The sequence below is a fragment of the Abramis brama genome (genome assembly GCF_963993115.1).
Source record: "Abramis brama genome assembly, chromosome: 5".
NCBI lineage: Eukaryota > Metazoa > Chordata > Actinopteri > Cypriniformes > Leuciscidae > Abramis > Abramis brama.
Window position 1 is genome coordinate 7,998,923 of NC_139967.1, and position 72,089 is coordinate 8,071,011.

A 72,089-nucleotide genomic window follows, 5' to 3' on the forward strand; every position below is an offset into this window, starting at 1 on the left:
TTTGAAAGCAATGTTATTTTCCAGTCAACAAACACACATTAGTTATAGTAATAGTAAACAAAAAAATATATATGTATGCATACTTTATATATTATAGCCTATATATTTAGCTTTAATGCAGCCCCAGTGCTTTCAGATTCACTTTAGGTTTAATAATATATATATTTTTCAGATTTTAATTATCTAAATAAAATATCTTTACTGATCATTATTTTTGATTATATCCATCACAAAAAGACTGCCGTTGCTACAGATATAATAGTGTCTCAGTCAGATTTGAAATCACTATTCCGTACCGAAGAGGCACGATAAAAACATTTAGCCGTTTCACATCGGACACATTTTACTGTCGCGCTAAACGCTAACCGGAAGCGTATGTTTTAAAAAGTCGTAGGTTTCGTGTTGGTTGTTTATGCGTTTATAAACTTTAATTCTTTCATTCACTAACGTTACTACATCTTCGGCCGCAAAAATGGGGAAACGACAGCATCAAAAAGATAAGATGTAAGTTGGAATGAAATATAACGCGACTAAAATATGACATGTTTGAACTCTACACCAACTATCGAGCATTATATATTATTATATTATCTAACGTTATATATGAATATATTTCAATGAAAGCAATATATATAAATGTATTATTTATTGCAATGATATCGTGTTATGTGTTATCAGAGGTTTATAATGTTTGTCTTAAAACTGTATACAAGCCCAGCTTTCATTATTGCGTCTAATTACTAGAATCTTATTTTGTAGTTATTTATGTTTTTGTGTTGTAATAATAAAAACATAGTATTTAGTTGTGAGATGTTGCCCATTTCTTTCACATGGTTTCATTTAATTCTTATTCTTCACTAAGTATAATAATATTATTCCTTATATCTGTCTGTTTCAGGTACATCACGTGTACAGAATACACTCAGTTTTATGGAGGGAAGAAATCAGGTACTTGCATTAGTCTAGATGTATTGCACTGTTTGTATTAAGAAAAAATCTGTGATTTGTGCTTATTCCAAATCAGTCATCATGTGTGTAAGTGCGGGGACCAAATGGTGTTCTACTTATAAGTACATGAAACTAAAATTATTATTAATTGGTGTGATGACTCCGATCTTCAACCAGATTGTTCCAATCCAGTCTGACTTCTGACCTATAATGCTGCCTGAATCATAATCATACACTGTTCATTCGTTGGCCAGAGGAGAACTGAGCCTGGTTTCCCCCAACGTTTTTTTCTCCATTCTGCCCTGATGGAGTTTTGGTTCCTTGCCACTGTCGCCTTTTTTCACCTTTGTTGCCATTGGCTTGGCTTGCTTAGTTGGAGACATTAACATTAAAGGGTTAGTTCACCCAAAAATGAAAATTCTGTCAGTAATTACTCACCCTCATGTTGTTCCAACTGCGTAAGACCTTCGTTCATCTTCGGAACATAAATTAAGATATTTTTGATGAAATCTGAGAGCTGGATCACTTGTCCATAGGCTGCTAGGTGACCGAAACTTGCTGGCCCAGAAAAGTTATTAAAGAGATCGTTAATATAGTCCAAGTGACTACAGTGGCTTAATCTTAAGTATATCAAGCGACGAGAATACTTTTTGTGCGCACAAACAAACAAAAATAACGACTTTATTCCACTATTCATTTCCTTCTCTCTTATTTTTGTTTGTTTTTGCGCACAAAAAGTATTTTCGTCGCTTGATATACTTAAGATTGAGCCACTGTGGTCACTTGGACTATATTAACGATCTCTTTAATAACTTTTCTGGGCCAGCAAGTTTCGGTCACCTAGCAGCCTATGGAGGAGTGAGCCAGCTCTCAGATTTCATCAAAAATATCTTAATTTATGTTCCGAAGATGAACAAAGGTCTTACGCAGTTGGAACAACATGAGGGTGAGTAATTACTGACAGAATTTTCATTTTTGGGTGAACTAACCCTTTAAATTTAATATTTAACAGTAATATTGATCTGCCTATGGCAAGCTGTTTTAGCTTAAATTGTACCCAGTATTACTCGTCGTAATTGCACTTTTACTAGTAAGAATTCAATTAGAGAGCTCTACAATTAAATTATTACTAGTAACAATTCCAATTAGACAGCTCTACAAATGAATTTTTACTAGTCATATGTCTCCATTGACTTCCATTCATTTTTAATTACGGAGCTCTACAATTGAGTTGTTACTAGTAAGAATTACAGTTACAGAGCTCTCTAATAATAATAATTGAATTGTAGAGCTCTCTAATTGAATTCTTACTAGTAAAAATGCAATTACGACGAGTAACGCTGGGTACAATTTAAGCTAAAACGGCTTGCCATATCTGCCTGCATTGACACCATTATATGAGAACTGAACTGAGCTGGACGATGTCATCACGATGTCATCATGTCATCACATGTCATTTTCTCCAGAGCGTCTATGTAAGGGGTCTTGAATCAGCCTGAAGGGGTTGTATTCGCTATAACAACTACCTCACTCTACATTATCCCGCTTATTACATGGCTACCCACCAAATAAATCAATAATTTGACAAAAATATTGATTTAAAAAGGAGTTTATTGATTTAAAAACGATTGTATTGCTTCCGCTAAAGAAAATAGTCCGTTCCGTCTCTATGGTTAGAATCCTGCGTCCATAGCAACGCTCTGTTTTTCATGGCAACGGTGTGTTGTACTTCACAGCGGTCTGTTATAAAGAAATAACACACCGCATTCTACATTAGAATTCAACCAAGCCATGTAATATATATATATATATATATATATATATAAATGAGCTAAATCAATAACTTTTTTACAACAAAAATGAAACATCACTGAACTTACTTAAGCTGGACTGTGACACTATTTTCTTCTGGAAACACACTTTGTTGCAGTATTTTCCTGTTATCTCTGTAAAACTGCTTTGAAACAATCTGTATTGATTAACACAATAGGTACACAATACAGTATTCAACAGTAAACACAAAGCAAGCATTGTTGGATACATACAATACGAGTTAAACAAATGAACAGTGTATTCAGAGATGAATATACTTTTTGTGGTTTAAATAGTTTTTACAGAGAGTATAGAGTAATGTCCTGTGGGGGAAAATATGCACATTTCAAATAATTAAACTTCAAGACACTTCAAGTCTTGAAAAATATCAGAGTTTTTTAAAATAGTTATTTCCAGGCCTGAATGAATAAACAGGTTTGGGTTCAGTAAGATTTTCTTTTTTGAAGAATAAATCTCAATAAAGATGCATGAAATTGATCAAAAGTAACAGTAAATAGTTTTGTTACAAAATATTTCTATTTCAAATAAATGCTGTTCTTTTGAAACTTTCTGTTCATCACAGAATCCTGGTTATTAAATGCATCATGGCTTCCACAAAAATATTATATATTATATAAAATAAAATAGTGTAATGCTGTTGGTTTTCTTGTCTCTCGCTGTGTTGTTTGATTGATTGCACCATGTATAGTCTTATTTTGTGCACTTATGATTTGATATTGCTGATGCTTCTCTGTCGAATCTCCCTGTGATCAGTAAAATAAACCTTTTTTTGTCTTGTTTATAGAAATCCCACGGTCCAATTTCAGACGTCTGCCCTTTGATCATTGCAGGTGAGTGTAGAAATGCATAACACTTCTTTCATGTTTGATAGAAAAGTCCTTTGTGTTTCCCTAATTTAGGTCTAGTACAATAGATCCTGCTTTCATAACCTGCTGATATGGGGTTCAAATAATGCTGTCATTGCTTTTATTTGAGGTAAAGCTGCTGTCATTTTTTCCTGAAAAAAAAAAAAACCCTGTTAAAGTCGGCATGAAACGGAAGTTGTGATAGTCTTTTCTTTCCAATTGTGACACATATTCGAGTGTAACGTCTTGTCGAATAAGAAAATATGAAGGGCGGGGCTTGATTTTTATCAGCCAGAAATTGATTGATTGGATGGTTGTTGGTTTGCTATTGGTGGATCTCATTTGAGTGACATTTTGTCCCGCTCTTGCGCCAGTAAAGATCATCAGAGAAGAGAAGGGCACATTAATAAATAAAAAAAATAAAAAAATTTGCACAGATATATAATTTATAATAAATACTGAAATATTCCATAAAAATAAGAAATGTCAAAATGATCAATTTAAAATACTTTTCTCCTGTTCTAGTTTAATATGCAGAGACAACGATTAGAGAGTAGGTTGATTTTCTTAAAATTGTGCTTCCAAAACATTGTTCTGTTTGTTGGAGCGGCCTGATGTGTGAACTCACAGCTCATAAAAACCTTTTGAGTTTGGGACAGGGCTTCTCATTTGTTCAGTGGAAGATTGAGACTGTTCATGAAACTTGTTTGGAAACCATCAGTATCTGTTTGGGGGCTCAGAAATGACACACAGCAGCTTTAGTATCATGCTATATGTATGAGTTTATGAGTCTTTTAATTTTTGTCTTTTATCCCTCACATAGTTTGTCTCTTCAGCCCTTTGAGTATCCCATGTGCACAGTGGATGGGGTGATTTTTGACCTAATGTGAGTATATCACTCTCGTCAATAGCAAAATGATTGAGTCATTTGTAAATCATTAATTTACTTGCATGTATTAATTATATACTTATTTATAGTACCTTATATTTATCACTACATAGACTACCGTTATAAAGTTTGGGGTGAGAAATTGAGAGCCTACTTTTATTTAGCAAGGATGCATTATATTAAACTGATCAAAAGTGACAGTAAAGACATTTACATTATGACAAATTCTGTTTTTATTTTTTACCTTTCTATTTATTAAAGAATCCTGAAAAAAGTTATCCAGTCAACCAAATCAGCATATTATAATGATGACACTGAAGTCTGAAAATTCAGCTTTGCTCTCACAGGAATAAATAATAGGAAGGAAAATATAACGTATATATAAAACAGTTATTTTATATAAAGACTCAAACTTTTGAACAGTATTATGCATATAATCTTAAGTGGTGTGATGAGACCAGAAAATGATTAACGTTTGTTTTTTCTTTAGGAGCATTGTGCCTTGGATTAAGAAGTTTGGTACCAACCCCATAACTGGAGAGGTATTTCAGTTATTCCAACTCATTTATTGTTTATTTGATGCTGACCAATAGACTTTTCAAAATCTTTGGAGGTGAAATGGTGGTTTCAAGTCCTGCTGGGAAGTTTGTATTTACAAGATGGGAAGTTGTGGTCACACTTTATTTTAAGGTGTCATTGTTACAGTGTAATTACCGTATATACCCGACTATAAGACGACCCTGAATATAAGACGACCCCCCCATTTTCCAGACTTATTTTTGGGACAAAAGGAGATTTTTGTGGAAAAAAATCTGGATTTAACAGAAAATAATTGTATTTGAAAATTGCAGTGATAATTCATTCTCTCTCTTCCAGCGCGTGTGCGCACGCACCTCTCTGTCTCTGTCTCTCTCTCTCTCTCTCTCTCTCTCTCTCTCTCTCGCTCTGTGTCTCGCGCGCACCTCTCTCTCTCTCTCGCTCGCTCTGCATCTCGCGCGCGCACCTCTCTCTCTCTCTCTCTCTCTCTCTCTCTCTCTCTCTCGCTCTGCATCTCGCGCGCGCATCTCTCTCTCTCGCTCGCTCTGCGTCTCGCATGGCAGAGGGGAGCAGCGTTTTAATTCAGTTAAACACAGATATTATGTTGCTTCTCTAATTTTACATGCAAGTATAGCCGAAATCATTTGTCTTAATGGGTCGCGTTTCAGTCACTATTTCATATTAATTCCGTTGTTCCTTCTCCCTTTCCCCCCGCGATTTTGTCTATATCGCGAATATAAGACGACCCCCCATTTTTCAGCCTATTTTTAGGACAAAAAACCTCGTCTTATATTCGGGTATATACGGTATATATTTAAGTACTGAGTAATATTAAGAAACTACATGTACTTACTATAGGGTTAGGGTAGGATTAGGATTTGGTTGAGGGTTGGTTGCATGTAATTATGCATAATTTATTGTTATTACTATGGCAAGTACATGTAACATATGTAACAAGGACACTGTAAAATAAAGTGTTACCGAAGTTGTTTACGACGTCAGGTGCATTCATATCATTTTCGCCGGAATAAGATGGCGGTGTGCCTTTTCTTAACTAAATGCACAAAAATAAGCAAGGTTTTTAACTGTATACTTCTAGAAAATGAAAAACAAAGACTGTGCATCACTGTCTCTCCGCTCCACCTATAGCTGGTGTGTGGCTGCCGTCGCATCATCCAAGTGTGCACACCGGTGTGGTTGAGGAGAGATTCCCAGATATGATTGTAAAGCACTTTGGGTGTACAGTAATTCATAGGAAATGCGCTATATAAACTTCATTCATTCTTTCATTCATTGTGGTGGCGTTCCTGTGTGCGGACATTTGATAATGAGCTTTTGGTGCGTTCAACTCATGTCGGAATGATCATATTTAAGAGTTGAACGCACCAAAAGCTCATTATCAAATGTCCTGCATGGATTAAACCACTAGAGGGCGTCAGACTCCATTTGAGGAGAAGCTAAGCGCTTCAGGAAAGACAAAGACTGATGACACCAAGTAAGCTGCAACATCATTAACTCCAGATGATGCTATCAGTGCACTTGCACCTTCATCCTAGAGAATCCAGAGCTACAAACCAGAATCTCTGCGTGTTGTAAAGAGCACTGCGGGTAATTCGAGAAACAGAAACATATTTAGTTGTGTTTCTCGTATTTAGGTAATAAACTTGTAGTTTGTGTATGATACAGATGTTAATAATACCTAAAACCATGCAACTTGAGTAGAGATCTGTAAGTAATTTTTATGCGATCCTTCTTATGATTTTCAACTTGCAGATAACTGCAAGGGCTAAAAACCCCATAGACTTACTGTACGTTGAGTTACATACCTGAGCTTTATCTGTGGGCTAGAATATGTTAGAGACTTGTGGCTGTGCTCTTTTAACTTGGGCCAGGAACTAGTGTTGTTATGTTTAACTTAAATAGAAACTATTAAAAATTGTTTGCTGTAATTTAAATAAAGCTGAAATAAAAATGAAATATAAATATTAGGTGAAAAACTTTACCAAAAATAAAACTGAATTAAAAATACATTAATAATACATTTAAACTAAAGCTTGAAAAACTAATACAATGACAAAAAGCACGTATCAAAATTACCAAAATGAAAATACAAAATGAAAACTAATTCAAAAAACCTTAAGAAAACTATACATTAAAACAAAAAATAAAAAAGCACATAACAAAATTACTAAAATGAAAATATAAAAATAATCGCTAATTTAAACATAAGAATACTTTAATAGGATATAAATAATATATTTATAAAAAAAACACTGCCAGTAACCACCTAGCAACAACCCAGAATACCTTAGCAACCACTCTAAAAACCATTCAACACACAATTTGTTACATTGGTAAGAAATTGCCAATAAAATGTAACAATAATCATAATTTCATTGCATATTTGCCAAAAGGTAGGTATTTTTTGCTTTGAGAGTTTAATTTTATATTTTGGAGAATAGTCAAGCTTCAGAAATTCACTTATGTGTCGCTTGGAGGGAAAATACTCTATTACTGTACCCATCTAGACATTATTATTGGGACTTTATGAAGATATTTCACAGGCCTGCTGATGGTGGCTAACAGCGTTCAGTGTGCCAGGAGTGGATGTGTGTGTAAATTGCTGTGTAATCAGTTCACTGGACACACATCGCTGCACTCTTAATTTATGGAATAGGAGTTATAGGGTCTCTGCATGTGTGTGCTGCATGCATAATCAGTTTGCTCTAGCATCAGCCAAAGTTGTGTGAATGTTTACTGAGAGTGTTTTTTTTGGGTGTGATGCAGATGTCCTGTATTTACTTCAAAATTAATTTTCAGTGTCCATTGAAGCACATGGCTGTCATCTGTAATTCATCTTTACAGCTATGCATCTGAGTGAATGCATGTCTGGACATGCCTTTGTGATTGTGTGTGTGTGTGTGTGTGTTTCTGTTCCTACACACAGTTTGACTTTGTTATCTGAAGAATTCATGATTGATTTGTCTCGCTAGATGGAGAGGAGGAGAGCGAGTGCTGTGAGTTGATGAGAGGTGACTGTGAAAATGGATTCTATGTGTGTGTGTGTGTGTGTGTTAGAGTGACTTCTACAGAGATCTTCTGGACATGCCAGGACTTGTTCTGCGGTGTAAGCATCATGCTCTCATGTGTTCTGCATTACAATTGTGTGTTTAAATGGGTAGTAGTGAGGCATGTAATCAGAGATGTGTTATGTTGTATCGGTCCTACATTATTGCATTTTTGAAATGTCTGTGTGTTTGTTAGGCAAGGCAAGTTTATTTATATAGCACATTTCAGACACAATGCTAATTCAAAGTGCTTTACATAAAATGCATTAAAAAAAAATCATAAAATAATCACTAAAGATGTAAAATCCATTTAGCCAATCTGATTTCAAGTAGTTCTTGGCATTTTTGTGTCCGACGTATCCATCACAAACAGTCTGTAGTCTGAGGCGGAGACTCGCAGTGTGTATCACACACCAGCTACTGGGTTTACCAGGGAGGGAGAAATAATCCTGAGGGATTTTGACCCGTCTCAGTCTGATTCACTGTGTCACTGGATCACGGTGTGGTCAGTTTATATGTATCCCGCAGGCAGAACAATCCTCGGTCACAAAGTTTAAACCCCTAGCGACACCAAATAGACTCAACTACGAATGGGTTACATGAATGATAAGCTATATTAGCATTGAAAAATGACACAACCATTCAAAAGTTTGGGGTCAGTTAGATTTTTTTAATATTCTCACCAATGCTGCATTCATTTAATCAAAAATACAGTAAAAACTGTGAAATATAATTAGAATTTAAAATAACGGTTTAATACATTAAAATATGTATTCCTGTAATGGCAAATCTGAATTTTCAGCATCATTACTTAGTCTTCAGTCACATGATTCTTCAGAAATCATTCTAATATGCTCATTTGCTGCTCAAGAAATATCAATGTTGACAACAGTTGTGCTGCTTAATATTTTTGTGATCATTTATTTTCAGGATTCTTTGATGAAAAGAAAGTTCCAAACAACAGCATTTACTAAAGAAACTGAAATCTTGTGTAACACATTAAATGTCATTACTGTCAGTTTTGATCAATTTAATGTGTCTTTGCTGAATAAAAGCTGAAACTAAAAATCTAACTGACCCCAAACTTTTGAATGGTGTTGTACGTCACCTTTAAATATCGTTTTACAGTTTTTCTGTATGCTACAAAAAAACTGGCCAACACTAAACAGCACTTTAGCTAATTAACTGAAGTCTTTCTTTGCTGTAATCCCACATGAATTTACTTTTTTCTTCATTGCGTGATGGTGTTTAAAATTGCGAGTGGTATTCAGTTAGTGCCTTGATTTATCATCGCCCAAACACGTTCTATATGAATCAGCTAATTCTTGCTGAATAATTAAACACAATTAGACATTTCCAGGGTGTGATTACATTATAATTGAAAAGGTAGGTGTGTCTGAGAGCCAAAGTCTGACAGATATAGTCACAAACTTCCTAACACATATTCTCTCTCTCTCTCTCTCTCTCTCTAGAAGCTTGAGGCTAAATCCCTCATCAAGCTTAACTTCAGCAAAAACAGTGAAGGTAAATATGTTTGTGTGTGTGTGTGCGCTCTTTATCCTCTTACCTGATTTGCGTCAACAACAATATGTGCTAATGACGAGATAATGGATTGAAGTCCTCTACAGTGCATATTCTGTCTTTCTCTCCTGTACTTTAGGGAAGTACCACTGTCCTGTGCTCTACACAGTGTTCACAAACAACTCCCACATTGTTACCAACAAAGTCACAGGGAATGTTTTCTCTAATGAGGTAAAACACCCTACATCCGAAATTTTTTTAATTCTTTTTGCATGCAAATTTAAGGGACCATAGTCTACACGTCTAACTTGTAATATTTTTCAAGGTTTCTTGAACCCAAAACAGTCATAATTTAGTTTTACCCAAAAATGATTATATAAATATTTCTAAATGTATAGTGTTTAATTAAATAAAAAAAATAATACATTCATATGTTAAAATTTGATTACCCATTTTTGCTGTTCAGTTTCCATGCATGGTGGAAAATGTAGGTATATACTAAAAGTCAAGGAAAATACGGTTGTTCATGCTCTCTTTAATATCATGCTGATGTTAATAATTTCTAATCAATGCATTAACTGTCTTTAAACTGTATAAATGTGTACATGAATAGTGAAAATCCTATAAATGTGCGTTTTGTTTAGGCAGTAGAGCAGCTCAACATCAAGACAAAGAGTTATAAAGACCTGCTGACGGATGAACCCTTCACCCGCCAGGATCTCATCACACTTCAGGTGACGGACACAGAGAGTGTGTGTTTATGACTGTTAAGTGACGATTAAGCAGTGTCACACGAGTGCTGTTATGTGTGCATGGCTGTGATTTAATACAGCTTTTCTAGACACAAGTTAGTATCAAGCAACTCGCGTTTCGGACAACAATCGCCCAGTTCAATTTTAGTTTGTACGTGGCTGTCTGTGTATCAAAACCCTGTGTTTTCCGTGTGATTTCATCAAATGTCAGGTTGAAGCCGGTTCACATGCACTACAGTGTTTAACAGCTATCGAGAGAGAGACAGTCAGGCTGATCCTGATGACTGACAGACACTCAGGAATCATTTGCATGCAACAATTATAAATATCTACTCAGCTATAGTGTTTGTTCACATCCCTAATGGCCTTTTTTTTTATATGTTCAGTTTTCATTTTAAGTTGTTTGTTTTTAGAAATGTTTTGTATCTGTAATTCTATATAGCTTTAATTAATTTGTATTTTATTTCAGCTTTTTTAATTACCTAAAACTTAACACTGGTCCTAAAGTTTGTGAAAAACAAACAAGCAAAAAAAAACACTAAAGCACATAGTGGATGTTTTGGGGCAAATCATTTTACCGGGATATAAAGGTTAGTGCTCACTGTTCCAAAATAGTCACATGTTAACGTTTAAATGAATCTTTTAAACTCCTGTCATATGACTAATGACACTATAAAGCTTGTAAACCTGGTAACTTTTGCAAGGATTCCAGGAACTGACAGAATAATTCACCCACAGGAATCATAAGTGTAGCATCTCACCACTAAAGGATATTTGGACAGCTTTAAAGCTGAAATAACACACATTTTTGTAAGGACAAATTAATAGAAACCCTTTAACAAAAATATGAGCTGCACATTTCTGCTTTGTAACCTTCTGGAATGTATTGCCCCATTGACTTCCATTGTAAGTGCATTACTGCTAACACATCCCTCAGATTGTGAGATGTGGCGACTGTCTAAAGTTGTTTTAAGCTTTGCTGTAAATCCATTTGAGTGTAAGAACTTATGTAACCTGTGTCAGATTTCTATCAACAAATCTATACATGGCACTGGCATGTTAGGATCTGTGTAGTAGGTCATGTACACTACCATTCGATAGTTTGAGGTCAGTAAGATTTATTTATTTTTTTTTTTTTGGAAAGAAAATTAATACTTTTATTCAGCAGGAATGCATTAAAATGATCAAAAGTGACAGTAAAGACATTTGTAATGTTACAAAAGATTTCTATTTCAAATAAATGCTGTTCCTTTTATTCATTGAAGAATCCTAAAAAAAGAGCATGGTTTCCACAAAAATATTAAGCATATCAAATATTAAGTTTTCAACATTGATAATAATAAGAAATGTTTCTTGAGCATTAAATCAGTATATTTGAATGATTTCTGAAGGATCATGTGACACTGAAGACTGGAGTAATGATGCTGAAAATTCAGCTTTGATCACATGAATAAATTACATTTAAAATATATCATATAAAAAATATATGTGATAATATTTTATATTACTGTTTTTATGTTGTTTTTGATCAAATAAGTGCAGTCTTGGTAAGCATAAGAGGCTGTTTTTCTAAAACACAATTTTTACTGACCCCAAATCTTTGAACAGAGTTATGTTCAGACTTCGCATTGAGTTTTATGTTTGCATTTCCTGTGCATTTTTATGCAATAATGTGGAAATAAAGAATCTGTTAAAATGACTGATTGACAGCCCTTATATAAGTAAAGTAGTCTATGGTATGTCTGTCTTCAGATAGCCAGGGAAACGTGGGTGTGTGTGAAAGAAACTGTGAGCTGAATCAGTGTTTTCTGTGTGTGTGCTTGTGAGCCACAGTGTCCAGTATTCATAGAAAGTCCTTGCATGGTTTATTTAGGGTGTTCAGAGAAATAGAAAGGGACTTTAAGTTATTTTTGGGTGAGATTTATTTTAGATTGATATGGTTCAGAGTGGTAACTTTGGACGTGTCTATCCCTGGAGCTCGAGGAAGGGCAGGTCAGGGAGGTGTCGGGCGGCGTAGTTTAAGGGTTAAAGAGTTTTTGAGACGGACACGGGTTATTTTGGGTGCCCCGTGGGATGGGGAAGCTGGGGGAGTTTTAAAAGGATATGGGGGGAAAGTATTTGAAAAGATAGAGATGGTCGGGAGTGGGAGTTTAGCTGAAATAGCAGGACTGAAATGGGCTGAGGTATAGTTTCACTGTCTGACCTATTTGGATCAGATGCAACGGTGGGTCAAGCAAAGAGCAGAGGAGAGAGAGAGTGAGAGATGAGAAGGTCCTGAACTCTCTTTTGTTTGTGTGTTTGTGTGTGTGTGTTGCAGCAGACAAGCCTCCAAACTGTCCAGTCAGCAACATTTACTCTAAACTGATAAAACACTGCCAAAACAAATTCATTAGAGAGTGTTTACTTGTCTTTCTATTTAGGGAAAAATATGATTTGAGTTGTTTTATAACAATTGTGTGTGTATAATGATCTGTGCATAGTTTGTCAGCAAATCTGAAGTTGTCATATAACATCTCATCTTGTCACTTTATTTCCCAGGATCCTACAAATCTGGATAAATTCAATGTCTCTAACTTCTTCCATGTGAAAAACAATATGAAAGTCCTTGACCCTGGTGAGTTCAGTGTTTTGAATGGAGTACAAAATGTTCAGGTCGTTTTGGCAATGATTTGACTGTTCTGAGGATAGCATACTATTCATCCTCATAGTATGCAGTGTATAGTGTTTGGTGTGCAAATCCTGCATTGCAGTGTTGTTATTGTTAACCAACACCAAAACTATTACAAATGATTTTTGTTTATTGAAATAAAATAAAAATTAGTAAAATTATTAGTTTTTCATCTAATATTTGTATACTAAATATTATGAAAGTGCTCAAATTACTAAAAATACTGAAATAAAATAAATGAAAGCTAAATAGAAATAAGACTAATAAAAATGACAGAATTACACAACAAAACTTAAAACCCTAATTAAAATGACAAAAAGAAGCTAATTCAAAACATTAATTAATACAATAATAGTAAAAAACACTAAAATAACACTGATATGCAGTTTACAACAGCACACTTTTCTGGCGACTGCATTCCACAATTACACAGATTGCAAATTAATAATTGAAGAAAAAAAACCTCACTGACAGTTAGTTAGACTTAACCCGTGAGAGTTGAATAATTTAGCTCCAGGCTCAGGTGTGCTATTTTCACATTACATTTAGTTATGTTGGCATATTATTTGCATTAGCCCAGCCGTGATGATTTAAGGAAATTAATAGGTTAACGAGGTAGAACTTGGTGCAATTCGTTATGGATTCACATTGCACAATGAATTCACTAAAGGAGTGTATCTGTCAAATTATGTGAATTCATTTGAATCCCTGAACATGACATACTTTAAAAGGCCATGAAGATACCCATCATGACAGGAATGCAAGATAATGTGTGTGTATGTCATCACAGACTGTAATCGCTGACCGGCGGTCTTAGATTAGCCGGAGAGATCCATATTTCTGACAGCACTGCAACACTGTCTGCGCTGCTGTTATAGCGGATCTCATGATGTGGCTGGTTTACTCTGTGTAGCTTACACTTTTCAATCTCAAAAACCCCTGAAAATCAGTTTTTATTGTAGGGTCCTTCTTTGAAATAATACACAGTGTAATTCATTGTATTTTTTTTTAAATAATCAGAACCACAGTTCATACGTATATATATATATATACACTCACCTAAAGGATCATTAGGAACACCTGTTCAATTTCTCATTAATGCAATTATCTAATCAACCAATCACATGGCAGTTGCTTCAATGCATTTAGGAGTGTGGTCCTGGTCAAGACAATCTCCTGAACTCCAAACTGAATGTTGATGTTTTCTTGGCACACTTTAGGCCCCTTAGTGCCAATTGGGCATCGTTTAAATGCCACGGCCTACCTGAGCATTGTTTCTGACCATGTCCATCCCTTTATGACCACCATGTACCCATCCTCTGATGGCTACTTCCAGCAGGATAATGCACCATGTCACAAAGCTCGAATCATTTCAAATTGGTTTCTTGAACATGACAATGAGTTCACTGTACTAAAATGGCCCCCACAGTCACCAGATCTCAACACAATAGAGCATCTTTGGGATGTGGTGGAACGGGAGCTTCGTGCCCTGGATGTGCATCCCACAAATCTCTATCAACTGCAAGATGCTATCCTATCAATATGGGCCAACATTTCTAAAGAATGCTTTCAGCACCTTGTTGAATCAATGCCACGTAGAATTAAGGCAGTTCTGAAGGCGAAAGGGGGTCAAACACAGTATTAGTATAGTGTTCCTAATAATCCTTTTGGCGAGTGTGTGTATGTATATATTATATTATATTATATTATATTATATTATATTATATTATATTATATTATATTATATTATATTATATTATATTATATTAATTATATTAATTATATTATATTATGTATATAATACATTATATTAAGTCAAGTCACCTTTATTTATATAGTACTTTTTACAATACGGATTGTTTCAAAGCAGCTTTACAGTGATAATAGAAAATTAATGCAACAGAGATTGTTTTGGCTGTACAGCAGCTCTAGAAGAAAGTCATTGTCCAGCTTAAGCAAGTTTTTAATTGATTAATTCATTTAAATTAGTAAATTTTTAGTTAACTGATTTGCATATGTACATTTCTGAAATGCATAATTTAGACAGTTACCTCTGATAATAGATCACTCTAAATTGTAATTGTGGACACATGCATTTTCTGTAAAGCTGCTTTGAAACGATGTGTATTGTGAAATAAATGTGAATTGAATTGAATTTGAACTTGAAATTGAACTTGGGGCCAACTGAAAACAGAAAACTTTAAATGCATTCTGGCTGATCATTTACACGACAACAGCGTTTTGGTGGCCTGAGAACACAAACTTAGGTCTCAAAGTACAAGTTTTTGAAAACCGGTTTTGAAAGCGATACCGTTATCTCTTCAAAAACGTGAATCTGTGAAAACAGTGATAACATGCTTGTGTATTACGTGTTTAGTCTATAGGCATGCATTATTACCCAGCTCTTTATAATTACAAGCTTAAAGAGTTTGATGCATTTGTAATTGCTTGATGCATTTTATGCAGTTCAAAGTCTCTTGTACTCACCACAGCGTTTATTTGGTTACAAATAACTTTACAATTAAATTTACCAAAAGTATTACAATTTAAAATAATTGTCTTCTGTTTGAATGTATTATATATAATAAATTATTTTAATAAATTATTATATATAATAAATTATTATTTTGATGACAAAGCTGAATTTTCAGCATCATTACTGATTCTTCAGAAATCATTCTATTATGCTGGTTTGATAAATAGAAAGTTCAAAAGAACAGCATTTATTTAAAATGGAAATATTTTGTGTCCTTGCTGAATAAAATACTAAATTTTTCACACAAAAAAAAAGTTTAAAAAACTTTTGAACCGTATTATGTGCACACAAAGGCTTCAGATAAAAGGTAATACCATACCAAGTGTTTTTGTGAATCTGATAACTTGTGGAGATGTCACTTTTATGAGCCCCTGTCCATTTGTCGTTCCCCTACAGATGAAGAGAAAGCCAAACTGGAACCAGGATACCATCTGAAAACCACAAACCTGGAGACGCGAGAAACCCTGGCGGAGCTCTATAGGGACTATAAAGGAGATCAGCTGTTGGCCTCCACTATGAAAGAGCCAGAAACCAAAAAAACAGACAAGTTCAATGCGGTGAGTGTTTTAAGAGATTGCCTTTCTAGCTATAGTCGATGGCAGATTCTTCGCTCTTCTCTTTGTCTTCATCATTTTGTTTCTTTTTTTCTATTTGTCGTCATTTTGAAGCAGCAAAAATTTCCAACATTGATAATAAGAAATGTTTCTTGAGAATCAAATCTGCATATTAGAAGGATTTCAGAAGGATCATGTGACGTGAGTTAATAATGCTGAAAATTCCAATTACAGGAATAAATTACATTACAATATATTCAAACAGAAATCATTTAAAATTTTAATCATATTTCACAGTATTACTGTTTTTATTATATTTCTCATCAATTAAATGCAGCCTTTGTGAGCATTAGAGATTTCTTTCAAAAAACATAAAAAATCTTACCAAACCCTTACTTTTAGTGCAATAATTGTAATTGGTAATAATGGGTTCTAACGAGATCTCCTGCGAGGTGTTTGAGGTCAGATAAAGCAGTTCAGTGCAGCGCTGTTTGGGTCACAGTGACGTTTCTTGACGTCTCTGTCTGTCTGTGTGTGTGTGTACGTGCATGTAAAAGTGTCTGTGCATTACGAGGTGATTTGCCTCTCAGACTCTACCACCATCACACAGCAACTGGAGCAGAAGAAAACGCCTCGCAGGATCCTCAACCGACCACACACACTCAGAGCAAGAATCTCATGAAGTTCCTCTGAATGTCATGTCAATTCTTTCTAAAATTATCACACCAATTACTCACTACTTGCGTAATGACCCCACCGCACCAATACCTGGTATATAAATCATGAGTTTTTTTCTTTCATACTTGCTCTGCGGTGGTTCTGAGTGTGTTTGTGGCCGTGTCTCAAGCCTTCTTTTAGTCCAGGTTGGAGTGTGTCTGCCCAGTGCTTTCAGCTATATAAGCTTTTCTTGCTCAGCCCATTCACAGAGTGTAATTGGCTCAACTTTTGGCATGAATGCCAGTCTATTTCAGCCCTAGCTGTGCTGGATTGGTATTGTGACGCTGAAATAGACTGGCATTCAAGCCCACTCTCCTACTGATTTAGCTTTGCTATTTCTACACCATACTAGGGCAACTATAATATCCCAAATAACTGTTTTCAACAAAATGTGATAGATTTCAAATTTAAACAAAAATGCATTACTCTTTGAGCACCATTTATGCTACAGAAATTAATAATATTATAATGTGAGAATATAATGTGACTTGTTGTAAAGAGCTGAGTGTAAAGTGATCTGACTTTTATATTTAAACTACACAAGTCAGTAAGAAATCACCTAGCAACCACCCGGAACACCTTAGCAACTGTATAGCAATATGCTAATAGCAATAGCATTGAGGAGGTAATTTTTTATTCAGGAAATGTAAAAATCTAGTTAGTTAGTTTATTTGTATAGCACATTTAAAAACAACTCGAGTTGACCAAAGTGTTTTCCATTAAAACAATATTCCAATAGTATAAATAACAAAAATACAAAAACCAAACCAAAAAATACAATTAAAAAACAAGACAGTAAAACAAGGTGCTATCAATTGCTAGCTCAACCATATCCCTGGGCAAGTAAGTGTGCCCTCAGATGTGATTAAAAAATGTTTTATATTAATTATATTTATGAATATAACCTATTAAATTTTTTTTTAAACTAAATATTATTATTCCATAAGGATACATTCAATTGATAAAAAAAGAGAGTAAAGGCTTGTAAATAACTGCTGTTGTTCTCAAATGTCTCTAAAAAATATATCAATAAACAACCGTTTTAAACATTGATAATAATAGGACATTTTTCTGAAAGATCGTGACACTGAAGACTATGATGCTGAAAATTCAGCTTTGCTATCACAGAAATATAAATTACATTTTAAAATATATTAAAATAGGAAACCGTTATTTTAAATAGTAAAGTTTAATAATATTTCTGTTTCTTACTGTATTTTTGGTCAAATAAATGCAGACTTGGAGGGCATAAGAGATTTCTTTCAAATAATGTTACTGACCCCAAACTTTTGAGTGGTAGCTTAGTTTATCACTTTAAATTCATTCTATTGAATACCGAAAATGTAAATTTGTAGAGAAAAGCCTATTTTTAACTATTATTTTAAGAGTGGCGAGTCAGTTGGGAACAAACACACCTGAATCGCCCACAGGAATCAATGAACATATCCTCCTGTCTGTCTGTCTTCAGAATGAATTGGTGATAAAACACTATTATTAAGTGTGATTAGGAGGTGTAAGAGGGATGTCATGCATATGAAGATCATTTAGTCGTTTCGGATGGAGGTGTTAGGGCTTGTTTTGTCTTATCTAGATTGTCTTATCTGTAAACCATGTCTGTCTCTCTTCTTTCAGGCTCACTATTCCACTGGAAGAGTGTCTGCCTCCTTCACATCTACAGCTATGGCTCCAGCCACCACTCATGAAGCAGGTAATGGAGATTAAACATGTTTTCCCTGCTTGCTCAAACCAAACAAATCTGATAGGAACAGACACATGGCTCATGGTTGATTCTAATCAGTAGATGGCCAAGTCACAAGCTTCCCTTTAGTCTTCTCATGGTTCCTTCTCTGTTACTGTCCTATTTGAGCCGATTGCTGATTCTGATTGACTCCATTAAGCTATGTTGCTGGTAATGGTAATGCCCACAGTCACTTTGGGTAGAAGAGTCTTCTAAATGTGCAAATGTAAATGTCATCATGACTGGTGATGCACACAACAAATTGCATAATTTCCCTTTTTGTTTATGCTGGGAAGTTGCTGCATGCATTTCATAACATTGCATCATTGCAAAAACCTGAAACTCCTGCCAAGTATTAGTTCTGGTTTGTTATTTATACTCATTTTCGAGTGAGTCTGGCTTCAGTATACCTCAGGAAACCATCTGGCAGCTGTCAAATCGGTCCTGCAAACCTGTTCGTTCTCTTTCAGATTAGTTTAAGGCTATTATGATACAGAAATGTTGTCAATACTGTCTGCAGCAGAGTCATTCATAAATGTAAAGAATGAAAATATTTGTCTTTGTGTTTTCAGACGCTATTGCAGACGATGCCGTTCGCTACCAATACGTTAAGAAGAAAGGCTATGTGCGCCTACACACAAACAAAGGAGACCTGAATGTGGAGTTACACTGTGATAAGGTAACCCAATGCATGAAAAGTTTAAATCCACCCCATGCACAACCAAGGTTTAATAGTGTTCGACCATTTCACAGAACTGTGCAAGATCTCTTTTCAGACATGTTATATTTCTGTAAACATTGTTTTGCTTGTCCGTCCTCATTTGTGTTCATCATTCGAATAAGATTTTCCTGGCTGTGTTTGACACCTTGTTTGCTGTCACACTTAATCAGACCAAGGCCAGGGCTGACTAATTACAGAGTGAAGGAATGAGAAAAGAATTACACAGTGTGTGATGCCCAAACAACTCCGCTTGTTAACAGTGGTCCACTTTTGGACACTTTAGTCGCACTTAAAAATGTCTGAATTTCAATGCTTTAGATACAAAATACCAAAGCAAGCAGCATCTGCAAACAACTAACTTGACATTTCTGTGCTACTTTTTTCCCCAATTATTTTTAACCAGTTGGTCTCAAGGTTACACAGGTGTCCTAGCAGATTAACCCCATGTAGTTTATCATTTCAAAAATAAACATGCTAACATGTTTCACCAAGTTTGGTAGTAAATATTTACTCCCGTTCAAAAGTTTGGGATCAATACGATTTTATAAAAATGTAAAAAAAGGAATGCTTTTGTTCAAATTTAAATTGATCAAAAGAGACAAAGACATGTATAAAAATTCTAATCCAAATAAATGATGTTCTTTTGAATTTTCTATTTAAAAAATCATGAAAAAAAAACAGAACTAAATTACCATTTAAAATATATTGGAAAAAAATTAGTATAATTATTTTAAATTAGATTAATATTTTAAAGCATTACCATTTTATTGTATTTCTGATGAAGTAAATTCAGACTCGGTTAGCACAAGAGACTTTAACATTGAAAAATTTTAAAACCTTAGGAACCCCTTACTTGAAAAATGTATAATTTATTTTACATTTTGAAACCTAACAAACTTTATGAACTGATTTGGTTGAAAAATGTGCTTGTTTTTTTTTGATATTTTGTATGGATTGTATTTTGTAAATACACATTTTTGACTGGCTTAAAGGTGCAGAATTTTGTCAAAATCTTTCTATTAGTCTGCAGGAAATTTGCTATAGACCTTATGCGACAGAGAAACAAGCGCGCAGCCATCTTTAGAATATTGTCTTTGAACTTCCGTTTTTGCTGTCGCTCTGTTTTATCTCCATGGCATCGCTGTCGAGGAGTAATTAGCTGGTAAAGTGGATTTACTTATTGTAAAGTTCACAAAAGTTATCATGAGGATTGTAATGTTTAGAGCAGATGTCTTAACAAATGTCAGTAGACCGGTAAGATTTTAAAACGAGCTGTTCATTCATAAATCCGCAAGATCACTGTGAAAATACAGACCGGAAGACAAAAGACAACGAGCGCAGCGCTGAAAAGGGGCGGGGCTACATAAGGTCTATATATAGGCCTGGTTTCACAGACAGGGCTTAGATTAAGTCAGGATTAGGCCTTAGTTCAATTAACATTTAAGTAGCTTTTATAAACATACCTTAGAAGAAACATTACTGGTGTGAATATTGAGACAAAACAATGGCAGTGACATATTTTAAGATATATCAGTGCAAGTTGCTTTCAGTTAAAATGGCTCAAACATGCATTTTAGTCTGGGACTAGCTTAAGCCTTGTCTGTGAAACCAGGGGAAAACAATTAAACTCCAATTTAGACTAACTGCAGACACTTTTAAAAGAATACAGACTGGTCCCGATATTTATAGATTGAGCAGGGGTGTCTACAGGCCGTCTTGTCTTTACATAATATATAATTCATCCATTCAGAGTGTCACACTGCATTTGCTGACCTATATAGGTTGACTCACTCTATTTTTCTATTTCTCATTTTTATGTTGTCTTGTTTTCCTTGCTCTGTTTTTGCTGTCTGATTCTATTCTTTATTCTTTGTGTCCGTTTCTAATGTGTTTTCTCTCCACTCATTTCTTTTTCTTGATGTGCTCTGTATCCCACTGAGTTTGTAAAATCATCCCTGCCATAAAACACTTCCTCTGAAAAATTGTGTTGGTTGTGGCCTTGTGCTGGCAGATAGTTCTCTCTCCTCAGCGTCCCTGTTCTTATTTATGTGAGAGCGTGTGCCAGGCTCTCACTCCCGGGTCAAAGCCGCTCATGAATCACTTTATATCTATCATTTAGTGTTTTCACTTTAATACGGTACAGAGAAACTGGCGAGCTTGGTCTTTACTGACTTTAATTACATAAGAATCTGTACATTTAAATCACTTCACATTTTTTTGCATTTTAGCACTTTTATATCACTTTACTTGAACGCTTTGGCTCAGTCTTGCACAAAAGCAGCAGATTCATTAAAGGGATAGTTCACGCAAAAATGAAAATTCTGTCAAGTTGTTCCAAACCTGTATTAATTTCTTTCTTCTGCTGAACACAAAAGATTTTGAAGAATGTCGATAAGCAAACAGTTGATGGACCCCATTGACTTCTATAGTATTTTTTTTTCCATACTATGGAAGCCCATCAACTGTTTGGTTACCCATATTCTTCTAAATATCTTCTTTTGTGTTCAGCAGAAGAAACTCATAACAGTTTGGAACCACCTGAGGGCGAGTAAATGATGACACAATTTTCATTTCTGGGTGAACCATCTCTTTAAGCCTTCACAAGGCCACATGATAAAAGACCTAATTTGGTTTGAAAATTCCTTGAATTTTAGATTTACATTTAACTAAAGTTTAGGGAAAAGGGAACACATTGTAAGACCTGAAGTCTTTGTCCTATTCCAGCTTAACCCTTGTATGGTGTTCGGGTCTGTTGGACCCGTTTTCATTTTTTATCAAAAGAAAAATGATACAATTAATTATTTTTTCAAACTGAGACTCATTGGCCTTGGCTCATTTTCTGTGAGGAATATATATCAGAACACATTTTCAATGAAAACACACTGTACACCCCCCCTACACATTTATATTACACACAGGATGTTCGGGTCCACTGGACCCGGGGCTAATAAAAGTGTGGAAATTGTAGGTCCTGTGTACCTTTACTCTGTCCTCCTCCTGTCAGGGCCTGCTGTTAGTGTGTGTGTGTTTTTGTATATGGTTTATGAGGACACAAATGTGTATAATGACATGGGTATTACAACATAAACATGGTTTATGACAACATCTGTGTCCTCATACTAAAACATACTAAATGGTGTTTTTTGAAATTCAAAAAATGGCAAAAGTTTTCTGTGATTGGTAGGTTTAGGGGTAGGGTTAGTGTAGGGGGATAGATTATACAGTTTGTACATTAGAAAAACCATTATGCCTATGGAGAGTGACCGTACACCACATATCCAAGTGAGTGTGTGTGCATGTGTGTGTGTGTGGGTGGGGGGGGGGTGTGTGTTTTGTGTGTGTCTGTGTGTGTGTCTGTGTGTGTGTGCATGTGTGTGCATGAGTGTGTGTGTGCGTGTGAGTGAGATTGTGTGTAAGTGTGCAAGAGTGAGTTTTGTGCTTCTACTCCTGCCATTCCCACATGAGGTTGCAATTCTTAAATGTGATCTAACAAAGGTAAAGAGAAAATATTAACCATATATGCTGTTTATATTGCTTATAATTGGGATGAAGTAAACATCTGTTGAGTATTTTAACATTACATTTTTGATTGTGTTGAATTAAAAAAACCAAAATGCAGCGGGTCCACCAGACCCACGAACTCTGGCTGAGTAACAAAAATATGAACACCACACAAGGGTTAATGTGCAGAATAAGACACACCCTTTAGAAGCGCGTGTGTGTCAGTGTGACTTGGGAACCAAGGTAAACACTGCCTAATGGACACAGAAACAGCATTTCATGGTCCTCGTAGTCCTAGTATTTTCATTGGTTGTGTGCTTGTCAAATCAGGATAAAGAGAAGAGGTCACATTGATAAGAAAATTACCCTGTTTTTTCTTCCTCTCCTCCCTCCCTCCCTCTTGCATTTGTGACGATTCTGTTTGTGGTGCAATGTTTACAAAGTAGTGGCCTTTTTTGACTGTAACACTGAATCTTATGAAAGGATATTAAGACAAATGTCAAGATCAAACGTAATGATGTTCACATTTCACTCCTAAACAAAACAGAATTCAAAACAGAATTGCTAAAAAGTATTACTGTTAGAAATACAATAATAACTTAATACAGTGACTTCCTAAAATGAAACAAACAATACCATATGTAGCCTATATACACATTAGTTTGTTTAATATTTATTTACTTATTTTGCGTTACTGTAATAGGAATGTTTATTTTTTAATTTTTGGTAATGAGCATTTTTTGAGGTAAATGTCAATGCAGACAATCTTAATGGTCTAAAGTAGACTTTATTTATGTAATCAAAATATGATTTCTTATTTTCATTTTCATTTGCCTATATGCAAATGCCCTCTTGTCAAGGATGTACATTTTACAGCATTTATTTTTCTTTTAGTGGCATTTAGACTGGAATGTGGTTGTGGCCAGTTATGTAACAATGTCAGGTCTAGATGGAGCAGATGATTGAGATCAAGCTTGACAACTTTATTTTTGTAGCTGTTTTGTGTGTCTGTGTGCTTTTCATGCATGAGTGTGAGACACTGAAATCTTGACTGTTTTTAAGTCCTGAGATGCTTGACTATGGAAGCTTGTTTTTTCTGCCACATAATAAAACATAAAAAAATAATTTTAACTTTTTTTTCTCGCAATTTACTTTTTCTCAGAATTGCATGATATAAACTCGCAATTGTGAGTCAGTGTTTTTTTTTTTTTGTCCTTAGAATTGGACTTTAAAACGCGCAATTTCAATTTTATATCCTGCAATTCTGAGAAAAAAAGATCAGAATTGCAAGATGTAAAGTCCCAATTTGCAAGAAAAAAGTCAGAATTGTGAGAGAAAATGGTGCAATTACTTTTTTTTTATTTCCTTTTTTTTTTTATTCAGTGGCAAAAACAAGTTTCCATACTTGACCTCCTCTCAGGGTAACTTATAAAACTTTAATGTGGAAATTGCTTCTGCATCTTCCAATGTCTTTCCTGAGCACAAAATCAGTTTAGTGACTCTCTGAGGATTTATTTGAAGAGAGGGATGTCTGATCGCCATAGAAACACACAAATAAACATTTACACCGCGCGGGAGAGGAATCAACTCCGTAAACTTTCAGTGCTATGGTTTTTTTAAACAACATCTTATAAGCAAGCCTTTCTCTTCCTGAATAACGTAGCAGATTTAAAATACATTCAAAGCTGCCAGATGTATTGCAAACAAACCTAATTGTTTATTGGCCTTTTTATCCCACAGACGGTCCTTTTGGTAGCACACAAGGGATTTGAGAGGCTTGTATAAAAATCATTAAGACATCATCTGAAGTTACAGTGGACACTTTCTCTAATATTCATAAGTGATTTAATGTTGCCAGCTGCAGTTTCAGTAATGTGAATGTTTTGCAGTCCTGTTTAATTTGGTTGAATTTCATGAAGAAATATAATACATTTCACCACAAATATCGTAAGAAAAAATAAGTTCTATTTTGTTTAAAGAAAATCCTATTTTAAAATCATTAAGATCTTAGATTGATTTATTTTCATGATAATTAAGCGTTTTCTGTAATATAATAAAGAAAATCCTCCTGCCCAGACATTTTTTTTAATTTAGTGCAATAAATTGTTCCATGATGTATAAATACTTTAATATTTAATCATTATTTTAAATAATTCTTATTTTTTCTTGAATTACAGTAATGAGGTTGTTTTAGTTTATAGACAAAATGGGGTCAAATGTGCTTAATGTCACAATGAAAAAAATCCTAATTTTCCAACATAGATTTCTCTTTTTATTTTAAACTTCTAATTTATTTTAATATTTTCTAATTTGTTGTTTACTTTTAATTTTGGGGTTAAACATTAATTTTTGGGTTAAACATTAAACTGGACGTGTTCTTGACCGGTTTCATTAGATTCACTTTTTTCCTAGTTCCTATAGATTCAGTAGGTTCGAAAAGTTCAGAAGAGTTCATGTGATTTGTATGGTCTCACAACAAAGTATTTGTAAATGTCTAAACATTTCTTCAAACCCTCTTCTTTTTATTAGTTTAGCGTGCTGCTATGCTAGTGTTATCATAATGACAGACCGTTTTCATAAATCACATTTACTGACATTAAAACTGATATTTGTTTTGTTTTTTTCTTGCAGGTCCCCAAGGCAGGAGAGAACTTTATTAAACTGTGTAAGAAAGGATATTATGATGGCACAGTATTCCACCGCTCTATTCGAAATTTTATGGTAAATAAGCTTCTCTTTATTATTCTAAAATGTGGCCTTTAAATACATTTATTTTAAGATGTTACCTCGAATGTAACATTTTCCTACAGTATATTCAGTGTGTGTCTGAATGTGTGTGTGTGTTTGCTAGCGTTAGATACTACAAATCATCTATATATCTATATCTATATATCTATATCTATCTCTATATCTATCTCTATATATATATCTATATCTATATATATATATATATATATATATATATATATATATATATATATATATATATATATATATATATATATATATATATATATATATATATATATATATATATATTAGGGCTGTCAAAAGATTGAAATATTTTATCGTGATTAGATTAAGAGAGTGTGATAAATCGTGATTTAATCCCATATTTATCGTGATATTAAGCATACATAATTTATCTTGTTTAACACCTTTATATAGTCATCATTTGCTATATCCAGCAAAGTAAACTGTCAGATTAAAGGGTGATTCTCACAAAACTGTATTTTCTAGAAATAAGTGAGAATTATAGAGTTCTCCTGCTAATTTTACTTTGATTTCCATGTAATTTCACAATTTTTTTTATTTTATTGGTGTACCAAGAAATAACATAGATGTGAAATGGTTGATGTGTTCTTTCCTGTATCTTTATACACCTGTACTTGAAGTAGGCACATGTGTATGTATATATATATAATGCAAACTTTGTTGCATTATTTTCCTGTTATACTGTTATGATGTAAAGCTGCTTTGAAACAATCAGTATTGTAAAAAGCGCTATATAAATAAAGTTGACTTGACTTGACTTGAAGTGAGCACTGGGAAATTACAAGTATTAGATCAGATCGACTCTGTATCGGCAGATACGCAATATTCAATGACTTGAATTGGGGGCACAAAAAAACTTGACCGGTACATCAATAGTAATTGAAGTAAATTGCAAGCCATTTAAAGCCAAAGAATTGGCTTCAAATTTTTTTATTATGGAAAATGTGGCATTTTAATGTTTTTTTTGTTGTTGTTCTTTGTTTTCAGATTCAAGGAGGAGACCCTACAGGGACTGGTACAGGTAATCATTTTAACATTTGTTCAGGATCACTTGTCATTTTGATCACTTGCGCATAAGTTACAACAGGTTCCTCCCCCGTTACTGTCTTCAGACTCTCACAACAAGTTAAATATGGCACCTACCCTCACTAAAGTACAAAATATACATCGAATACATCGTTTTAGTTACGAATCTAAGTCAGCAGTTGACTTGTACACACTTTTTTTGTGATTATTCTTAAAATGATCAGAAAAGGTTTTTCTAGTGGAAACAATTACAGGACGTTTAGTCTTTCATAAAATGAAAAAAATAAAATTGCTCTAACAATTTAAGTTGACTTTCTTTATCATATTCAGTTGATCAGATGAGAATTGCATTGCTTTCTCAGACTTTCTTGAGCCGTCTAGACATATGACCTCAGCTTTCTGAATGCCGTTTTGGTGCACATTTGCGAGGGATGTTTTCCTGTGGTCATGAGTGTTAAAATCTGCAGGTTCAACTGAGGAAAAGAAAGGGTAAAGAGCTTGTGCACTCTATTCCCTTGAATGGTCTTGTACGTATCTAAAATTCAATCCCATAAAAAATGCACCAGCCTCACCTGAGACTCTTGTGTAGAGAGAAAGATTGAGAGCAAGAAGTGAAGAGGGAAGTAGACCGAATGATTTTTCATCAACAGAGAGTGAATTTAAAGTGTTGAATATTAGACTTGAAGGTTAGAAGCAGCTTCTATCTTCCAGCCATTCTCACTTGTGTATTATCACGCACATTGAGGCAAGATTTGTATTTGCATTTGACCTAAAAATAGGTGCAAAAAGAGGCAGAGATTTTGCGTCAGAGCAAACTGTTGATTGCCTGACCAAAATATGTGCTTTTAGTCATTTGAGTGAATGTTCACGTGTGTTAGAGTTTGCAGTGTCCTCAATCCTTCTCTATATGTGACACTCCATGTACAATAGGTTAATTAAATGATTAAAAACACATGCCCTTTTTTGTAAGGGAATAGTTCACACAAAAATGAAAATCATCATTATTTACTCGCACTATTATGTTGTTTCAAACATGTATGACTTTCTTCTATAGAACACAAAAGAAAAACTTTCAACTAATTTCCTGACTACTCTTTTCAATATAATGAAAGCAAACAAGGACAAAATTACAAAAAAGCACCATAAATGCATCCTAATATTGAATGAAGCAGTCTTCTTGAGTCATATGATAGCGATTGTGTGACAAACAGACTAAAATTTATGTTGCTGTACACTGAAAATTCATCCTAGTTTTCCTTTGGCAAGTAGTGATGTCCAATTTGGGAAGGAATCAGATAGATCTAATGAATCTGTTTATATAGCTCAGAAAACATGAGTGATTTACTCACTAATTGGACCAATTCTGATGTTCAATGATTCCAGTTGCATCAAATAACAACTTAAAATTCAGTCTGTTCTTCATTAAAAAAAAAAAAAAAAGTATTGTAAATCGGGTACTAAGCTACCTTTCTACCTTTTGTAAAGACAGCTTTGTGTGTAACGTGGCTTGGTTAAATTATTTTGAAGGCTTTGTGTTCAGCCATCCTGTTTTCCTCCATTTAGTTGAAAAATGGATAATATTAACCAAACTATCCAAATGTGTTTTGGATGCTGCAGCAAGAAGTCACGAGTGTGACAAATCACACAATGTTCCTTTGAAGAGATGCTGCGTTCTGTAATAATGGTGCTCTGTTAGGCTGTGAATGAATGTGCAATGATTATGATTCTGCTGGATTCATCTACAAAATTTAATCAAGGCTTCTTATGCAGCAGTTTGGGATCAGTGCGGCAGAAAACATCACATCTCACGTTGACATCTGTGACGTTTTTAGATGTGTATGTGTTGGTATAAAGGTATAAATGATTGGCAAAGGAAAGGAAACAAGTAAAGGCTCATAAAATCTTTCCTATATGACAAAGAATATAGTATCGAAATATTATAGAAGACTCTGAAGACAACCTGAGTTCCAGTTAGTTTTATGGCAGTCATCAGCTGTGATGTACTATGTTTATTCGCAGAGTCTCTTAATTGTTGTTATTTTGTTAAAATTATGGCAGTCATACAATTGCATTTATAATCAATTTAGTTTGATTTGCAGGATAATCATATTAACCGCAGTCAGTTACAAATTTTCATTGGAGATAATTTTTTAATTGCTCACTGCCGACTCAAAACATGAAGCTTGAATTACTCAGTTGCCTTTGTATGAAATTTGTTTCATAGGACATGATTTTTTGTTTATTGCAAAATAATGAAAAAAACTAATCTTAAATTTAATGTTAAAATTATTTATTCCGCTCTGATTATTGCTATTCAGCTCTGCTTCCAAATCATTTTAAGGAATAATACAGGTTCTATACATTGCTGTCAGTTATTCAACAAAAAAGTTTCAACTTGGTTTGTTAAAACAACACGTTCAGAAAAGTCTTCGGGGCAACAGCTGTGATATGTTTGGCCCATAGACTTCTACAGATCCTTGGTTTTAACCTTGGATTTAACCATCTACCTTTTGGATTTTAACATTTTAATCTTGAATGTAGTCCCTTAGGTGCTCAAAATGAATAAATCACGTTTTCATTGTTTTTAATCATGTCAGCCTTGTTATTCTGTCCGGTTGATTTTCATCCACTTCCTATAACCCTTTTTTTCCCTCCCTTTTTAATCAAGTCTGTGGCATGGGGGTAGGAAATGTCAGCAAGGGCATAAATTATGCAGAAATGTCACCTGGGGAATGTTTATGAGGGTGTGCAGAGTTTTCAGAGGTAGATTGGTGCGCTGTAAAGCCATCTCTCCACAACGACACCAGCTGCTGGACGTTACAACACCGTCCTGCTCTTCTACGTCTAGAATCATGTGCGGCGACTCGTTAAGAAGTACAAAAGATTTTAAAACTCGCAAGACTTTGTGAATTCAGTAGGTGCAGGTGTCACAGAAATCCTGCAGTTGAGAAACGTCTCAGCACACACGCGAACACTCGCTGAGAGAGCCGCATCCAGCAGAGCTTTTGATTGAGCGTGATGAAGCGTTAATTAGTGAACCTGATTTGGAGGCCTTTGGCATGAGGTGTTTGTTTATGGTGGCAGAAGACGATGCATGGTGTCTGTGCATGTGGCACTGGGTTCATTTTATAAATGATTTGAAGTGATTGAAAAAGACAATCTGGGTCAGGTTTAGTTGAACGGCTTTAATATTTCAGTGTAAAATCTGTAGGAAGAATTGAATAGTCAGACTACTACTGCTAACGTTTAAAAGATACTGATAACGTTCACCAGTGCTGCATTTATTTGATTAATGCAGTACAGACATCAATTTTGTGAAATATTATTAAAATTTTAAATAGCTGTTTTCTATTTTAATATATTATAAAATATAATTTATTCCTGTGATTTCAGCATCATTACTCCAGTCTTCAGTGTCACATGATCCTTCAGAAATCATTCTAATATGCTGATTTGATGGTCAAGAAACATTTCTTATTATTATCAGTGTTGAAAACAGTTGTGCTGCTTAATATTTTTGTGGAAACGGTGATCCATTTTTCTTTAAATTCTTTGATGAATAGAAAGTTATAACATTATACATATCTAACATTATAAATGTCTTTACTGTCACTTTTGATCAATTTACTGCATAATTTCTGATCAATTTAATGCATAATTTCTGAAGTATTCATTACTTTCGAAAAATCTTACTGACCCCAAACTTTTGAAAGGTAGTGTATGTTTTCTTCAATTGAGCATATTGCTGATTCTAAGTGTTTGAGATTTGCACAAACCACTAAACCTATTGAAATCTAGTACGTGAATTGCCTCACCATCATTTGTGTTATAGACATGGATTTATCCTCAAATCACTTGGCTTTTTTTAAGAGATATGCTGGCACTTTTTAACATAGGCAGGACAAAGACATTGAATGAGGGATCTGAGCCATATCTGGGCACCAAAGTATGTTTTTGCAATCCTGTTTGGTGCTGCTAGTGTCATAGAAAAAAACACTACATTTAAACTAATGTGTTTCTGTGTGTGTAAATGTAATTGTTGTTTTTGTGTTGTGCTGGATCTCTGGATTTGTTCTTCCAGTGCAATTATACCAGACGCGATGGCACATGCAGCAGGGTTGTTATTGGCCAGGTGTCATGATGTGTTACTCATGATGTGTGTGTTGATCTCATACAAATCTTTAATATTCATATTTTTCCCTCCTGTCGATCCTCTTTCTGTCGTTGTGTACATCAGGAGGCGAGTCTTTCTGGGGAAAGCCATTCAAGGATGAATTCAGGCCTAATCTGTCTCACACGGGTCGTGGGATTCTAAGCATGGCTAACTCAGGACCAAACACAAATAAATCCCAGTTGTGAGTATGTTTCATCTGCTCATTACAGTGATAGTCAGGCAGCTTCAAACATTCTGGTTTGTGTTCGTTCTAAATCCCTTAAGTATTAAACTTCTGCAATTATTTCAGCCCAAACTTCTGAACATAGACGCCATTCAAACTTTGGATCACAGGCAACTTTAGGCTACTTTTGGTTTTTATAAACCAGTTTTAGAGAAATTGGAGAGATAGATGAATTCTTGTTGATTTTCTTATGGTATTTGCATACTGATTTGAGAATGGTCTTTCTTGCATTTAACCCTTCATAACCAGCACAGTTTTGTTGCCTCTACAAGCACTGGTGTTTTGCTCAATATATACAAATCTAATTTAAATATGAATTTACTCTTGCATTTAACCATTAATAACGAGCAATGACAAATGGGTAGAACCAAAGCTTAAAGGTCCCGTATTATGCCCCTTTTCACAATATGTAAAATAAGTCTCTGATGTCCCCAGAGTGTGTATGTGAAGTTTCAGCTCAAAATACCCAACAGATCATTTTTTACAGCATGTTTAAATTGTCATTTTTCGGGGCTCAGAAAAACGCGCTGTTTTAGTGTGTGCCCTTTAAATGCAAATAAGCTGCTGCTGGACGGCCCAGGGGGCGGAGCTTCATGAGCTCGCGCGCAGTCTCTCAGGGCAATTTCATCTCACGGAATGATGATAATATCAGAAACTCTCAGTAACGGTGTTCATTTCGAGTCGGACAATAATGCCTACAGAGTCAGAGTGCTGTATAGAGATGAAACAGGTATAGTTTAGTAGTTTAATTACGGTTATTATAACGTATTTGTCATCTGCTTGTATGTATCCATTATTTATTAATAGCCTACAAGTCTGCTGTTTCGGACCAGGTCCGAATGATGATCAAACATATACTGATGAGTTTAATAAAGTTTATTGTACATCACACAAAAGATGAAGCGTCAGTTTTACTTCAGAAAATCACCGTAAGAGCTGAGTAAACACAGTAAGTTATAAGAAGTGCGCAAGTACATAAACGAATTTCGGTAGAGTTGAGGGAGCATTCCTGTGGGCGGAGGTTAGTCAAAAAACGGTTCTACTGACGTCATTAAAGAAGGAAGTAGAGGGATGTAGTCCAAACGGGCCGTTCGATGTAGGCGACTTCTGTTAAATAAAATATCTCGCTTGGCATTGAACTTTGAGCTTTATAATTTTACAGATATTATTTATACTCTAACAACAACATTACACACTAACTAAAGTTTGAAACATGGGATCACGAAGAACGGGACCTTTAAATTTACCTTAATCTTCAACACTGTGTTGTTGTTGTTTTGCCTTTAGAAGCACTGGTGTTTTGCTCATTAAATACAAATCTAGTTTAAATATAAATTTACCCTGTTACGAAAACTCTCGGTTCACATGAGAATATTTTTCCTGTTTTGTTTCAGCTTCATAACATTCCGCTCGTGCGCGTACCTGGACAGGAAACACACTGTGTTTGGAAGGTAAGTAAATTTATGGATTTGTCTTCAGTAATAGATTTGACCTGTGTACATTCACATCCCTCAGACCCAAGAGTGCATCAATAGCTTGTTTGCAGCTGTGAATGAGTTTCTCGCTTGTCCTGAGTGGTAATAATGGACCTCAACATCAAACAGCTATTTTGGGGGTACCATTTTTGGTATATTCTTCATTTGGTCAGCTTTCTGTGTGTGTGAAGTCCTTCCTGGTGGAAAGCTTGTCTTCTGTTGAATCAGAACATTCCAGCACACACACACACTTTCACTCTGAGGGAAAGTATTTGCCCATTTGGCATGGAGTGGAAACCCTTGGACTCTAGCTGTGGAATTCAGAGGCTTGTCAGCATAAGCCTGGACTAAACTGCTGTGCACACTCTCATGCACCCCTCACCCCACAGCAGCAGAAAGTCTGTGCACTTACTGAGCACGTGCAGTGAGAGCGCACACACTCGCCCCTCGACCCTCAGCCTATGGGGTACCTAGAAACCTGAGCCCCTGTTAAAGATGAAATGTCCCACAGGAACAGCTGTGCAAAGAGAGACAGTACACAGCATGTGCACATATAGCTCTAACACACAAACAACGTTATAGATTTGTTTTGCACGTTATAAATTTGTTTGCTGTCTTTCAAAATGTAGACATTGGATCAAGTTTGATCCAAGATATTATCACAGCTTGGCACTGAATCATCACTTTTTTAACTTTGCAACTACAGCTACTTGTTAAAGAAACGGTTAATAAAAAATAAAAATGAAACGCAAAAGAAGTATATTGAAAATGTCAATATAATGAAAGTGCACAGTGACTAGCGCCCGTCAAGCTCCAAAAACGGCAAAAAGCAAGAAATGATCACAAAAACAATCCATACAACTTTTGCACAATTTTCCGAATCTTTTGAAGCCATTTGATTTCACTGAAAACCAGGTTGAAAGTGAGTTTTATTTTAGTATTATTTATAGAATTTATTAGTATTTTGAATTAGCAGTTTAATTATATTTTAGTTAGTTGTCAACTAAGGCAACATTTGTATTACATTTTAATTTATTTCAGCTTTATTTCTATGATTGAAAACGATTTTAATAGTTTTAGTTAACAATAATAACATTGTTAAAAGCTGTTGTATAATTTTATAAGACTTAAAATATTGCAAACCAATCATATGGACTGCTTAAATCGTATTCCTTCATTTATTTATATTCGCCCTTCTTGGAGCATAACAGTTAAAGTAAATTGCATAATTTTCATTTTGGGGTGTGCTGTTACTTTAAGAAAAGTTCAAAATTGTTGTCTACAGTGAAAGGGTTTGATCCAGTCTCATTAGTGATATTATCACCACTTGGCACTGAATACTACCTCATGTACTGTTTGCAGCAGGGTTTTAATAGGATTTCTGTCCCTCTCTTGCTCTCTTTTAGAGTGGTTGGTGGATTAGAGGCTCTCACAGCGATGGAGAACGTTGAAAGTGATCCGAAGACAGACAAACCCAAGGTTATTTTATTCCATTTATTCCCCTTCTGTGGCATCAGAAATGTATGATTCGGTTGCAGAAGCGTGTGTCAGCAGTGTAGAGTTGTGCAACATGACTCATGGTACCTCCTGTTTGTTTATATTTTTCCACCTGCTGTCAAATCACAGAATACCAAAAGAGAAAATAGTCCAATTTAAACACGTTTATTCATGTTTTTGAAGCATTTTTGTCTGCCTCATGTAAAATGCAAACTGTATTTTAGCTTGGGGCAACAGAGTGTTTGAATACTTCGCTTCAGTACTTTTTTTTTTTTTCTTTGCCTTATCATTTCTTAAACGGTAACCGCATGCTAATAGGTCAAGAGTGTTTTTTTCTCAGTCTGAATCTCTGTTTCTGTTTCACATTCTCAGTCTGAGATAAAGTTGCTGAGCGCTTCAGTATTTGTGGATCCGTATGAGGAAGCCGATGCACAGGTCAGCATTTGTGTGCATGTATGTAGTCAATGTCGTATTTGTTGTTTTCATGGCGTGCAGTCGATGTGACGCTGTGTGTGTTTAGATTGCAGCCGAGCGAGAGAAGGAAGCACAGAAACAGGAGGAAGAGAGAGCGCAAACTTCTGCTTCAGCTAAAGCAAAAACAGAGGACAAGCCTAAAGTCTTCAAACCAGGAGTGGGCAAATACATCAACATGGCTGCCACGTGAGTTCACACTCATCTGTGATGATGCACGGTTGCTGAATATGACCGCCTCATAATATTGCAAGACTTCTCTGATCTTTTTATATTGCAAGATATTGCATTGATTTATTTCGGTTGAAAATCCACAACTTTTTCTCTTACAACAGTGAGGAGGTTCTGGTAATGTAACTCATATTTATTACCTCTATAATGATCAAATAATGACCATTATTAAGGTAATAAATATGAGTTACATTACCAGAACCTTTCCTCCAAGCACACAAGTAATTCATGAGTCTGTTGACTTTTATAGTCCTTTTGAAATTTGCTCTGGTAATCCTCATATTTACCACAACAAGCTATTTATTAAAAGCAATATTTCACTGTTTGAGTTCTGAAAATAAAAGTTATTTGTTGTTATTTATCAAAAGGTTATAGGATTACAAATGTGTTTTCAGTCGCTGTTGAATCTTCAACATCAAGGCAAAATAAATTATTTAACCTGAATTGGTGTAAAGAATCTTGCAAGCTACAGCAACATGAGGAAATTAGTTTTTTGTCTTTGTAATATTTCTGGTCAAAAAGACAAAAAAATGGATGGATGGACGGATGGATGGACGGACGTGTCGTAGCCTATTATAATAATGTGCACAGCTTTCAGTGGATGTTACTGTTTTATGTTATTAATAACGAATAACTTAAATATAAAATAAGCTTAAAGTCATATCATGGCAAATGTGTGTGTTTGTGTGTGTCACTGGTGAGGGGTTTGTCCCACACCACAGCAGGGCTCAGGATATGAGCAAAGTTTACTGAGAATGGCAGGAGAGCTTTCTAATTATCCCTCACTACCCCACTGTTTCTCACATACACACACACACTCTCCCTAACACACTGACTGACTGTTAAAGACACATGCACATACATACAGGGCGATGTGAACACCTGCCGCTCACACCTGAGATCTGGATCACACACACAGGGTTACAACAACATTTTTCTATAGTCGCTGTTGAATCTTCAACATCAAAGCAAAATAAATTAATTAACCCGAATTGGTGTAAAGAGTCTTGCAAGCTAACGCAACATGAGGAACTTTGTTTTCTGTCTTTGAAATATTTCTGGTCAAAAAGACTCTCAAATTATTGCTTTGAATCAAACTTTGGCCAATATTTACCATGGTAAATATCGATAATTTAAATAAGCTCAAAATAATTCAAAGAACTGGCAATTGAGATTCTTTAAGATGAAAGGATAAAATTATAGAGGGAAGATATTTAAAAATGATAAATTGATAAATAAAAAATTAAAAGTGTTTAATAAATGCATAACCATTTTTTTTCACCTTTTCTGAAACATTGATTTAAACAGGCTGTTTGTGCTACTGTACCTTTAAGACCACTTTATGTAAAGGAATTATGCTAACCAATGAATCATTGGCTAACCTCTGCATGTGAAAAGAGTAATAAGAATTATGTTCAAGGTCCAGCTTGGTTTCCTTCAATAACAGCCTCTTTGCAAGGTCTGCATTTACTTTGACAGATTCACAAAACATTGCGCTCTGAAACGTGCCAAACAAACTGCTGAGGTCGGACTCGCATATATAATCACCACTGAATCAGTTACACAAACCTAATTAACTTTAACGTCTCATTCACTCTCCTTCATCAGGAAACATTCCCACCCAGATGGTGACAAACCCTCCACTAGTGAAGCTCCTGCCAAGAAACACAAAGGCAGAGCAGGTTTTGGAGACTTCAGCTCCTGGTAGAGCCCCCTCACAAACAGCTGATTCTGGGTCAGATATGCTGGACTCTTCTGGATCTTATTCTGTGCAGTGTTTGCAAACCTCTTGGTCTTTACTCTTTATGTTTTCTCATTTGAAAGTTTTTGTGTTTTAAGATCATTGATGTGACAGGGATTGTTTTGTTCACATGTTGTTTGCTCATGTCTTGATATTGAGCCCTGTAAATAATCATTGCTATTTTTTGCATATTAAATGATTGCATATGGGCATTAATAAATGCATTTTGCTAAAAGTTTGGCATGTTCATGACTCAATCTTTTTATTTTTATTTTTGTTTGTATGGTCCAATGCTATTTTTGTTTTATTATAGTTGTATTAATATTTGGAATTAGCCTATATTTTAATTAAAAAATTTTTTTTTAATTTTAGTTTACTTTTTAGTAATATAATAGTAAGTTTGGTTACACTTTATTTCGATAGTCCACTTTAGATATTCTACTAACTTTAAGTAACTTTTCAACTACATGTCAACTAACTCTCATTAGAGTATTAGTAGACTGTTAGGTTATGGTTAGGAGAATAAGTTGACTTGTAGTTGCCAAGTTACTTATTGTCAGTAGAATGTCTGTTGTGGGACCAACAAAATAAAGTGTTAGCAGATATTAAGCAGACAGTCTACTTATACTCTAATGACAGTTAGTTGACATGTAGTTGCAAAGTTACTTATAGTTAGTAGAATGTCTAAAGTGGACTATTGAAATAGTGTTACCGTAAGTTTTTAGTAAGATAGATAAGATATAGAGATTTTTTTTTTTTTCATTGCAAATCAGTCATAAAGTTCACTCCAAGAAAGTGGCATTACAGCACACCAAGCTAATTGTTTTGGTCATATTTTGTTCCTTTACAGCGCTTGACTGCTCACGATGAACTCTGTATATATATTTTGTGTTCCACAAAAGTCATTCAGATTTAGAACTACATGAGAGTAAATGAATAATGAGCAGTGTTGGGGGTAACGCATTACAAATAACTCGAGTTATGTAATCAGATTACTTTTTCAAGTAACGCAATAATTAAATATTTGAAATAACACAAATGTACTTAATGTATTTAATCTCACTTTATTAACCAATGTCTTTACTAATAAGCAAAAATGACTTAAGTTAAACATCACATTTATGATGATGAGAGCGTTCCTTATAATATCTCATTGAATAAGGGTTCGGACCAAAGTGATAAAAAAAGACGTTTTCTAACTAAACCAATTGCTGTGAGTTGTTCCTGTCATGAGTGCAGGTATTGTGTCCTCCGATGGGATGTACATTTCCAGAATGTTGAATGGAAAATCTTTGTAGTTCACACAATAGAGCGGTTCTCTGTTGTTATGTCTGCAATTTTTTTATGTCTTTTCCTGGAGGGGAGTTTCCTATGTTTGCTTTCTTTTGTCCTTGACTGTTCTTGCTGATTGTGTGGGTTTTTTTCTATTTACTTCTTTTTTCGTGTTTCATACGGCCTCGGGAGCCAATTACACAAGCTGACTGTTTCTGAAAGTTATTGCCCATTTTTCTTCCTTCTGTTGGCATTTAAGGATGAATCTCACAAAACCTGTCAGATTAAGTTTTTTCCTCAAAATCAAAATAAATCAAATAAATGATATATCTAAGTATTGTCACTTTATTGTTATGACAATTAATCATGTTCACATTAGAAATTACTTTGAGACTCACCACCGAGAATAACTGTAGAGAAAAAAAAATAAAAAAAATCCAGCTGCATTACATTAATGGGTATTTGGGTCATGAAAATGTTAAAAGTTAAAAAAGATATATATATATTTGGAAAAATATGACCCATATACACACTACTGCTTAAAATTTGGAGTTAGAAAAAAATGTTTAAAAAGAAATGAATACTTTTATTCCGTAAGAACTCGTTAATTTGTTCAAAAGTGGCATCATATCATCTATATATATATTTATGATAGTTTTATAATTCAAATAAATACTATTCTTTTTTTCCATTTTCTATTATTAAAGAATCCTGAAAAGAAATTGTCAGTTTCCACAGAGATATTAAGCAGCATGATGTTTTCAACATTGATAATAATAAGAAATCATTTCTTGAGCATCAAATCAGCATATTAGAATGATTTCTGAAGGATCATGTGACACTGAAGACTGGAGTGATGATGCTGAAAATTCAGCTTTGATCACAGGAATAAATTACATTTTTAAAATGCATTAAAATAATGCAGCTTTGGTAAGCAGTAGAAACTTCTTTCAAAAACATTACAGACCCCAACACTTTGGACTTTATATATGAGACTGAAGCGTGTCTTTCAGGACACTGAAGTGCAGATGATGTTTCTGTGTGTAAGTGATACAGGCTGGTGTGTGAGCATGTCCTGGTAAACAACTTGTGGATGTGCATAACCCTGCATGTGTCTTCTGCATGCCCTGCTCTTGTGTGTGTGAAGTGATCAGCCACACGTTTTCTCTGTGTGAAGTGCATCAGTCAGTCTCTACAGGTTTACAGCATCACTGAAGTCAGGCGGCTCGTCTAGTGTCAGAGTGCAGGAGGAAAGCCCATCCCAGTGCAAAACACAAATCTGTCACTGTTTCCCCAATAGTTCAACTTCCCAGCAGATTCATGTTCTGAGCTCCACATGTTCCTCCTTACTGGCGTAAGCATTTCTCGTTTTCCCATACACTATTTGTGTGAAATTACTGTCTGTCTGTGAACCAAAACAGCTATTTATGATGTTGCCAACACATTATATGTGTTGAATAGCATATTTTGAGGCTTCAGCATGTGTCATTTCTTTAATGGTGACCCCAGTAATGTGTTCGGAGAGAGAGATGGAGATGGATGGATACTAGGGGTGTCCAAGTATATCGTGTCACAATATATCGCAAAGCAAAAAAGCAACATGTATCGTGGATAGTTCACCCCCCCAAAAAAATACTGTGTGAGGAAAAAAAATCAAGTTTTCAGAGTTTTAGTGTCAGTACTACATTAACTACTATATATAATAATGCAATGGGGGAATATGTGTGGGTCCTGATAATGCCACATGTCTTATGTTATCAGTAAACATTATTTTAGTCAGTGCAAGCATATTCGTTCAGAATCATGAATATTTTTACTCTGGTGTCTCTATTTTCCTGTGCATTGGGTTTCCAGCACCAATTTCAAGCCTATTCATTTCCACACCCAATGTAATACCAAATTTTGCATTTTAATCATCAGTTTTGTTAACCTTTTATCATATGACTTGGTACCCTGGAAATCCAGAGTTCTCGCGAGAGCACAAGTTGAATTTGCTCAGCGAGTTACTCTGGTGTCGAGTAATGATGCTCATTAAATATGCCCTTGTATCCGAGCTGCACCAATCACATCGGGTTATCTGATATAGGCGGGCCAGAGGCGAGCTAAACGGATGACGACAGCGCTGTGACGTCGAAGTCATTAGTAAACATTGCAAGATGGCTATGGATGAACTCCAGTTGTTTGAAACGGCTTTGGCCGCTACAATGAACGAGTTAGACTTGGCTTTTTATCTAAAAGAGGAACAGAAGACGACGCTCGAATCGTTCCTTTGCAAGAAGGACGTTTTTGCTGTTTTGCCGACCAGATACGGCAAGAGTCAAATCTACCAGTTAGCTCAGCTGGTAGCTATTAGCTAAGCGATAACTTGTTGTGATTGGTCGTAGTGTTATCCAATTGCGTGCAGTGAGATTTTCAAATGCATGCTTGGTGCCGCCCCTCGAGCTGGCCGATTTTCGTTAGTCGATGCCAGACCATTAATCTTTCAGATTTAGGTCTGGATTTCCAGGCTAATGACTTGGAGTATTGCAGTAATATCGTATCGTGATATATATCGAATCGTGACATGAGGGTATCATTACACCCCTAATGGATACATACATATGGATGGATGGATACTTAGATGCTTACATTCTTATATGTAGTTCATCATTGTCATCATTGTATTATTATAAGAACATATTTATATAGTGCATGCAGCGGTTGAAACTGGTTCTTAAACCTATTTAAGATTTAAACATTTTGAGTTCATGAACTCATCTTGAAGTCTGCCTTAGTTCAGTGGAAAGAAAGTGATGAAACAGATTAATCTTGAAAAGGATAAAGATTACACTGTCTCAGAGTTATATAATTCTGTAGCATATATAAGAGTATCAGATATAGCTCTAATTTCTATTATGGTGTGTAAAAGACCCCTTCAGTGAAGCGGTAACCATCTGTTCCTGACAGAGGATCCAGGAAAATGTCATGTTTTGTGCCATTTCTCTGATGTCTGAATGCCAGAGTCTCTTTGGATTGTGTCTAAACTGTGATGATGGACGGCATTGACTGGCATTGAGACAGATGATTTCACTTATTTAAAGCCTGAGCAGCTTCTTTAAGGTTTTGAAACACACAGTCTACATGAACTGGCATGTTACAGTATAAGTGTTGTAGGTTGTGTCAAAGACTTTATAGGCCTCAGATGACTTGATAAACTGCCAGTCTAGCAAGTTTGGAATAGATAGATAGAAATATTTTTTATGTTTTTGAAAGAAGTCTTTTATTCTCACCAAGGCTGCATTTATGTGATAAAAAATACAGTAATATTAGAATTTGAAAATGATTTCTGAAGGATCATGTGACACTGAAGACGCTGAAAATTCAGCTTTGCATCAAATTACATTTTAAAATGTCAAACATTTAAATTGTAATAATATTTCACAATGTTACTGTTTTTAAGGTATTTTGATCAAATACATGTGAGCTTGGTAAATCGTAATTATTATTATGACAAACACAGTGGTATATATCACCTGAATTGCTTTTATGTTGCTCTTTTTGTCATGTTTGGAGTTCAACAGCACCCATTCCCATTCAGTTTTATTATTCGGTAAAGAGCAGCAAGAACCATCTACTTTTAAGACATCAGGCTAAATAAACAATAACATCATTTGTATTTTAGGGCTGAGCTAAGCCTCTATGATCCTGAAGCGCGTTGTGTGGATTGGATGCGTCAGCTGTTCTGATGATGTCATCACGAGCACCTGTGCCTCTATGAGATCAGTGTGTTTGAACTTGTTGGACAGTGAGTTGACAGTGACAGATGCACTCGGAGGATCGATGATACAGCCGTTCAATGAGAAATGACCAGCGGTTATCGTCACTAATGTGTGTTTCTGAGGGAGAAGACTGGCAGATCTGGGAATCAGCTCTCTCTCTCTCTCTCTGTGTGTGTGTGTATGTACCTCTCACAGGCTGTTTTGCTGACAGAATAGGTGACAATGGCAGGAGCAGCTGCTGACAGTTGGGAACTTTCCAGCCCTGTCTGGTCCCCTGCCACCCCACCAGTGCCCGACCATCAGCACTGCTCCATTACATGTGTTTGTGTGAAAGTGTGAAAGAGAGCTGCTGGGATATCTTGCATTTGAGCTCAGATTACTTATTTGAGAAGTTGGTGAGAGATGAGTGCAGAACACACTTTTGTTCAAGTAAATTTATTTTTTTAATTAAATTAATTTAAATTAAAATAGTATTTTATTTAAATAGTATTTTTATTTTTTTTACATATGGTTTTATTTTTTTTAAATATTATTTCATTTTGTTTTTGTATTTTATTTCATTAACTTCATGCTATTTTTATTTATTGTTGATTACTTTTTCTTTTTTTAATAATTATTTTCTTTTAATTAATTAAATTTTAGTATTTAATTTCATTTAGGCTACTTTAAATAGTAGGCTAGGCTATTTTATATTGTAGCACATTATACTTTTAAATTTCTTTTATAAACGTTTTTTCATTTTGTTTATTTTAAACTACAATTTAAAGTAGTGTTTCTTCTTGATTTATTTAGATATTTTTCATTTGTTTAATTTTTTTTTTTTAGAATTGGATTTTTTTTTTTTATATAATTTTTTTGGTTCTTATTTATCTTTTATCTTTCAAATATTCAATCATTTCTTAATCCTTGTTTACTCAATTTCTACTGTTGTTATTTTACATGATTCTACTTATTTTGCATCCTCCTTTGGTCACACAAGTAAAGCACATCAAATAGGAAACCTGTTGATTTGGGGCTTCATCGACTAACCAGGTGTAAGGCCCATCGAGACACAGCTGGTGTGTTTCACAGGGTGAATATGATTCAGAGGTGGGAGGAGCCTGACTGACTGATTGTGCTCACACACACATTATATTAAATACAGAGCGGGAGTGTGTATAGATGGATGGATGGAGAGAGACGAGTGAGGCAGAAGCCTCAGCTGGCATTTTTAGTGTCAGCTGTAAAAAATGCCTGAGGCGCAGTGTATCTATTGTGTCTCTCTCTCTCTGATATAAGTCTCAGTCATTTTAAAATAGCATCTCCAAACTAACACTGATCGGTAATAATACTTTAAAGACCATATAAAACTTTTTAATTTCGTAGTAGCTGCTGTAAGCATTTTCTTTCAGCATAAAATGTCTTATTTGACAGACGACTGAAATAGGTGTCTTGAGAAATCACACCTGTTCCTGTGACAGCTCCAGACTCTGTAAGCAAAATATGTGTTAGTCAGTCTGAAAATGTGGAAGCTTGAGTTTGGGTGAGACAATTTGCTGAACAATGGTGGATGGAGGGAGTGTTTGGGAAAACTGTTCGGAAACAGTCATTATCCTAGCAGCACAAAATTGTTTATTGCAACCTTTAAAAAAATCCTGTAATTCTTGTGTTTTTCTTTTTCTTTTTTCCAAGAAAGAAATATTTATTAGGGTTTAGGGTTATGCTTTTATTCATTTATAATTATTATTCAGTTTTCTATTTGAATGTATTTTATTTATTCCTGTGATCAAAGCTGAATTTTCAGCATCATTACTCCAGTCTTGATCCTTCAGAAATCATTCTAATATACTGATTTGCGGCTCAAGAAACATTGTTAATGGTCAATAATTATGCGCTTAAACATTAACACACCACTAGTTGATGATTAACTGAACAAGTAAAGGCATATAAGACATATTATATGTAGTTAAGCTTTAACAAACCAGTAATTAATAGTTAACTGAACATATATTTAGGGCATATTAGCATTATCTCAAACATTTGAACCATAATTAAGCAGAAATAAGCCAATAATTAATGATTAACTGACTGTTCAGTAAATACCTATAAGTGTTACATTTAATTTTGATAGTCCACTTTAGACATTCCTTTGCTACTACGTCAACTAACTCTAATCAGAGTATTAGTAGACTGTTCGGGTAAGTAGAATAAGTTGCCTGTCCCAGAGTCTGTTGTTGATCATCAAAATAGAGAGTTAGCAGATATTAAGCAGACAGTATACTAATACGCTAATGAGAGTTAGTTGGCATGTAGTTACTTATAGTAAGTAGAATGTCTAAAGTGGACTTTTGATATAGTGTCACCCCTTTAAACCATTATTTACAACTTAAACTTTTTTTGTGTGTGTTGTAAGTCAAGATTGGACTTATTCAAGATGAATAGAAAGTTCAAAAGAACAGTCTTGACTGTCACTTATGATCAATTTAATGCATAGCTGGTATTGGTCAGTCTAATTAAGTCATATTTCTGTTTAAACTGAAAATTCTGTCATCTTCTACCCATCCTCATGTTGCTATTTTGCCTGGTTGATTAAGAATATATGCAAAGTCGGACTTGAAATTTTAAGTAGTAAAGTTGTTTTTCTGCTTGTCTGGCCTATAGTGCACAAAAGTCCCATTAAAATCAAGCCCCACTATACATAAGTATTCTATTTGAAATATACAGCATGTCACATTATGGAAGAATGCATTGCAAATACACATTTATTGTTGTCTATGAGTAACAGGATACCAGCTGTATTAGTGGATTGCGTTCTCGGTGTCTCGCGGCTCACACTCACTCCTTAGCACTTCTCCCGGGCCAATCTGTTAATCCAAAGCCACCAACACCAATGTGTTTTTAGACCTATCACAAGCTCATGTTCTCTAGCACGAATGTGTAATGTTGTAACGAGGATGAATGAGTGGAATATACAGGAAAGCCATAGAATATCATTTGAGCTTTCCTGTAGCTCAAACAGTAGAGCATTGACGCTTGCAACGGCAAGGTCATAGGCTCGATTCCCAGGGAAAGCAAGAACTGATAAGAATGTAAATGTGTACCTTGAAATGCAATGTGGATAAAAGCGTCTGCCAAATGCATAAATGTAAATGTTCTAAAGCACTTTTGGCCGCTGGTTGCGTGTTCCCCTTTCAGCTGTTATTATCCTTCTGAAGGGATGAGTCACCCCTGATGCTGCCACTATCTGTCTGCCTGTTTACGTGTCTCTCCCTCCATATAAATCACAGACCCAACCGCATCACTGCCACAACACAGCTTTCTCTCTCTACAAAACTCAGGAGAGGATCTGAGGTCAATGCATTCAATGCACTTGAGTTTTGTGTTTTACCAGCGTATGGTTTGTCCTGCGTCACTGCTCTGGTTTCAGGTTCCTCAAAAAGCCTGTTCACAGATGAAAATATAGAATATCAGAACCAAATACATGAAAATACTCTTGACCTGAAGTAATTCATATAAAACTCATTCATTTTCAATGAGAGATTCCTTATATAGAAAAAAGTTAACAACATTTTAGTGGTAGTGATGTTCACTAGGGAAGAACTGAACTATATTTCAAACTTTTAAATTGTAAACCATCACTTCCATCCAGTGGTCATACTGTATGTGGGTTCGTGAGTTCACGCTTGATTTAAATGTCAGCACATTGTGATTCTTGTGTGAGAAGTGACTGTCTTCTGTCACTTCTCATGTGATGCAAGTTCTTGATGTGAACAAGCCTTAAGCTTTTTTTTAAAGGGGTACTTGACCACTGGTAAAAATGGGTTTTCAACAAAACTTGGCTGCCTGTACAGTAAAAAGGCGAGAACATTTTTAAATCTGTGCTACCTGACTAGAGAAAAAAGGCTGTTTTCTTTCCTTTTGCCAAATAGGTAGGAAAACTTCAACACCCACAATGCACTGGACATGTTACAGTCCCAAGGCCACTTCCACCAGTCTGCTATAAGCTTGACAGAGTCAAATAGCGCCTTGCTTTAGTAGAAAATACTTCTTAGCAAACTTATAGTCATAATGGTGTAGTCTTGTATTGTTCCCGAGTGCAAGAATTCAAAGAGTAAACGTTTAGCAGGAGTGAGTTACTATCAGTTTCATGTGAAGAATCCAGCGCCTTGTAGGCAGTGACTAAAGGCTGCAAAGAATTGCAAATATGGAGAGAATGCTGTGAGGGAAAATCTGAAAAAGGTGCCATTTCAAACTGGATGACCACAGTGTTTTAGCCAAACAGAGGGGGAAAACTGAAAGAAACTGCTGTTGCGACAGTGAAAATGATCCAAATAAACATGAATATCTCGGTCCAGGTAACACGGTAATGAGTAAACATTGTTCATTTACATATCAACAATGGAACAAAACAAAGCGGGTTGAAAATCGACATTGATAACAATAATAAGAAATGTTTCTTGAGCATCAAATCAGCATATTAGAATGATTTCTGAAGGATCATGTGACACTGAAGGCTGGAGTATGCTGAAAATTCAGCTTTGCATCACTAAATTACATTAAAATATATTCAAACAGAAGTTATTTTAAATTGTAAGAATATTTCACAATATTACTGTTTTTACTGCAGGCTATTTGTTTAAATAAATGCAGTCTTGGTACTCAAAAGAGACTAAAAAATCAGCCCCAAACTTTTGAACGGTAGAGAATGTTTACAGTATACTGAACTAAAGCTATCACTAAAAATGTAATATACAATATATAAATAAAAATCTTAGATGAAAGTAAAAAAAAAAGTATTTACATTATTTCACAGATCATTGCAATGCATACTGGGATTGCCTTTGAAGGTTACATATGACTGCCTTAAAATTTAACCAAAAGAAGGTAGCATAATATAGGTCTTTTTGTATATTTCTTTGGTAAAACTTTACAATAAGGTCTCGTTTGTTATCTCACGTTAGTTGCAGAGTGCATTAAATAATGTTAACAGATTTTAACTTTATGAAATTAAGATTAATGGATAGTTCACTGTTAGTTTAGGTTGAGTGTTGACAAATTGTAAAGTGCTACCATTTTATTACTACTTTTGTTTCTTGTCTTTTAAAAAATAATTTCTCCAAAGCAGAGGTGGACAGTAACAAAGTACATTTACTTGAGTACTGTACTTCAGTACACTTTTTGAGTATCTGTACTTATTTTTTCTGGAAACTTTTTACCATAACTTCCCTACATTTGAAAGACAAATATCGTACTTTTTACTCCACTACAATTCTGTCAAGGTCCTTGAGTAGAAAGTAGTAACGTAATCAGGGTATCTTCCGTCCATTTCATTTCCTATTTGAAATGAAATAAGCAGAAACGAGAAATGGCGCCTTTATCCGTTTTTTCGTTTTTTCCAAAAAACGAAAAACGAGATTTCGGCTTGATTTTTCGTTTTTTAGTTCACAGGCAAAAAACGAATAAATTACTTCAAAATTCGTTTTGCACATGTGGACGGTCATGAGGCGCCCCTGTCAGCCGATTGGTCAAGAAAATCTGAGCATGTGACGTCATCGGTAGTTCCCTAGGTTTATTCAACAAAATAATAGTCCTATGGCTCTGCGTACCGCATATTAAACTGTTCAGGGCAGGTCCTGGACTTACTTATGTGCAACTTAACGCGTTTCAGAGAAATATTTATATATCAGAAATATTAAATATTAATCTGCTGCACCCAGACGGTTTTATTAGCTGTGCGGAGTTAAATCTGTCTGGTGCTGCGCTAGGCAGCGCAGCGGGTGAAGCACAATGTTCAGTCGAGTGTAGCATATACGCAGCAGTCATAACTCTTCTTTTAGACAATACGCTCAGTTTTGGACAAGGGGTGGTTATTATTGCAAATACTGTAATGCAAAACTGCTGATGGTGGTTGGTACCGCGATGATGGTAAATAAAATTGTAGGCTACTGTAACTGTAGCCGCGAGAGTGAGACAGCGAGATGATTGACAGGACGATAGCGGAGGAAAAAGCGCAAGATTTCGTTAGTAAAGAAATATTTATTTGTTTAATATAAAAGTGAGTTTGCCTTTGAAAACAACAACAAAACGGTGAAATAACAGTGTGATCACAAAACTGAGCGTTCGTTTTAAAGGGAAATTTCCAAATATATTTTATTTATTTGTTAGCCTAATGCTGTTGTTTTATGCTACAGGTTTAATACTATGCGGATGCGGGAGTTAAAACTGTGCTGGGCTATGTTGGTGACCCAGTGTAATTGTAGTCTACAGCGTAAAATACAACCACAAACACACGTAATATGTATGCATAGCCAAAACACAACACGAGTTTGTTTAAACTTGATTTTTACCATCCATATTTTTTTTCTTCCGGACTCCACGCCAGAGGTCCCCCTCAGCACCCCTAACCCTTGTGTTATGTTGCGGGTCAATTTGAACCGTTTAGGGTGCTTTCACATCTGTAGTTCCGTTCATTCCGGACCAAGGGAGAAAAATTATACTTTGTAGCATTTTTCAGGCGTTTTGGTTCCTTTTCACACCACACATTTGTGATGTTCCCGCCCGGGTCAATTTGTCCCTCAGCTATTCAAAAGCAACTGTATGGACACATGTGTTTGTATGACAGGGCACTTCAACTCCAGTTCTAAAGTGCAAGTGTCTAAAAGTGATCTAACCCTATCCAAACACACTTGAAAAAGCTAAATCACGTTGTTCAGAATTAATTGCAAATTACAGATGAAAATCTTTGTCAGACAAATAAGCTCTCATTTCTATATTCAAGATATCTGAAATACCTAGCTTTTAACCTTTTATGATTTTCAAAGGCAGCTTTACAGAGCCAATAAATAAATAAAAAAACATTTATTTGATGTATGTTTTTGTTATGTTTTGTTTCTCACTCCCATGTGAGTGAATAATGAGCTTTCCCACAATTTTGCTTAGTGTGACACAAGACTTTGGCATAGACAGCAGGAAAAATGAGCTCCCAAAGATTGACATTTATTATACAGCTACATTTAATTGTTTAGTTATGATGTTATAAGCATAAAATGTATAAGAAAAAATGAAAACGTAAAAAAAAATTATGCAAAAAAAGTCAGTAGGCCTATACTGTTTATAAAAAGAAAACGGTTTTAAAAATGGTTAAAAAACAATTTGTCAATTTGACCCGCTCCGTAAGTAGCCTAAGGAAATCGAACAGTGAACGAGGGTACGTTCAGCATATAGCGCTTATTTTAGATTTTTTTAATGTTTGACAACATCTTCCTCCACTCTTTGAACAATTTTAATTAACATTAGCCTATTCGTTATTAACAGAGCGAATAAGACGGATGAGATAACACAACTTATCTCATGGCCGCGCGCCGCCAGTTGTCGTTCCCTGACCTATTCACCTTTCAAACGAATGCGGTTCATTGTTATTTTTTAATGAAAACACAACAACAATAAAATAGTAGGCTACAATAAAAAAAACTCCTGCATAGTATTAAACTTGAATTAACAAAACGATTAAGACGGAATAACAACAGCATAGGCTAACAAATAAATAACTAATAAATAAAATATATTTGGAAATTTTCCCTTTAAAACGAACGCTCAGTTTTGTGATCACACTGTTATTTCACTGTTTTGTTGTTGTTTTCAAAGACAAACTCACTTATATTAAACAAATAAATATTTTTTTACTAACAAAATCTTGCGCTTTTTCCTCCGCTATCGTCCTGTCAATAATCTCGCTGTCTCACTCTCGCGGCTATGATTAGATACAGTTACAGTACAATTTTATGTACCATCATCGCGGTACCAACCACCATCAGCAGTTTTGCATTAGACCTACAGTATTTGCAATAACCACCCCTTGTCCAAAACTGAGCGTATTGTCTAAAAGAAGAGTTATGACAGCTGCGTATGCTACACTTGACTGAACATTGCTTGCCTAGCGCAGCACCAGACAGATTTAACTCCGCACAGCTAATAAAACCGTCTGGGTGCAGATTAATATTTAATATTTCTGATATATAAATATTTCTCTGAAACGCGTTAAAGGAGAAGTTCACTTTCAAAAAAACTTTTGCTGATAATTTACTCACCCCCATGTCATCCAAGATGTCCATGTCTTTCTTTCTTCAGTCGCAAAGAAATTAAGGTTTTTGATGAAAACATTCCAGGATTTCCCCCCATGTAATGGATTCTATTGGGACCCAAACGGTAGAAGGTCCAAATGACAGTTTAAGTGCAGCTTCAAAGGGCTTTAAACGATACCAGACGATGAATAAGGGTCTTATCTAGCGAAACGATCGGTCATTTCCAAAATAAATAAAAAAGTTTAAGTTTTATAAGCACAAACGCTCGCCTTGCTCTGTTCTGTGATGCGCGTTCGTGACGTCACGTAATACGCAATTACGTTGAAAAGGTCACGCTTGACGTGTTTACAAATGTGCAGAAGGAGGACCATATACACATTTTCAAATGTATTTGTGTCAGTTTATCGTTTAAAATGCCCATTTCGTGTGCGTATCCTGGGTGTTTTAATATTAAAAAGCCAAAAAGAACATTTTCTTCAGGACAGAAATTTTTCAAGCGTGACCTTTTCAACGTAATTGCGTATTACGTGACGTCACGAACGCGCATCACAGAACAGAGCAAGGCGAACATTTGTGCTTATAAAACTTAAACTTTTTTATTTATTTTGGAAATGACCGATCGTTTCGCTAGATAAGACCCTTATTCATCATCTGGTATCGTTTAAAGCCCTTTGAAGCTGCACTTAAACTGTCATTTGGACCTTCTACCGTTTGGGTCCCAATAGAATCCATTACATGGGGGGAAATCCTGGAATGTTTTCATCAAAAACCTTAATTTCTTTGCGACTGAAGAAAGAAAGACATGGACATCTTGGATGACATGGGGGTGAGTAAATTATCAGCAAAAGTTTTTTTGAAAGTGAACTTCTCCTTTAAGTTGCACATAAGTAAGCCCAGGACCTGCCCTGAACAGTTTAATATGCGGTACGCAGAGCCATAGGACTATTATTTTGTTGAATAAACCTGGGGAACTACCGATGACGTCACATGCTCAGATTTTCTTGACCAATCGGCTGACAGGGGCGCCTCATGACCGTCCACATGTGCAAAACGAATTTTGAAGTAATTTATTCGTTTTTTGCCTGTGAACTAAAAAACGAAAAATCAAGCCGAAATCTCGTTTTTCGTTTTTTGGAAAAAACGAAAAAACGGATAAAGGCGCCATTTCTCGTTTCTGCTTATTTCATTTCAAATAGGAAATGAAATGGACGGAAGATACCCTGATTTAACGTCAGTCAGGGGATGATTTTGGTTGCAGGGGTTGCATTGTGGTTGGAAATGAAAGTCGGGCTGACATCAGAACCCGACAGATGTTGGTTTCTGACGTCAACCTGATTTTCACTTTCAACCACAATACAAACGTCTGCAACTTTGGAGATTAAAGGATAACTGTCGCCAAAATGCAACCTAGGGTATTGTTGTTAATCTACCCGAGGCAAACTTTCGATTAAAAGCATAATTAGAATGGAAATGCCACTTTTAAGTTTGACCGTATTTTCGTTTTCGGTCAAATTGCCTTTTGAATGTGTCGAGCCTTCTTAGTGTTTTAAAAATAGCGATTTTTGATGCTTTCATATTAATGCCCCAAACACTCCCATTCAACAGGCAATTTGACCAAAAAACGAAAATACGGTCAGTTTTAAAAGTGGCGTTTCCATCCTAATTATGCTTTTAAACGAAAGTTTGCCGTAGATTCACAAAAAGACCCTAGGTTGCATTTTGGCGACAGTTATCCTTTAACGTCAATCTGGCGTTGGATTCTGATTTTCATTTTCAACGTTCTTCTAAATGTGAATTTTGTCATTGTTTTGGAGCACACTAGCTTATAGATAACAGTAAGGCTAAGATATATTCATACTAAAAGCCAAAAAACTTTAAATAGGGCACTATTTGAGGGAACAGCCATTTGGGTGTCCAAAAAGATTGTGGACGTTATTGAGTGACTTATTCAATCTCACATTCAATCCCACTACTGGAACTGTGTTCTGGAAATAAATTTGATATTGATATGAGGGTAGGCAGGCATCGATTCAGAGGCATAAGGTACTGTAAGTATTACATAGAACAATGCAACAATAATAAAACAATGCATTGACATTTACTTTAGATACTTAAGTACTTTTAAAAACGAGTACTTCTGTACTTTTACTTAAGTAAAAATCTGTCTTTACAACTTTTACTTGTAACGGAGTAATATTTGACTAGTAGTATACTTTCACTCAAGTAAGGAAGGTGTGTACTTTGTCCACCTCTGCTCCAAAGCAATCAGTGTGGACATGAGGCCCATGCGACCGGCAGCTGGATTTGAGCTCTCCCCCGAGGGCCTCTGGGACTGTGTTTCCTCTGTATGACAGTATATGTACACAATCAGTGGGAGGGTCTTTCTCAACGGTCCTCTCTGTTGGCTCGGTCACACAGCCAAACCATATATTTTCTTTACCGCTACAGCAGAGACCAGTCTCCCCACAGTAAGTCTTTCTGTGTGTGCGGACCACATGCTGCTCCTGAAATAAACACTCGGCTAAATTTAGCATTAGCGCTGACCCCAGGCAGTGACTTCTAATGGATCACTAATGCAGCATTGAGACACCAGCCTGACTTCATAAGATGCGGATCTGCGGAGGGAGTTCGTGTATGTTTAGCTGCTCGTTTTTATTCCTCCCTTTCATTTTTCTCTCTCTCCCTCTCGCTCTCTCAGCTAATGCAGTGAAGGTTTAGGCGGTGTGTGTGTGTGTGTTGTGGATCTGGAATGACGCCAGTAGCTTGGCTTGACTGGATCACGGGCCTCTGTCCTGACATTGAAGCAAACGGGGGTGAAGTGTGGGAGAGTACGACTGTTTTCTTTCTGAATCTGAGGGGATGATTCAGTAAAAGCAGTAACATTATTACAATTTAAAATAACTATAGATAATTTTACTCGTTGATTTGAATAATTTAACTATAAATTAATTTTCAGCATCATTACTCCAGTCTTCAGTGTCACATGCTCCTTCATAAATCATTCTAATATGTTGATTTGCTGCTTAAAAAAACATTTTTTATTATTATTATCAATGTTGAAAACAGTTGTGCTGCTCAATATTTTAGTGGAGACCATGATACCATGTTTTCAAGATTCTTAGAAAGTTCTAAGGATCAGCATTTATTTAAAATGGAAATCTTTTCTAACATTATGAATGTCTTTACTGTCACTTGCTGAATAAAAGTATTAATTTATTTTCTTTTTTAAACAGCATTATTACATTTCCAAAGGAAAGTACCTTAATATTACCTTATGAGACCATCACTGTACCCTACACAAAAGTATTAGGATGGTAAAAGGGTACAATGATCTTATGGTAACACATTGTAATGGTATTTACATGGTACTCCATTGGACTTCCAAGAAAACTGTATAATATCATGATACAAATCCAAAAGGTAGTAGCCTACCATGGATTATGTGTATTGATTAAGAGAACAGCTGAGTCATGATGTTTAAAACAAATATCCAGTTGGAGCCATGGCTTAGTAGTCTTGTGATTGATAGTGAGTTGTGCTCAGTTGAGAGATGCAGGTTTTAAATTTCTTGTCATTTCCCAATTCCGTTCTCCCATCATTTCCTGTTATCTCTCTAGTTTTGCTATCAATAAAATGGCAAAAAGCCTCCAAACATTTTTCAAAAGCAAACATCAGCTTTAAATCAGAAACAGCCAAACAACAGATTGAGGGAGAGAAAAAGGGCAGAGAGAGAAGATTAACAAGACTCTGATGCTCATGAGACTGATTAGAATATGAAGAGTGGGAGACTATAGTAAAGACGCAAATGTAATAAAATAAAACAACAGAACTTTCATGTTTCAAACTCGTAGGAATTGTCTTCTTTAGAACACAAAATATATATTATTTAGAAAAAATATCCTGGCCACCCTTTATGATATGGGCATGATTTTTACCATTATTATTATTAATATACTATTATAGTATTTTTTTTATATATATATATATAATTGTAATTTTCTCCATTTTCGGTTTTCATTTTACTTTAGTTATGTGCTTTTTTATTTGTATTATTGTTATTTTTTCAGCTATAGTTATTTTAGAACTTATTTTATTTCAGTATTTCACCTAATATTTTATTTGTATATATTTTATTTCAGCTTTATTTCAATTAATTAAAACAGTTTCTATTTTTAGTTAACAATAACAACACTGCTTTCAATGAATCAATTGTAGTTTCAGAGTGCGTACTCACTGGCTCTGGTTAACAGTGGTTAACAGCTCACTGAAGGGGATAATTATCAGTGAATAATAACTTAAATTTCTTTGTTTTACCCCTCACAGAATGACTGCAGTAGACTTGCAATATGAGTCATAGAATACAAAGTTCTGTCATGAAACTCTAGATGGCGCAGGCTGACAGGTCCTTAACACAATCTGCTTACAATCACATCATTAGGGCACAGCTGATTGGTTCCTGCTGTATCAGTAGCCAATGAGCTCGCTGCTTAACCTTCAAATACTCAGTCAGCATTTTCTGTAGCAGTTGCAGCGCGCTTTCAGAAACCCTCCACCTTCCCCAGCTCCACCTGTATAGACCGGCTACAGGTAATTCATGCTATATTGTACAGCAGCAGCATGTCTTACTTGCTCACATCAGTGTGTCTGTGTATGTTTTGGCAGCGTAGCAGATCTATTCCTCCAAGACCAAACATATCAGCATCGTCATATCCATTACCATGCCAAACACTCCAAGAGTTGTCATGATAGAACTATATTTATGATACTATTTCTGTTTTCTCATTCACATTCATAGAAAAGAGTGACCGGGATATTTCTCAATTTATCCTTTATGTTCCAGAGGAGAAAGTAAGTCAGTTTTGCAACAACATTCATTCTTGGGGTAAACTACTCATTTAATATAGAAAATATAGATACTGTGTTTAGACACACACACACACTCTCTCTCTCTCTCTCTCTCTCTCTCTCTCTCTCTCTCTCTCTCTCTCTCTCTCTCTCTCTCTCTCTCTCTCTCTCTCTCTCTCTCTCTCTCTCTCTCTCTCTCTCTCTCTCTCTCTCTCTCTCTCTCTCTCTCTCTCTCTCTCTCTCTCTCTCTCTCTCTCTCTCTCTCTCTCTCTCTCTCTCTCTCTCTCTCTCTCTCTCTCTCTCTCTCTCTCTCTCTCTCTCTCTGTGGGTGGATGAGAGGAGAGACGCCACCAGCTGCTCTCAGAGTGAAAGATATCTTTTATTTCCCTGCACATTATAACACACTGTTCCCTCTCACTCAATAACCCCATAAACTACCTGGCGTTAAACAACAGGTATTTCTGTCCTTCGTTTTTCCACTGAACAACAACCATAGCCCTGTGCTTGAGGGCGTAAGCTTGAATCAAGATCATTTCTGTATCATTTAATACTTGTGTGCAAAACAGAACAATGTGTCAGTGCTGTCACCATGGTAACAATAGATGTTGAGTGCTGGATCCACTGAAGTGCGTAGGATTCTAAAGTGTGATGACATCATAGGGGAAGACAACTTCCTGTCCAAATACAGGTCGAAATCAATCAGGTCTAATCACCATGGAGCTCTTATGAGTTATATAAAGTAAGGTTCACACAGACAGTATGAACGTTATGGAGCGTAAGGTATTAAATAGTGACTATTCTCATTTGTAATGTTTAGGGAACATGTGCTTTTTACTGCTATACAAATGCAAACATTTATTGTACTGTGTGTGTAAAGGAACAATCACATATAGATTACATATACAGCGATTTGGATTGATAAAACAACCAGAAGTCACTCACTTACAATGAACATGGGCTATTTCTGGCACATTGACAATGTTTAACCTTATGCAATGCAGCGACTAGTAAATACCATAATCCATATATTTCATTTTGGAATGAAAAATTGCAGTACACTAGGAAAAACAAAAACTTACTGCCTTAAATTTTTAAGTACAATGAACTTGGATGATTAAAGGAACATGCTGACTTTTTGGGACTTTAGCTTATTCACCGTATCCCTCAGAGTTAGATAAGTCCATACATACCCTTCTCATCTCCGTGCGTGCTGTAACTCTGTCTGACGCACCCACCGCTAGCCTAGCTTAGCACAAAGACTGGAGGTAAATGGCTCCAGCTAGCATACTGCTCCCAATAAGTGACAAAATAATGCCAACATTTTCCTATTTACATGTTGTGATTTGTATAGTCACAGTGTGTACAAATAACAAGGTCACATGAGACACAGCCATCTTCTAACCGTATACATACTGGGAACTATAATCTCAGAAGGCGAAGCACTGCTACTTCTGCGGAGTGATTTACTCCAACTCTGAGCGAACTCTCTGCTCCTCACCACGGGGTTTCTCAGGTGCTGTGAGCAAATCACTCCGCCCAAGCAGTGCTTCGCTTCTGAGAATATAGTTCCCTAAAACTCAGCGTGTTTCTTTAAGTCATTTCAACTTAAGTTACATTAAACTGACTTAAATGAGCTGAATCTTATAAAAAAAAGTTTAAAATTGCTTAACTTATTTTGATGAGTTAAATCAATGTAAAAACATATGTTGTCACAACTTATTAATCATAATTTTTACCTAATGTTTAGCTACATCGACAATGAAACTGAGAAAATGGCTTTTAAAGATCAGTCTGTCTCAGTCTGATTTTGGTCATCATTTGAACACTAAGTGTAAGTTGCAGTATTTTGCCTTTGCATGGCAGTAATCCTTTAAAGAATCAGTGTCTATATTTCTTTTATTTGCCAGGGCAGTGTCCAGGCAATGAAGTCATGTTTATTGTTAAGTGTGTGTGTCAGGTTATGAGTCATAGCATCGTGAATCTTGTTGCCAGGGCCTCCCTATGATGTCATCAACACAGCCCAAAATAACCGCTAAATGCTAGTAGGAGCCAAGCACTCTGGACACTTCATCTGTTTAAACACTCCAGAGAGGAAGAGTGAGAACGAGAAATCATAGAGTAAGAGAGCGGGGTAGATTTACAGTTATACAGCATCCTATAAATACTCAAGAGAGTGAGAGAAAACAGGAAGAGCACTCGGAAAATCCCTCTTTTTGGGAGGGATGGATGGATAGGATGAGATGAACCAGACTTCCATCATAAAATGTTTCTTGAGCAGCAAATCATTTCTGAAAGATCATGTGACACTGATGACTGGAGTAATGATGCTGAAATCAAAAACAGCTATTAAATGATGTAATATTGTGTAATCATATTTCACAATATTACAATTTTAAGATCAAATAAATGCCACTTTTGAGCATAAAATATTTTATTCAGATTGTTCCTAAGCTCCTGCTTGCTACTCTATGGAAGGCTAGTTCAAAGCGAAACAAAGTTAATTGTGAGTTTAAAATATTGTAAGATAAAGTCACAAGTAGTAAATATAAACTGTAGTTGCAAAAATTGTGAGATATAAAGTCCAAATTATAAACTTTTTAGACAGAAATGCACTTTCATACTACTGAGCGTCTCAAACAAAGTCAGAGGGATTCACGGTGAAACTTCACATCCAAATCCATCAACCGGATTAAAGCTTGTCGTTTTGAGAATTTTGTTTTAAAAAAAGTTTTGTATGCATCAGACAGCCCAGTCCACGTGTTTACCATGTGAGCTGATATAGTTGAATGGCAGATATTTTGCTTTGTCTTTCTATTGATAAACAAATCCCAGTAAACTGTTCTCAATACTGTATTACACTTCTTGTTTTTTGTTCTAGTAAACTAACAGTCCCCTGTCTGGCATTAGGGGTTTCCTGATACTCTGGCACAGTTGTTCTGCAGGGACACGATGTCCAGACAACTGCTATGGTGGAGGAAGTCATTATGCCATCAGGACGTTGCCTTATGTACTCGGTATGTACTAGTTTGAGTGTGTCTGCCTGACCTCGTTCACACTGACAGAGAGGCGTTCATGCTCCTGCGTTCACTAATGTGATAGAACTTTTTTTCAAATCCTTGCAAATAAAAATAAACGTCCTGAAGGTAAAGTGTTTTGTATGTAAAAAAACAACGGTGCAAAATTCGTTATATCTTGAATAATTTTCAGTGCATTAATCAAACTTTTTTTCTACGCGTTATTGTTTTAAATATTTTATTATTACTGTATGCAGGCAGAGATGCACTACAGTTCAAAAGTTTGGGGTCGGTAAGTCTCTTATTTAAGCTAACTTTATTTAAACAAAATACAGTACTGTGAATTGTGAAATATTATTGCAATTTAAAAATAACTATTTTCTCTTTTAATATATTTTAAAATTGACCATTACCATCACAGAAATAAATTACGTGTCGGATGATCCTTCGTAAATCATTCTAATATGTTGATTTGCTGCTAAAGAAACATTTCTTATCATCAGTGTTAACAGTTTTGATACGTAATATTTTTGTGGAAACCGTGATACATCTTTCCAGGATTCTTTGATGAATAGAAAGTTCAAAAGAACAGCATTTGAAATATAAATCTTTTGTAACATTATAAATGACTTTACTGTCACTTTCGATTCATTTAATGTGTCCTTCAGAAAAACTAATCTTACCATTCCCAACATTTTGAACGGTAGTGTAAATCATAAAGAACTGAGGAAAATGCTCACAGTGACATTAACTTCTCTGTCTCTCTGACATCAACTTCACTCCCACTGTGTCGCTTATTAATTGCATAAAGCACAAATTGTACAATTTTTCTGAAGATGCCCTATCGTGTCATCCCTGTAATCGTCTCAGCAGAACTGGTTGTTCTCACTGAAAATAAATGGCTTTTGGTTGCCTTGTCACTGCAGATGTCTGTTGATGTGAATGTACCTTAGGAGACAAGTAATGGAGCAGACAGTTTCACTCGTATACGAGGGAAGGAAACATTATATTAAATGTATCTGTGTCACTGTTATTATGGACTTCAGTCAGGACATGTATTTAATTTGAAGAGAATGAAAATGAGGCTGGAGAATAGAAGTACAAACTGTTCAATTGTTTTTCTGTTGTTATCTGGATAATTCAGCTGACAGAACACTGAATACATGCATATTCAAAATATGAAGATATGGTTTGTGCAAAACGGATGTTATGTAAGCCCGTATGATAGGATGAATATTGAGCAGGATGTATGTCTATATGTATGTATGTCTCTTTTTATTAATGTCAAATTAATCAGCTTTTTGACAACACTTTAAAAGTAAAGGTTCTAAAAGGCGGGTTTCGCAGCGATGCCCTACAATATCCATTTACGGTTCCCTAAAAAACTTTCAGTGAACAGTTCTTAAAAGAATAATTATTTTCTAAGTGTGAAGAACATTTGAATTCTATAAAGAACCTTTTGTGCAATGGAAAGGTTCCGTGGATGTTAAAGGTTCTTCATGGAACCAACAATGCCAATAAACAACCTTTATTTTTAAGAGTGAAGATAACCATAAGTAAACAATTTGTAGGCTGACTTCTGATAAAAAAAAAGTGTAAACACTGTGATATATGTATATACACAAACACAGACACTCCCCGGCCAAAAAAAAAAAAAAAAGACTTCAGAGTGCTCGACGCTTACGTTGTCAATACAAGATCATGACCAAAATGTATGCTCCTCTTGAAAAACATTTATTTCCAATTTTTGGTCAAGATCTTGTATCAAGATCAGCACATCCCAAAGTCTTTCAATGAATGTAAGGTCTGGATTCAACGATTCTTCATGCTCCCTCCCAACCATTCTTTCACAATTTGAGCCTGACGAATCTTGACGTTGTCATCCTGGAATATGGCCATGATGTGTCTTCCTGCATAGTTTGAGAAATGAAAAGCTACGCACTCCATCAATTAGTGTTAGAAGAAATGCTGCCAAACGTTTAAGATGCTAGAAACAAAATAATCACTGCAATAATGATCCAGTCATAGACTAGACAGAAGCATTTGCCTATTTAAATCCAAACTGTGTGTGTGTGTACTTGTACAACTATCTTTGTGAGGACCAGTTTGAGTTTTAGACCATTGGAGTGAGGACAAAGAGAGTAAAGTGAGGACATTTTGGCCGGTCCTCACTTTCTGAGACCCCTTTAAAGGCCTGTTTGAGGGTCAAGACTTGGTTTTAAGGATAAGGTTATAATTGGGTTAAGGGTAGGTTTAGGGTCAGGGTTCGGGTTAGGCACTTAGTTGTGATGGGTAAGGTTAGGGTAAGCGGCTAGAGATTACATTGTGTCATTGAATGTCCTCATAAAGATAGATGTACAAGAATGTGTGTGTGTGTGTGTGTGTGTGTGTGTGTGTTAAGCTAAGCCATTCATCTCTTTGACCTTCATGCTCATTTGGAACAACTGTATTCATTAGCATCTATGTAGAAATGACTGCTCGCTCAACCTCTCAGCGCATATTCTCAAGAATAGAGGCACACACTTTATTTAGGCATACATGGCACTAATTAAGATCTTAATCTGAGAGGATGTGGAGGGCAAGTTTCATGAGGACAACACACACACACAGCGTTTGAGGAAGTGCGCAAAGCTAGTGGAAGAAAAAAACATTCAAGATGGAGAAAAATAAATACGCAAGCATGTCATTATGAATCCCTTGGGTCTAGAAGGGACCATTTTCTTTTCCATTAATGGTACGTGACATTTAATGATTTACCAGAAAACTGTTGTAGCACCAGTGGATCTAGAGTGGCCGTTTATGCAGATTTTGTCATTTATAATGTCTTCAGGTGAGAAAATGGACTTGATGTCAGTGTCTGGAATTCTGGGTAAATTATCAGTTTTCAGTGAACGTCAACATTACTTCCATCTACCTTTATAAAAAGGAAGATCATGGCTTTGTTAAATGATTTAGAGCCAGTGACGCAGGTAATCTAGTTGAGCTGTTATCCCTCTAATACTCATTGGTCTAACAAAGGAATATTTGTTACATATTGTTTTTATTACTGCACTTACAAAAGTGTGAGAGGTGTGTGTGTGTGTGAGAGAGAAAGAAATATGAAATATGAATTTCCCCCTCTTCTGAACACTCAAAACATAAATCATAGTTGCATTAATGAATAAATTATTACTATAAACACATAAATAAATAACTTAATATAATTGATGCCACAGCCTATAAAATTACCAGTGAAGACGTTCCACTGTGATAAAGAGTTGCCATAGGGCAAGTTTGTCTGTGGAGGAAAAAAACCCCATCTATTTATCTTATGAAAGATGCATGCCATGAGAAAATCCAGATTTAGGTAAAAAAACAATGAAATGTGTCTATTGTAATTGAGGAGCATATCAGTGTGTCTTTAGAGTGACCTTTAGAGTCATGGAGAGAAAAGCAAATTATTGGTTGCTTAAAAAGGCTGATCTTATCATTCCAACAATGCAATATGTTGTAGTTTTTTCTTAATAGCAAGAAAAAGAAGGAAAAGGATATGTTGCCAACTCCATACCTGTATTAAAGGGATAGTTCACCCAAAAATTCGGTAATCTTTTACTAACCCTCATGTTGTTCCAAACCCGTAAGACTTTCGTTCATCTTTGAAACACAAATGAAGATTCTTAAACAAAATCTGAGCGATTTCTGTCTCTCCATTGACAGCTACGCAACTACCACTTTAATGCTTCAAAAAGTGCATAAAGAGACCGTAAAACTAATCCATATGAATCGAGCGATTTAGTCCAGATTTATATGTCCAGATCGCTCTATATGATGAACAGACTGAATGTAGGCTTTTATTCACATATAAACATTCATCTACTCACACATCATTTGTGGTAAACAACGACATGAGGGTGAGTAAATGATGACAGCTTTTTCATTTCTGGGTGAACTATCCCTTTAAAGAGTATTTTTTAGCTGCAGGCATTTGTGATGAACACAGAGGTAAGAGAGACACGTGTGAGTCCCGCACATGCTCATGTTTCAACACCTGCAATCTATAGGTTTTCAGGAAGCAACTCTATTGTTTACGGTAACGTGACATTTGACGCAGTGGTGTTCATGTGACAGTCTTTGCTGTTGTGTGTAATGAGTGTATATGTACAGTGTCAATGCTGTATTGATGGGCGGACAATGTTTCATTGATTGTTTTTGCGGTGACCTTCAGCTCTGTGTGCAGGCCTGTACGGGTGAACACACAGGACACCCTTTCCTCAGTGCTTAATGGTGATCATTAGAAGTATTAAAAGTACATCAGAGACATACAAATGAGACTTGAATTGTGACTTGCACACTTCAGTTAATTTGTTCTTGGAGGAATTTGATGAGTTCATTTTGAAATCATGTTATCTCGGCAAATCTGAGCATAATTTAAGACATTATTCAGAATACTGACATCTTTTCCCAGTAAAAATAAATCTGAGAATCTCACTTAAAGTGAGATTTTACCCCAAAATACATATTGTGTCATTATTTACTCACCCTCATGTTGTTCAAAACCTGTATGACTTGCTTTCTTTGGTTTGTTTGTCACAATAAGTTGATCCAAGTCTTCTGAAGAGATCTGATAACTTTCTATGTATCTCATTGCTGTATAGAAGAAAGTTGAGAATCTTTTCAATGGGAATCAGTCATGTGTCTCTTCAGTCTTGTTACACAACAAAGTTGGTGATGTAATGCAGTGCACTTCAAGAAAAATAATCACAATGGATTGAGCTTGTGCCAGAAAAATCACAATTTCCTTTCCAGTTTAGTAACACTGGGGCAAACAGGGAAATCTGAAAGAATAGAGCATGTGATGAGAACTTTTGTCAGTCAGTAATGAATGTGAATGGTCCTCTTTCAGACCATTACCACACAAACCAGGCAGTGTTATAAAAACAAAACTATTCTCTTGTTGCTTTTAGTGAACCTGCTTTAAAATGAAATGGCCACTGTGAGAAAGAGAACAGCGGTCAGAGCAATAAACAATGGTGTCCAATCACAGGACATCTAACGGGATATTTTAGTGAACCTCTGTCATCACAATCCTCACGAGCGATGTTTAGAGTGCTCTTTCAAAACAGAAACCACATGCATTCTGGTTCTCTTATTATATTCTGGGTTTAATATCACTTCAGCTATACATTTACAGGATTTGTAACATGATGTCAGTTATCGGAAAAAACTTCTCCCTCAGGCAGAAATGTGAACCTTGTATTTTTGTCAAAGCATTTACATAAATTCTTCTGTAAAAAAAAATTATATTTGAGCTGTAAAGTCTAAATTGGCCTTTTGAAATGGGACCATGAGTGAATAACATCGTGGCAATGTTTTTTGGTTTTATTTGTAGTAATATTCAGGCCTACCTTTTACTAATCAACTCATACTATATCTTGTTTGAGTTTTTATGACTTCACATGAGCTGGGTGTTGCACATATAATGTGATACCGGTTTAGATATTCATGACATGACAGATCAATATGAAAATATGACTTTACACCGACAAATTTTTTCACAAGATTAGCAAAAATGTTGTAGACTAACTATCCCAAAATACAGTTTACATGGAGCAATATCCATCATATTAGAAATGAACCCGCCAAGAAAAGTAGTCCCACCCCAAAATGATGATTTAGATAATTTTGCAGTCAAATAATAAACATTTTTACTGAATAAGTGCCATTAAAAATATGAGCTTCATGTGTCTGATTATCATCTAAATGCTTTTACAAACAATTTTTTTTGAGAGATGAGACTATTTCTATGGTTATTGATACAGCCTGGTGTGGTTTTAACTCAGAATATCCCTTTAAACACTAGTGAAGGAGACCGCCAACATATTTATGAACTTATGTGAATGGTTGTTGTTTTTTCCCCGAGGCAAAAATGGCAGTCCCTTCTGGATTACCTAAAGAAATTTGGCCATTATTTTGGTATTTGAAGGTTACCATGGAAACAGCACCCTGTGTAGCAAGGCAACACAATCTAACGGTTGCTTTTTCACGATGATAAGCCATTGTAGCTAATGCAACCGCTAGACTAGAACTAATCAAATCATGATCTCTGATGATGTTTTAGAGTCGCTATATATATTTAAAAAATCCACCTTCTCACCCTTACTCAATTGTGCTCTGTTTGCTGGCAACAGGAAAAGCATCTTTCTCGTAGACACGTAATAATTATGCATTAGAGTGCATGTTAATGCGTGCGTGAGTGTTCGCACATGGTCCTGGAAATAAATCATTCAAAGCTGAAATTGGAAGCAGGGAGATCATGTCACACCTGGTACATAGAGACAGAAAACACTCTCACACGCACAAAGAATGGCCTTATTTAAATTCAGCGTAAACACCCTAATATATTAAGACTATAAAAACAGGCCTTTCATTACCCACAATGCATATGGACACTAAACATTTACTTAGTTTTAGCCACAAAATGAGTGTACAAACTACATTAAGCCATTGTTTTGATTAAGTTACTCATGCAACTCTTCATCTGTCTTTATTTAAAGACTGGCAAATCTGTTAGTCAGTAACTAAAAACACTTAAACGGCCTCTAAGCCGCACGGCAATAAAGCGCCGGTCGCTAGGAAACCACAGAATATTCTTAGCACAAAAAAGGGAGTGAGAGGTTGAACGTCCTCAGTGGCGAGGGAGAGAAAATCACATCTTATCTGGTTTATCCAGGCACCTTATTCAACGGCCATCGCTGGTCTTTGTTCCCCATCTGGAGTCATGCCAGCCATTGATAAGACAAAGGCGACCTCCAGACCTCTTACTCCTGTGTTAGTGTGTCACTTGACCATATTTACACACTTGATTGTCGTGTTCGGCTGTTAACTGAATACCTATGTCAGATCAGGACAATTTTTTTCCAAGTAAATGGAACGTAATGGAGCCATTGCCAAATGACTGAACTCTTGCCGTATTTTGTCTTGACATACAATTAGTAGGCCTAGACATGAATACTATTGTGTTGAACATTAAAATCTGATGTTCAGCCAACCTTGAACTTTCAGAGCAGACGCTTCTTGATGATAAAAGGAGAAAAAACACGTAGTAAGAGAGAAGTTCTGTTTTCTTATGATATAGTGATATTAACCATGCATAAAAAAATAAAAAAAAACACACACTGGCTTTCAAATGTTGTGTGCATGTTTAGTACTGATACTGGCTCAAACATTTTTTACCTGGGTGGTTTTGCATGATTTGCTCTCAACACAGGTCTGAATCTGTTTCAGTTTTCCAATGTTGCTTTTCGGATTTTTTTTTTTTTTCTGTTGCAAAAGAACAAAAATTGCTTCAGCAGGCATATGCAAAGATATAGTGACTAAAGTTTGCATATACAGTAGAGATTCAGTTTTGACATTAGTGGTGGAGGATTCCCTTAATAATTACTTAAGTGATTGTACATTTCAAGCTTAATCATTACACATAGCTTATTAGCCTGAGGATCTAAACAGGTCTAGTGTGAATACAGACGTATAGTAGGTTTCAGGTCAATGAATCAGGTCAAAGGACTTTAACATAAAAACTCTTCTTTACTGGTCTGACTAAACATCATTAAATGCTTTATTTTCCTTAGTGTACAACCCAACTTCGATATCTGATAGATGCTTTTACTTCAATATAACCTTCTCTTATCAACATGAAAGGCATGCTGTTGATTACCACAGTAAGTCATTTCAACTTGTGCCTGAATTTATAAAAACAGAAAAGATCTGAAAGGAACCATTGAAGTCTATAGGTCGACAATACATTTTTAAAAGAGGAAAGAAGAAAATGGCTTATATGGAAACTTAAAGGGTTCTTTCAGGCACTTAATATACAATTGGGGTTCCCATCATGGATTTAGTTTTTATTAATTTTTAATTTTAATTAAAGCTCATAAACATACTCTATCATTAGAAAAAAAAAATGAACCTGTAAAACATCAGTAAAACGCTGGTTATATATAGAACCCCATTATGCCATTGTTTTCTAAGGGTGTAAAACATTTGTCAGTATGAGAAATGTGTGATAGAATCCATTCCTTCAATTCATGCCGACATGCACAAAAAAATCTATTAAACATGGAAACTTTCACTTTAATGACTACGCATACAGCACTAATTTACTTAAAATTTAAAAATGTTACTTAAAAATGTTAAAAAATCTGTCAATCCGTCCACTGTGCTACAATCACCCATAGACTTTGTAAATGCATTTATAAACTAAATGTATGCTATTAATGGAATATTCCAAGTTAAATGAAACTGAAGCTCAATTATTTAATAGCCTGCATAATAGATTATGATATAAATCTAGACCTTTGTGATATCAGATATTACAGAAACTACATATCAGCAATAGTCAAATGCAAATGGGCAACGAGACTCAGAAGTGATAAAAGCATGTGCTAATGTTTCTGACAACGCATCGCTTTAATGCCACGACTTTTAAATTTTAAGCCAACATGCAAAGCTGGTGAGTGTCAATAGACCAAAACACTCCAGTAAGGATGTCTGATCAACAGGAGAATAAATACGACTAGAAAATGTAATGAAAAAAATGCTTTTTGATCAGTTTTACGAAGGACAGCTGAAGGATACTTGTGATTATTTTTTAAGATATTAAATCAAATCAAAAAAAAAAGATCCAACAAATCCACAATACCATTTAAGCTTTATTGTGATATCGGATAGTCTACAATACAGTGAAAACAGACAAATGTGACTTTTCTTTACTAGGACAGAATGCAAAGCAATGTAATCAAGTAAAAAGAAGAAAAAAGCTTTTTTTTGCATTGAAGAAAAAAAGAAAGAAAACCAGGCACGACTTAATATAGCCATTATAAACACAACATGCTTTAGACCTTATATTTTAACAGTCCTAAGAAAAGAACTCTGCAAACTCATACAATCGTTTCCTTTGCATACCACTGTCGCCTAAACTAGATGTCATTTGAATGACAAATCTCAAATTAACAGCTCTAGAAATGTTTGAAACCAGTGTCACCAAAAGAAACAGCAAAAAAGGGAAGTAAACAATCTTTTCTACCGCCAACACCTCAATATGTTGCTGTAAAAGACAAATAACAATTAAAAATTGTTTTAATTAATTTCCCACTTGGTATTCAGAGAGGCCACAAACTCACTTTTTGGTTTGACCAAGTGATTCAGTTTCCAGATTGGTACTATATGTTAAAAACAACGCTCTTTGTGCACAGACTGCACACTGACAGTGACACTGGTTTGGATCTAGTTCTGATTCTGAAAGTCTTATGGAAAGCTTTTTTTGTTTTTGTTAAACGGTCTGGGTTCGGCGTTTCTACTGTGAAATTTCGGCAGGTGAATCCAGCTCACCGCTGACCATGATGCTAAAACACGACCAGCAGACTTTCTGCTATTAGGCTCTCAACAGGAAACTATCGAAGGATGAAAATCAACTTTAATATATAAAAACAAAAAAAACAAAGCTTATCATCAAGCTAAGAGAGCACACATCAAAACACGCTGTGATACAGCAAAAGAAGTGTAATAAAGGAAACAGCACAGAGGAACTAGTGAACAACAGCAAAAACGGCTACAAATAAAGTGAGGAAAGTAAGGGAACACGCATACATGCATCCACACACTCGCTCTGTCGTCATTCACACACACACATATAAAGCCAAAGGTACAGTGAACAAAAGTGCTTCAAGTCGGGGAAGTAGAGAAACTAACCCAGTAGAAATATGTATAAAACCTTAAATATGTTACTTTATGTACAAAACTGTGTGAGAGGGACAATGTATTGTCTGTAACTCTGTATCATCTTTCAAGTAAGATATATCTACAACTATTTTGTTTGCATTGTCTTTGACTGATTCAAAGGTCACGTGACCCGACTGACCTTATCGGCGACGAACCCTGACTGAGGGTTCGCCACTCGTTCTACTATTGCCCGCCGTCCCACCCGCCCATAAGCACGACAAAACCTCGATATTTATTCATATCATTCATTATATATAGTTATGCTTGATAGAAATCTACATTAAATTCCCCTCTTTACCTCTACAGGAAGTAAGCTCCGCCCCCTCCCGCTCTAACCGCCCCGCCCCCTTTTATATACTTTGCAGGATACAACCACTGTTTCATAACATCTCTAGCTTTGACATAGAACTATGAAAAAATACTGGATTATATTATGCTTCGGTATAGACTTTCGAGTGGATAGAGGTTCTGTGAGGTTCGTTTTCCAAGTTCGTGTCGTTTTTCGAGTTCGAGCTCCCGCTTCTAGCAGATGTGCTGGGTTCTCGGAGTCATGCGCCGCACAACAACAGGAGAGGGAGATTTCTTATTTTAATCTTTTGAAGAGGCACAAGATTCATGCTGCTTAGAGGCAAAGACTTGGAGAAAAGCTACAAAAGGAACGCATGGGCTCGCATGCTCTCAGACAGTCCGGGTAAAGTGCAGAAGGTTTAAAAGTGAAAGCTCTGGATTGCATTTATCTCTATTAGCAGCAAAAGAATCACGTAACGTCACTTTGAATGGTGTCTGATTGTTAAATTTGAGACCGGTTTCTGATGCGCGCGTCGAATTGAACGAATTGTGAGCGTAGCGGACAGGTCTGCCAGCCTGTGGAAGGAAGCGAAAGCAGCAGATTTTGTGTGTTTGAAACGAGAGGGAGATGATCAAGCCAGCAACCACCCAACCCTGCAAATCATTCAAAGCATCTCATACAATCATTCGATTATTATCAATGAAAAAAGGCCATTCAATGGACAGACTTTTGCCTCTAAACCCATGAACAAGGCCTCTGCAAAGTGCAAACAAAGTAACTGCATTCAAGTATGCCATAAACATAATGCGTAAAACACACAGAGCTAACATGCGTGTGCATGTCCTAACATGTGGTTTAACACATAAATTACACATAGCAATGAACATACACATGATTGTAATATCAACAACAATAGTTTTGTAAAATCATTTGGCGTGAAGGGGGATGAAAACGCAATGCAAACATTGTTCCGAGGAGGACACTAGTTTCAGTTTTCCCCTAATGTCCAGTGCATCCAACCGGCTGTAGCTTGTCTTGTGGTTTTCTCTCGTATATAGTACGGTTGCAAAAATGGAACCTGCCACAAATGCCAACTCAAAGACGCGTGTTTGTGTAATCTCACCAAAAGCACCAGAGGCAACTAAAGCTCCTGTAGGGGTCAAGACGCTACTGCTGTACCAGAGTGTCCCGCGAATTGCACAGTGAAGTCATCCGAGGAAGAAAAGAAACATTTCGATTCGGAAATAAAATGGTTAAAACGCAAGGGAGATCATAAATACAAAAAAACCGCTATGCCACTGCAATGCTGAACGCCCACCCCATCCGAAATATACTGCTACATAGCCTTTAACGTATGTCAATCGTGTCGGTCGCCACCCCGACGTGAACGGAAAGACGATCGGAACGGGTCGGACTCAGAGAAGGAGAAAAATGCTAACCAGTAACATCAGTCCACCAGGGAGGACTCCAGATTCCCGTCGCAAAGAAAGTATACACACTAGAGCGCACACCTCCCGCTTATTCACAAAGAGAGCGGAGGATGTTAAACGAAAAAAATGAGACTGTCTTCTGGATACTGTTGACAGCGTACGAGGAGGGCCGAGCACACCGAAACCAGTTAATGGGGCGGAAACTGAGTCCAACGGGAAAGGAGAAGGTTCGGATCCCAAAGTGTTGACATGTACATCTCCGAAAAGGTCCTAGAGAGTCTTTCAGTGACCGTAGATGTCTTTGATACGCTTTCCGTCACTCTGTCTTTGAGTTTTGTGATGACCCAGTCTAGATGTGTCATGGTAGACGTTGGCGTGTGTGTGCGCGCGCGCGTGTCTGTGCGTTTTATTTTCGTTTGTGTACGTGTGCGTGTGGTGGTGTCACTCGGCAAAGTCCACAACAGAGCAGCCCAAAGGTCACTGAGCAGAGAGAGGAAGTAGGCCGAGGTCACTCCCAGCCATTATCTTTGATCATGTGAGCCAGCTCGATGATGAATTTGCCTTCTTTGTATTTCTGACTGCTCTCAAACGCATGCTCCTGTAACAGAGACAAAAACAGACAAATGTTACAACCAAAATTTGTTTTAAAAAATACACAAAGCAGTGTTGACTACTGAAATCAGAAAATATTTTTGTCCACTTTTTCATGCTCTTAACTCTGTCCCCACCACTGACGGAATTTTCCGGCAATCCATGTTTTCACTGTTATACGGTAGGGGGCGCTATTACACATCTTCTGAAAGAGTAAAGGATCTCGGGATCGGAAAACAAGCGAAGAAGCAGCAGCAGAAACAAGCGATGGAAGCATTGCTTACGCATACACTATGTAAGCTAACATGATCAACAAACATTAAACAGCATATAAATCAAAACTGCCAAACGTTACTTAATGAAATGTTGAACCCATGAAGAGGTATTTGATTATCGTTCTGAATCTGTCAAACATATCTGTTGATATGTTGTATGTTTAGATATTTATACAACAAAATATTCTGGGGGCCTTGAAAGTTTTGAGAAAATGATCAAAAACGCTGCAGCTGGCTGGCAACTTTTGTAAAAAATAAATAAATAAATAAATAAACACTGGCTTAGATAGAGTTACAAGATTATAATCATCGAATTTGCGATTTTGTGATTAAAAAAAAATTGTGATTTAAAATGCTAATTTTTCAACAAATAAAAAATAAGGCTACACAAAAAAAAAAAAATTTGTAGGGCTACACAATGTGGCCAAAACATTTCTGAATATATATCAATATGACTATCAAATAATAATAAAACAATGTTATAAACTTGTATGCTGAAATGATAGTCTTTTTAACCCCTTTTGAACCTCCTCTCACACATGTCCATTACTCATCTGGACTGAAATCCTGCCTCAGGATGATAACTCTACACTTGCAGCTTCCTGAAATAAGAGCTATTCCAGAGAAGTTCTCATCAGATGATGATGAAAAAGCTAAGAAAAACTGGTCTGTGATCAGTGTTCCAGAGTGACTTCAATCTGAAGGCTCTGTAATCAAACGTGGAGACCTGAAGTCTAACAAGATTGAGTCATGATGTAAAATCCCTCTTAACCAATCCCGAGACATGATTAGAGCTCCTGTTTAATCAGGAAGAGAACTAAATAAAGCCTCAATACCCGCCATCTACAAAAATTGAGCTTTCTTTTTATCGTTAGTTTTAGGTGAAATGATTAATAGATTACAAAAAACTAATTTATTAACAATATACCAAAGCTTTCCAAAGCAGAGATACATACACCTTTGCTTTTTCTCACATTAACATCCAATTAGGGAAGGCATTTTGAATAGGTTGGAATATATTTGACAACTTGATTACATATTTTGCATTTAAAGTAGCTCATTGATGATCCAAATTTACATTAATCAATATTAAACCATATTTTGCATTTAGTTACATACTGTTCAAAAGTTTGGGGTTGGTTAGATTTTTTAAGTTTCTTAAAAATTGCATTTATTTGATCAAAAATACAGTAAAAACACTATAATATTGTGAAATATTACTACTTAAGATTATTAATTTAAAATAGCTGTTTTCTATCTTAAAATATATATATTTTAAAAAGCAATTTATTACATAAATGCCTTTACTGTTTGACTAATGCAATGTGTCCTTGCTGAATAAAAGTATTATTTTCATGATATTTCAAACTATTTTAAATGCACATCACATGTGCGAGCATTATATTATGAGATAGTGTCTGTTTAAGGATTTATCAATGAAGGTTATGATGAAGTGTTATTGGTACTGATCTACAGTGAGGAAAATAAGTATTTGAACACCCTGCTATTTTGCAAGTTCTCCCACTTGGAAATCATGGAGGGATCTGAAATTGTCATCGTAGGTGCATGTCCACTGTGAGAGACATAATCTAAAAAAAAAATCCAGAAATCACAATATATGATTTTTTAACTATTTATTTGTATGATACAGCTGCAAATAAGTATTTGAACACCTGTCTATCAGCTAGAATTCTGACCCTCAAAGACCTGTTAGTCTGCCTTTAAAATGTCCACCTCCACTCCATTTATTATCCTAAATTAGATGCGCCTGTTTGAGGTCGTTAGCTGCATAAAGACACCTGTCCACCCCATACAATCAGTAAGAATCCAACTACTAACATGGCCAAGACCAAAGAGCTGTCCAAAGACACTAGAGACAAAATTGTACACCTCCACAAGGCTGGAAAGGGCTACGGGGAAATTGCCAAGCAGCTTGGTGAAAAAAGGTCCACTGTTGGAGCAATCATTAGAAAATGGAAGAAGCTAAACATGACTGTCAATCTCCCTCGGACTGGGGCTCCATGCAAGATCTCACCTCGTGGGGTCTCAATGATCCTAAGAAAGGTGAGAAATCAGCCCAGAACTACACGGGAGGAGCTGGTCAATGACCTGAAAAGAGCTGGGACCACCGTTTCCAAGGTTACTGTTGGTAATACACTAAGACGTCATGGTTTGAAATCATGCATGGCACGGAAGGTTCCCCTCCTTAAACCAGCACATGTCAAGGCCCGTCTTAAGTTTGCCAATGACCATTTGGATGATCCAGAGGAGTCATGGGAGAAAGTCATGTGGTCAGATGAGACCAAAATAGAACTGTTTGGTCATAATTCCACTAAACGTGTTTGGAGGAAGAAGAAT

General features: G+C 35.8%; 2 protein-coding genes across 5 annotated transcripts in view; one reads left to right on the forward strand and one right to left on the reverse strand.

Moving 5' to 3' along the window:
- Positions 1 to 338: 338 nt before the first annotated feature.
- Positions 339 to 36,679, forward strand: ppil2 (peptidylprolyl isomerase (cyclophilin)-like 2). Its single transcript, XM_084114462.1, has 20 exons — positions 339 to 504; positions 899 to 948; positions 3,566 to 3,611; positions 4,450 to 4,512; positions 5,006 to 5,057; positions 9,593 to 9,644; positions 9,781 to 9,872; positions 10,286 to 10,375; positions 12,932 to 13,007; positions 15,994 to 16,154; positions 18,501 to 18,576; positions 19,179 to 19,285; positions 25,460 to 25,549; positions 26,591 to 26,624; positions 30,867 to 30,984; positions 32,421 to 32,477; positions 33,908 to 33,980; positions 34,371 to 34,433; positions 34,519 to 34,658; positions 36,309 to 36,679. The coding sequence occupies exons 1-20, from the start codon at positions 473 to 475 to the stop codon at positions 36,406 to 36,408; spliced, it is 1,572 nt and encodes a 523-aa protein (XP_083970588.1). The 5' UTR covers positions 339 to 472; the 3' UTR covers positions 36,409 to 36,679.
- A 29,385-nt stretch (positions 36,680 to 66,064) lies between these two features.
- Positions 66,065 to 72,089, reverse strand: part of ypel1 (yippee-like 1) — a 26,731-nt gene continuing 20,706 nt past the window's right edge. For all 4 annotated transcript variants that reach the window (XM_084115415.1, XM_084115416.1, XM_084115414.1 and 1 more), the window contains one exon: positions 66,065 to 69,463. In XM_084115415.1, coding sequence (XP_083971541.1) covers positions 69,374 to 69,463 — 90 coding nt within the window. In that variant the 3' untranslated portion in view covers positions 66,065 to 69,373. The remainder of the gene's footprint in view (positions 69,464 to 72,089) is intronic.

Excerpts from the sequence above, each read along its gene's own strand:
- ppil2 (XM_084114462.1), top strand. The coding sequence starts at position 473 with ATGGGGAAACGACAGCATCAAAAAGATAAGAT. Across the intron at positions 949-3,565 it reads TTATGGAGGGAAGAAATCAG|AAATCCCACGGTCCAATTTC; the intron begins GTACTTGCATTA and ends TCTTGTTTATAG. Across the intron at positions 4,513-5,005 it reads GGGGTGATTTTTGACCTAAT|GAGCATTGTGCCTTGGATTA; the intron begins GTGAGTATATCA and ends TTTTTTCTTTAG.